Source organism: Centropristis striata, chromosome 17, assembly GCF_030273125.1.
Source record: "Centropristis striata isolate RG_2023a ecotype Rhode Island chromosome 17, C.striata_1.0, whole genome shotgun sequence".
NCBI classification, from domain to species: Eukaryota; Metazoa; Chordata; class Actinopteri; order Perciformes; family Serranidae; genus Centropristis; species Centropristis striata.
In genome coordinates, this window is record NC_081533.1 from 8791859 (window position 1) to 8852806 (window position 60948).

Below are 60948 nucleotides of genomic sequence, written 5' to 3' on the forward strand. Positions count from 1 at the left end.
ACTAGTTTGTCTCAAGTAAACCGTGTTAACTTCCTGTTAGCGACAGAGCTAGCTGGCTTGCTAACCTAACTGGTTAGAAGTGGGCTCAGCAGTCACAGCAGCTTGCCACCTGGCCCCACAAGTAGTCACCATGCTACCTTTATCTTTTCAGGAAGATGCCATCAATAGACTTTGCATTGCTTTTGAAATGCTTGTCGGATAGAGGTACAGCATCTAAACCCCCCGGTTCTGTGATGCAACCGCCAGTGGAACTTTAATCCGAAAAGCATGCTCACTGCATGACTACATGTGAAAAGCTGTGGAAGCAAGCCCTCTTTTTTATTCTCCACGCAACTACTTCCATCATCTGTAAACAGTATATGAGAAGGTGTGTTCAGACAGAACAGGAGGAGGACTTTATAGCTGACTAGAGTCACTGCATACAAAGTCACTGAAAAGGCTTGAGTGGGCATGAATAGACGCCAACTCACTGGATGCACTGCATAAAAGGTGTGTCTAAAACAAGATAGAAACACTAAATCTGAGGGAGATGATCTTACTGCATGGACAAATAATTTACCTTGACAAGATTTCTTAAAATAAGAAATGAACTCTTAAAACAAGATAAATTAAAGCTGCAAGCAGCGATGAACTGGCTCGAGCAGAGTGCACTGACAAGTATTTGTTTCTTACCAAGATAAAAAAAACTTAAGATTTAGAAGTGTTAGATCATTGATCTTGTTTTAAGAGTTAATTTCTTATTTTAGGTGTTCAACATGCTTATTTCTAGATTTAACGATCTTAATTTAAGAAATCTTGTCAAGTGAAATTATCTGTCCATGCAGCAAGATGATTTCCCTCAGATTTACTGTTTTTATCTGGTTTTTAGACAAACCTATTTTGCAGTGTGGATGGCACATACTGAGGCAAAAACATATCTGTGGGAGTCAAAATTGTTTGAACTTGGAAAAAAGGCTTGTACTGGGTCGTCCTGACTTAAACATAAAAAGGGATACTGGAGGGAAGTAATAAAGGCTGAATTGTACACACACACACAAACACACACACACACGGTCAGTGTGTCCTTTTTTAGCAGGTTTACAGCTAGAGGCATCATGCTGCCTCACCTGCTGGCTGCAAAAAGTGTGATTTTAGATGTGCTGACTAACATAGAAATGAATATAATTAATGCAGGACATAAAAATAGTCCTCAGTTGCCGCTGCTGTTTACCGTTACTCTACAGATTAAGGTCAGTGGCTGGATAGAATAATGGCACTTGGCTTGAGAGGCCACTGTGTGGGGAAAGCCCCACACTCACAATGTCAAACACCTGTAGAGTGAATTTCATGCCAAGTGGGGCTGACTGCCCATCACTGCACTAACACCGGCTATTTGCCAAGTACTGTTGTCCTCGTGTGCTCATAGCTGGCAGACGTTCCTATTTCTCTTAAAGAAGACAGCAACTGGGCCCCCATGAGTGACAGCACCAATTTGAAAAAATTAAAATGAAATAAAATTGCCTTTTTTCTTAAACTAGTTATGCATTAGTTTGCCTTACCATTTATTTCCTCCGAAAAATCGCTGCTTGCATCTAAAGCCCCCACAGTCAGTACAGTGGCCAAATTAATATGAAAGACATTTTGCTAAAATTGCCTTTGCTTCCTGTCTGAACACACCTTGAGAGAGAGAGAGAGAGAGAGAGAGAGAGAGAGAGAGAGAGTGAAGGCTGGAGGGGGAGGAGGCTCACTGAAAGGACTTCCCTGGATCCTCATCAATAAATGGCAATGATGAGTCACTGTTCAGGAACACTTCCTACTGCGTACAGAGCATCTACAGTGTGTGACTCAAGCACACTGCACCTGTGTGTGTGTGTGTGCACTGCAAAAAAGGTGTGTCTAAAAACAAGATAGAAACAGTAAATCTGAGGGAAATGATCTTGCTGCATGGACAGATAATTTACCTTGACAAGATTTCTGAAATTAAGATTATTAAATCTAGAAATAGGCATGTTGGACGCTTAAAATAAGAAATTAACTCTTAAAACAAGATAAATTATTTAACACTTCTAAATTCAATTTTAGAGTTAACTTCTTATTTTAAGTGTTCAACATGCTTATTCCTAGATTTAATAATCTTAATTTAGGAAATCTTGTCAAGGTAAATTATCTGTCCATGCAACAAGATCATTTCCCTCAGATTTAGTGATTTTATCTGGTTTTTAGACACACCTTTTTTTTGCAGTGTGTGTGTGTGTGTGTGTGTGTGTGTGTGTGTGTGTGTGTGTGTGTGCGTGTTTATGCAAGTAAATATTGTCGGGGCGAGGTGGTTGTGGGGGGGAGGCAAGTGGCCCTAAAATGAGATCAGCAAAGACAGACACAGCTTGAGGAGAAAAAGTTTTTGGCCAAAAAGGCTTAAACCTCTTTAACCTCTGCCACCCCACTACAGTCTGTGTGTGTGTGTGTGTGTGTGTGTGTGTGTGTGTGTGTGTGTGTGTGTGAATAAGCTCACTGGTATCTAAACCTAATCTTCACTGCCTCCATTCCACTCTAAATCGATACCAATCTTCCCCCGTATCCGTTCTCTCTGTCCTCTGTCCAGAGAGTAACAGAGGCCTTGGTGTCTGTTTTTCTGTCCCTCCCTCACGTTCCTCTCTCCTTGTTTGATGGCTCTACAGGCCCAAATTAACCCTTGTAAAGTTTCAATCTGTTTTCTGATCTGAACACTCTTACAGTTTACTCCTCTGTTGGGCCAAGCGTCCCCAGACCTCCCGGCGGGCTGACAGTAGGGGTGTTATGGAGGAGCGGTGGGTGTGTGAGTGGCAGAGATGATGGAGGGAACACAGAGGGAGAAGAAAGGGAGATTTCAGTGGAAATGGTGGAGGTGATGGTCTGGGTGGTGGGGCGGTGGGCTCTTTTAACAGCAGCCCCCTCCAGACTGCCTGACGGGGGTGCTCTCGATTTTCAAGTTGGGCTTGTCTCCGCCGGCGGTGGCCCCGGGGCCCATTCGCTTCTTGATCTCGGCTGCCATGGTCATGAAGGCTTGCTCTACGTTGGTGGCGTTCTTGGCGCTGGTCTCCAGGAACGGGATGGCCAGAGAGTCAGCGAACTCCTGCGAGGAAACAGCCAGGAAACTTAGAGTGACACTGTGCACTCCTAACACACACACAGCAAACACGTCTTTGTTCCATAGCAGGAAACATTTGTTTTATATCACTGTGTATATTTATTTAACTGAATATTTTTGAATGAATCAATGATGGAAAAACATAAGTTAAAGCAAGGGCTGGGCGATATGGACCAAAAGTCATATCCCGATATATTTAGGCTGTATATCCATATACGATATATATCCTGATATTTTTATCACAAAAGGGAGAGCAAATGTTCAGTCAAAGTCAAATATGACATGTCACAAGTATCACAAGTATTATTGAATATTTTTTATTTAAGTGAACATAAATACTGTATATCAACAGGAGTACCTTTTTTTTTTTTTTTTTTTTTTAAATCAAAGCTCCATGAAGTGCACATTTAAATTAAAAAAATATCTTCATATCTTCAAAAATAGCATATTAAATAAAATGGGTCAATCTTTTTCTGAAATAAATATAATTATACGAGAGAAGAATAAAACATTACAAAATAACTAAATGTGACAAACCCTAGTAAGGGCAGCATTTATACATAAAGAGAGAAAAAAAAATTGAACTATATCGATATATGCAATATGGTCTAATTCCATATCACATTTAAAAATATATCGATATATCTTTTATTTCAATATATCGCCCAGCCCTACTTTGTCTCATGACAGAAAACATTTGTTTTATATCACTGTGTATTTAACTGAATGTTTTTGAATGAATCAATGATGGAAAATCATTAGTTGAAGCCCCGCCAAAAACCTATTGACTTCAGTTGTTTTACCTGCTTGTCCACTCTGACAGAATGAACAATTCAGTTTGATCGGTCATTGAACTGTTTAATATAAATGTACATAATAACAGCTCGGATGTCAAGTGAAGTCACTCACCAGAGCAAACACAATGACTGAGAATTCTCCTACGGGGTTTTTGCATTGGATTTTGGATCATTGCAGAAAATAAGCTCTGTGGTAATCACACGTTTCTGATGCTGACACGTTTTGTTCAGCAGGATAATCTTCACAAGTGAACACCACTTTTATTATGTTTGAAGCGTAAAAGTAGCCGACATTAGGGGTGTGCCATATCGTATCGTTCACGATTATACCGGAATATTTTTTTTATGGGTAAAAAAAAATGCATATCATGATATTGGCAACCTTCCTACTTCTTGGCGTAGTGGCGGCCCACTATAGTATCATGTGCTGCGCTAACATCACATTTCAAGCTACTGAAAGTATATCTACACTATTCATAATATCAAGTTATTTTGCGTTTCGTCTCTGCTCAGCAGAGTGTCTGTCACCCGACCCGCACCTCTCCATCCTCCTCAGAGACATGCGCGCGCATTCACACATTTAAACACACGCGCTGAATACAGCAAGCTGCCGTACCCACCTACTCTCCGTGTGCATCTGCGTGTGCGCGCGCCAATCTAAATCCTATCAACCTGTCCGTTCTTGTCAGAGGTCCAGACGGCCCAAACACACTGTTGCACTATGCCGTTCGTTAGCCACGAGCTAACATTAGCTAGCAATTAAAGTTGTTTTGGTTTTAATCACAAAAAGATATCGCTAAACAATGCCGCTTTCAAAATAAAAGCACAGAATCCACCTCAGAATTTACAAGAAGACTGTCAGAATAAGATGCCTTAAATAAATCATAGAAGAACCCTTATTCTCCTTTACAATAATTAATTAAAATAGGCAATGATTAAGATCAGTGTATATGATGGAATAGTGGCATTAGAATGTGTGAGAGGCTACAAATTTGGGCTTTTATGAAAAAAAAATGCTCTAGTCCACACAGTCTGGACCCCCCAGACTCCCTAGATGGTTATTTTTTATTATTTGCTATTACTCAAGAGTCAAGAGTACATTTTTTGTATTTGGCAACTGTTGAGATTAGCAATTTACACTACATTTAGATTTATGATTGATTTTTATTTTGTTGTACGATTTTTATTTATTGATACAGACTAAAAAATATTTTTTTTAAATATTTTTCAGTATTTTTTAATATCGTCAAGTATATCGTTATCGCAAAAATAATGTGAAATATCGTGATAATCTTTTAGGGCCATATCGCCCACCCCTCACTGACATAAGTAAAAACCTAACGTTATGCTATAGCAGCGAGTTCCCGTCCGTTTCTGGTGTGATGTTTAATGTCCCTGTCACTGTAGATTCATTTAGCCACTTGTTAGCAATTGCCCTTTTAAGGACACATCTAACAATTCACAATCTGTGATATCTACTAACGTATTTTATGTTGTACAACAAAACGTGAACATCTCTTCAGCTTCTGTTACCACAGACCTTATTTCAGGCATCTAACTCATTCAAAATCCTCATCGAGTTTGAGAGGATAAACCAGGCGGCAACCTCCGGGTCTGAGCATGGAGGCAAACCAGGAAGTGCCTTAAGCTGCATTCTACCAAAAATTCCAGCAGGGGGCGCTAAGTTTGGCTGCAAAAAAAATCTGTCCATTGATTTCAACGAAAATAGAAGATAAAGAATCGTATGATTTGGGGCGTGGCTACCTTTGATTGACCGGTCACTAACAAGGTGAGCAGTCATCAGGAGAGAAGCAGAACAATGCGTATCCACGGCAACGTGTCAATAAAGTTATATATAATGTTATATAGATATAAAAAAAAGGACGTTTAGCGGTTTGGTCTCATAACTTTGACCCTTTCACTGTATTTTAACTTAACGACAGTTTATTTGAACGTTTTGTTCATTAAATGTCTTGTTCAGCGTTTGGTTGGACTAACAGACACTCCAAGGAGTCGCTGCTCAGTTTTCTGAGGTCAGTAACATACATTTTGTTTTTGTTTTTTGCTAGGCAAAACTTACATCCCAGTTAATGCTCCACTTAATGCTAACATGAGTCAGTCAGGTTGAGGTGTAGAGAGGCTGTAGTCAGTGATCAGATCCCTCTCGCTTCTCCACAGTCCAGATACGGTCTGCTCCCCGTATCGGAAACAAGATGGCGACGAGTGTAACGCTGAACTCGATGCTTCCAACGGGCCACAAACCAACGGGTGACATCACGGTGACTACGTCCATTATTTATATACAGTCTATGGGATAGAACCAGGGGTGCTAAAATGCTAACTTACTCCCTGGTTTAATAATGAATTCCTGTGGCGCACTATTGTTGCACAAACTTTCTCAATTTGACAGAGGTATTGTTTTTTGCTGTTAATAATAATAATAATAATAATGATAATGATTAACACTTAGCGCAATGGGCATTATCCTGCAAGAAAGATGAGCAGGAAGTGTTGAGTCTCCTTGCAGTGCTGTACAAAGTGTTTTCAGCAGAGTGATGAGTATGACATGACTTTTTATACATGATACTTCATGCTGAGCAGCCATAACTGCATCTCTCCTCACAGAGGCCCATAATAAGCATTTTGTTTCTTACCTTGGCTGTTGTGTAGTCCACTACTTTCTTAGTGGTCAGGTCACACTTGTTGCCCACCAGAAGCTTGTTGACATTTTCACTGGCGTAGCGGTCGATTTCCTGAAGCCACTGCTTGACGTTGTTATAGGACTCCTGCACAAAGACAACATTATGAGCATGACAAACAGTGGAGCCGACTGCAGGTGACTGAACAGGTTTTTAAAACCGCTGTGACTGGAGGGTGCGGTTTATTCAATGAGAGGAGATCATTAACACCTGCACAATCTAATGAAATCCACTAATAAAGCAGTGCAGTCATAAGTTTTTCTAGTGGTTCTAATGTTGCAGCATGTCTCAACATTTCACTCCTAGTTTAACATGTGAAGACTGTTTTAACAGCAAAGTCTAGCAGAGTTCTAAGAGCAAAAATCACATTCAAATGACTAATTATTAATTAGCTCTATGCATATTTTCACTTTGTTTATTTTACCAGCTGTTCATATGAACTTTGATTGTATCTACAAATCATGATTATTTATTGCCCATGTCAGCTGATCTGGCTCCAGTCCACTCGGTGTCTGCTGAGAGACGCCAGGAGACCATAAATGTGATTAATGGAAAATTACATTTTTAATTCTTGGTTTACATGAGGATTGTGTAGAGTCTACACTGTAGACGATACACCATATTCTGTTAGAAAAAAGAGGGCATATTCTAAACCTTGACAACAGTTAAAATTGAGCATTTTCCTTTCTATTACCATTATCTATGTCATGCTGGAACCAGAAATACTTGGGATTGCCTGTTGATGTATTTCAGTCTTCAGATAAACAAACTGAACTTCAGCCTCCCAAATTTGTACTTGTGTGTTCAATCAAACAATTATGTTTTGGAGCCATTTATTATAAACAACTAGAAAAAATGGATCCTGCAAATGAAATGCTATGCTCCAGATTGTCCAGAATTCAGATGCCAGACTTTTAACCAGAACCCAGGGCTGGGCGATATATCGATATAAAAGATACATCTATATATATTTTTAAATGTGATATGGAATTAGACCATATCGCCTATATCTATATAGTTCATTTTTTTTCTTTTATATATAAATGCTGTCCTTACTAGGGTTTGTCTTATTTAGTTATTTTGTAATGTTTGTTATTCTTTTCTCATTTAAATATATTTATTTCAGAAAAAGATTGGCCTTAAAGATATTTTTTTTATTTAAATGTGCACTTTATTGAGCTTTGCTTTTTTTTTTTTAAAAGTACTCCTGTTGTTATACAGTATTTATGTTCATTAAAATAAACAGTTTCAATAAAACTACTTGTAACATGTCATATTGGGTTTTGACTTTAACTGAACATTTTCTCTCACTTATACTGATAAAAATATCAGGATATATATCGTATATCGATATTCAGCCTAAATATAGCGAGATATGACTTTTGGTCCATATCGCCCAGCCCTACCAGAACCTAGAAAAATGATCACATCACTCCTAGCGTCCTTACACTGGCTCCCAGTATGTTTTAGAATTGATTTTAAGATTTTACTGATTACTTTTAAGGCCCTTCATGGCCTCACTCCTTGCTACATCTCTGACCTCTTAACACCTAAACACCAGTCTGTACTCTGAGATCCTCGGTTAGAGGTCTCCTGACTGTTCCAGAGGCTGAAAACTAAGAGGGACAGAGTGTTGGCAGTCAGGGCCCCGAGGCTCTGGAACAACCTGCCTGAGGAAATCAGGTCGGCTGGGTCAGTGATCTCTTTTAAGTCTCTTCTTAAAACATACTTTTATTGAAGAGCCTTTCCTGATTTTACCTGAACTTTACCTTCCCTTGAACTGTATTTTAATTGTACAGAACTATGTCAATCTCTGAAATGATTTGTATCTGTTGTTTTATTTCTGTTTTTAACTTGTCTTTGTAAAGCACTTTGTAACATGCGTTTTGAAAAGTGCTCTATAAATAAACGTTATTATTATTATTATGTCCACATGAAAAGCTGGAACTGATGTCCTGCTCTGACTTCTGACCCACCTGATCCGTTACGTCATATACGACTATGATGCCATGAGCGCCGCGGTAGTAACTGGAGGTGATGGTGCGGAACCTCTCCTGACCTGCAGTGTCCCACTGAGAGAGACACAGGAAGAGACAGAACACGACAGCAAGGGCGAAAAGGTTAGGAACCAACACAACAAAATACTTTTTTTATAAAGAATCTGAACAAATGAATAAAACCTCCTGAAACTGACTTTGAATGAAAAAGCTACATTTACTTTGATTACATTTACTTTATTTATGTGTCAACAGACATTGCAAAATAGATGAGTTTAGAAATAATTGTTGGATAAAGACAAGCAGAGTGGTGAGTATGACATGACTGCTGTTGTAATGATGAAATTATTGATGTGTAAATGCACATTATGCACGTACATACATTCATTTGCAAGCTAATAAAGTACAGTTCATATCCCCAGCTTAATGTTTGTATTAGCGAGCTCACTTTGTTCATGCTGGCCACAACACTTGGCTGCTCATTAAAAACAATATTTAATTTAAAGTACTGCACGGAAAAAATAACTTTGATGTAGTCAGTATCAGTCAGGCTGCCTAACAAGCCAAGTGTATGCTGTATTCTAAGGCCTGATTTCCACCAGGATGGCTGGGCTGCGGTCGCCGTTGCTGATCGCTGCCACTCTAATCAATGAGAGCATTTCCACCGGGCACGCCGCGTAACGTCTCAGCAGCGTCCCAGCCGCGGCTCTCCGCTCTGCAGCGCTTTCATTCTGTAGAATTTCTATTTTTGCTGCGAGCCGTTGCTAAACCGCATCAAGCTCAACAGAGCAGATCACACCAGACAGGAAATCCGACTCAGAATCAACGTAATACACTTCCGCCCCCTTTCAAAATAAAACACAATACGCACTTCGTGCAGCCATAAACTACTTTGCATCAACATTATGTTATGACCGTGGGCACCAGATCAGCAATCAATCAATCAATCAAAGGGTCTCAGAGGGTCGGAGACATGGACGATGAGAGACTGTGTACGAAAGTGGAGGGCTGGAAATATACTGGCAGTATTATTTCTTATTGGTTAACACATTTGGAAAGAAATGCTCAGAATGAGCGTCTGTTGACGTTCCGGGTCGTCAATAATTGATCCATTATTTCTGACATGCTATTAGACACCTGTATAATCAGAGAAGAAGAGCCTTGATGCACTTCTACCACAAAGGTAAATATTACATTATTTTGAGCAATATGTTGATAATTCTGCAATGAGAAATTAGCTTTAGCTCAGTCTGTAAGCTACCACAGCTGACAGAGTCAAACGGAAGGACACAAATTTCATCATTATGTTATGATGGGATGTTCCCATCCCATGAGCGTTCACAAGCAACCAAACGAACCATAACAAGGATTTAACCGCACCAGAGTTCATGTGAGCATTCCTCTTTGGGTGGGCCGATGTTGAGAAAAACAGATATCATGATATTTCTGACCAAATACCTTGAGATGATATTGTGACCATATTTTTGGATTGACTATTGGTGCTTTCAATAAAAACTTACAAAATAGGCTTTTTTTGAGAAATAATAATCAGCATGTGGATATAATGACTAAGTGGGTAAAGGCAAATAAAAGAAGTGCTAGAGAAGTCTGGTAGGTTCAGAAATGACATCCCTTTACTGATGCAGCATTTAAAACCAGGAAAAGACACACTATAATAACATATTTAAATTCTAAGATAATGTCTAATCTCAAATCACAATATGTATATATATATATATATATATATATATTTTGATTCAATGAATAAACTTTGTAAGCCAGAGCTCCAAGTCCCCTCTTAGACTCCATTTGATACCCCTCTGTTGTCCTCAACCATTGTGTTGGCAACTTAAACACTTTGTTAAACAAAAAAAACCAATATAAATAAAGCTTCCTTTAAACCTAAAGCACTGAGTGATCATAATTGGTCCTTCTTCACTTCCATACGTAATAAAACGTAATGTGTAGTCATTGTCATGGGTTCTGCTTTTGTTTCCACTGTGTCCACCCTCTGTGAAGGTGAGTTCCTGGAAATTAATTTGAGCACTGCTTAGGAAGTGACACTTAATCCAAGTGCCAGGAACTTTCAGGGGCTTGGAGGCGGTGCTGTCTTACATGACTGGCCAAGCAGATGTCACAAGAACGACTACAACTAGTACAACAACTCTAACGGTTTTACTCCTGCATCTGTAAGGAGTTGGTCAACCAATAATAAAAAAACAACAACCTTGATGGTCAAACCAAGAGGCCATGCAGAGGGAGCTGCAGTCAGGGGTTATAGACCAGAAGATTTCAAAAGATACAACCCAGAACAGAACAGTGCAGGGAAAAAATAAAGAGACAAAACGATTATAGAACTTTTGAGGATCGAGATGGAGCCAATCACAAAACTTGTCCTTAAACAAGTGATAAGAAGAAAAAACATCCAACAACAATATCAGCTTCACTTGTTCATTGCTGTCTGCTTACTTCTCTCACCTACCCAACTAGAGCTGCATGATATTTCTTTTTTAACCCTTTAACTGCATGCTCAACCATTTGGTAGAGCACATTCTGAGTAACCATATATCAATGAAAGGAGTGCTTTACTGAAATCCACCTGATTGAGCCATCTTTACCACTTGGCTGAGGTTTGTTTTTCTAAAAAACAATCTGCTAGATGTCACCGTGTCTTTAAATAGTATGCCTCTTAGTCCCGCCCCCAACCAGGAAATCAGAAATAAGAAAATCACTCCAGATGTTTGGTCTGTTTTTGGTGAAATTTTGAAAGGTTGGTAATTTTTTTGTACTGTCAGACGCCTTACTGAGCAGAATAATGTTAAAAGATTCCACAAAAAAACTGTAAAGAATGTATAATAATTTTTTAAAAACTATCTCAACCAAACAGTTGATTTGGCACTTCATGGTTAGCTTATCGGTATTAAGCTAATGTCATTATAATGAATTATGTGCTATGAAATCACAACTTCTGATCATTCACTGCTGTAAATATGAAACATTTAATGTTATCCCATCATAAATATGCTGAAATAATTAATTAAGTGTGTAGTTTTGTCACTTTCTGAGATGATTTAGAAGTAAATATGGTAATTTAGTCTAGTCGTAATCCCCATAGGCCCAATAGTAAACCCAGAAATGTTGAGTACCCTAAAGTTTTATTGCAGAAATGTCATCTATAGGCCTAATGGATGGAATTTAACATGGTTGCTAAAAGTTGCACTTTGGGCAATTTGCATAATTAGCATAATAAGCCAATAAAGTCAAGACACCACAGGTGAATAGGGTAAAAAAATTAGGAGGCTTTACTCCTAGGAAATACCATTCCTGGTCTCAATACAGTGCTTGGGGAACCTGATTCCACTTATAGTGACCTAAAAGATACTGGGACGGAGTTCTTTGTCGCACTGTATGGGCAGAAGAAGGCCAAGTGGATGAATATCACTCGCTACCTGATCTACAGTCGCAGCAAAAAGCCTCCTAAACTGAAAAAGCTTCCTCCAACTGATGCCAACCTGATGCTGCACATACTGCATGCTCATCTTCAGGTCATGTTGTGGAAGGCTGCAGGTCAGAGACCCTCCTGCAGAGGCCAGAGACATCACAACGTTTGGGTGGGAGGTTGCTAATGAAGGGGCTGTCATGGCCGTTCTTGCCATCCAGGCAGTGGCTCCAGTAAATCTACCTGATGTCACCAGCTGGAGCTGCAGCACATTGAAGGCCTGCAGCAAAGGAAACTGCAGCTGCCATGCTGCAAGTCTCAGTTGCACTGACTACTGCAAGTGTGAAGGGGTGAGGTCCGCTGCTGCAACCCATTCACAACACATACAAATAAAGACCAAGAAGATGATGAGACTAAAGGGAATGAGGAAAGAAATGATGAAGATGGTGAAGGCTATTGTGTGGGAATGTGTGGTTGTTAAATATATGTGTGTGTGCGTTTGCATATATATATAGTTATTTTACAGCATGTGTGTGTGTGTGCGTGCATGCTGTTTGCAGTTCTTGTATATAGTTATTGTGTGTGTCTGTGTGCATGCTGTATAAAGTTCTGTCTTTTGCTGTATATAGTTCTTGTGCATTTGTGTGTGTGTGCATGCTGTATATAGTTATTTTGCACGGGGCACTTCATTTCTTAATCTGTCCGTCCATAGGTCAACACTGCCTCCTGACCAGGTTCCCTAAAGGTTTTCACCAACTCAGACTCAACTCAGACCCCCAAGTGTACATGTTTACCCTTGGAAAAAATATTTTGAGCATGACTTTATCAAACGATCCGTTTTTGCCTGTATGCAAATGAGTGCATATTTGATGAGTTATGGCCTCATTTGCATATGTAAACATTATGCAAATGAAATCATGACTATCACAACTAATTCCATTTTTTAACAAAATGACAAATGCTGGTATACCAATATTTTTACCATTGTAAGATAATGTGGTTTGTAGTTGTTTTTTTAAATTTGTTTTACAATTACTAGATGGATACAAAAAGGGGTTAAAGGGTTAACATACACATTGCAGTATGTGCATGCACAATTGTTACATTGCTGGAAGCACAATGTCAAGTAAGGCAAAATACCTCAAACACAACATGCTACAACTTTTGTAATGCTTGATACAGGAAGGAAGACTTGCCTGGTTTGCTTCCATTCAATTATCTACAGTCCAGGTGGGCCACTACACTTTCATTATGAACTGGAAGTTGTTGTTTGTTTTTACTTTTCAACAGGTGGGTCTGGGCAGTCTGCCCAAGGGATTAATCTCAGCTGGTCATCGAGGAGCGCTCAGTGTGGGAGGATCCACTAGTCTCCATGGCACCAGCTGACCATCGCTAAGAGCATTTCCTCAGTGGCCGTATGCCTTGGCTGGCTCGAGACCGGCCTTGAAAGGACCGGGGTGAAAGTCCGTCCATGACCTTTACAACACACCTCGTCTGGACCTAGCCGCATCCCGAGGCTGTGAACACTGTGCTCACTGCGCCCTCTCACACCGAGGGGAAGGTTGGGTCAGATTGGGGTCTATGGTGATGTCAGTAAACCACCCAACCCCTCTTGAAACACAGACCTTTCTGATCCCCCTACTAGAGAACAGTGGCTGATTGTTGTGGAGGAGATTTATGATATGGAGAAGTTCACACATATAATTGATGAATGTGAGAGGAACAGTATGAAGGGAAATGGGAGAAATGGCATTATTACAAAAAGGGTGAGGGTGATACCACTGGTAACTAAAGTAATGATAACTGAACAGGACAGAATTGTTGCATTGTGACTGAATGAAAGGACCTATAAGCTGCTACTGGATGTTTTGTTGTTGTTGGGGTTATTTTATGTGTGTATTATTGTATTTAAATGGAGAAAAAAAAAAACAGAGACTGAAAATTCATGTAGGCTTTTTTTCATATCGCTATATATATATCAAATATTTAAAAAAATGAAAGTATGTATGTATATGTATGTTTTTATGACATCATGCTGTCCTATAGCAACCTGCTCCTAAAAAATACTTTTTTAACAGTTTCTCCATTGAAAATTGGATATATCTTCGAATGTATCAAAACAAGAATACAGAGAAAACCCACTGATCTCCAGGTGTGTTTGAAACAATCAATAAAAGCAAAGAAATAAAACTAACTAACAAACCAACCAACTGTAAAACACTTTTAATTGTATGTCTGCTTAACATACTAGATGTCTTTGGGGCCGCATAGCCTGTTCCCTTAACTAAAAAAAGGATCCATTTACAGCTTGGTCTGAATGTAAAACGTACGCACACTCATGCACGCACGCACACAATGCCTCTTGTGTGTTTTGATAACAATGGTTGGACCTAAGCCCCAGCTCAGGTGAGGGTTACATAGAGTGTTCTGTGTGTGTGTGTGTGTGTGTGTGTGTGTGTACTTACAATCTGCAGTTTGATGGTCTTGCCATCCAGCTCGATGGTGCGGATCTTAAAGTCCACTCCGATGGTGCTGATGTAGCTCTCTGTGTAAGTGTCGTCCTGCAGAGAGGGAGAGCAGGACAGGGCCGGCCAACAGCACAATGAGGAGATACAGTTGGGACAGAGACATTTCATTTTTTAGCCAACAGTAATGAAAAATCATGTTTTAGAGGGTGAGGCAGAGCTACTTACAGCAAAGCGCAGCAGAAGACAGGACTTTCCCACTCCAGAGTCTCCAATGAGCAGGAGCTTGAACAAATAATCACTGAAAGAAAAACAATCCAGGTCAGAACAGGGAGCACATTTCTACCCTTACTGCAGCTACAAGTGCTGACTCGGCCTGTTGTGGTGCTAGACCTTACCAGTGTTATACAGTGTGCAGGCCTACACTGGTTTCATTAGTTGGACCCAACTATTTTCTTTAGAGCTGCAACAATTATTCCATTAATCGAACAATAATCAATTATTAAATGAATCGTCAACTATTTTGATAATCCAATAATTGGTTTGAGCTGTTTTTTTTAAAGACAAGAAGTCCAAATTCTCTGATTTCAGCTTCTTCGATTTGAATATTTCTGGTTTCTTTGTTCCTTTATGACAATAAACTGAATATCTCTTTGGTTTGTGGACAAAACAAGAGATTTGAGGACGTCATCTTGTGGTTTGGGAAACACTGATTGATATTTGTCAACATTTTATTGACCAAACAACTAATCGATTAATCGTTTAAATAATCGACAGATTAATCGATAATAAAAATAATTGTTAGTTGCAGCCCTAATTTTCTTTAAGTTAATTTGTATGTCTCAGCGCCCACATTCATCAAATTCATTAAAACTCTACTTTGCAAAATAATAAGGTTTTTATCAATACTCATTGGGATAAATTGCTCCGTACAGCAGCAGCAGCAGAGAGCCAACACAGAGCTCTGCCCGATGCAAGCTGGGACTTGATGTTCAAGGCAACATTCATGGGCCAGCGCTACCAACCCAAATGTTAAAGAGATCAATAGGGCATCCTCTGGCAGAGAGCTCACCCTGCAAGAATGACCGTTCCACAAGGTCCCCGTCAGAGAAGAAAAGGAGGAGGGAGCCACTATCAAACCCCAAGATGATCTGGTTTTAAAAATCAAAGTAAGCTGTTTGCAGATATTGTGCGTGTTCAGACAAATATCTCCTCTTGTAAAATATCCAGTATAATCACTAACACTGTCAGTGTCAGTGTTGGAGTTTATTAACCAAAGGGAAAATGTCTTCACCCTGGCATCCCTAGTGATGACTGTGTCAAAGATTGACTGAAATTATTCTCCTGCAGAAATCTGTCTGGGTTGCAATGTTTCAACACCAGTACTAGGGATGTTAATATTTAACCATTTAATCGCTGACTGGCAATCGGGCTTAAAATATTGTTTGAAAATGTCCGAAAAAAGGAATTAAGGATAATTCAGTTGCATGGTAAAAGAATGATTTTACCTAATGGCTGCCACTGATGCTGCTGAGGGAGAGACAGCTAGCTGCCAGGCAGGAGATATATGATGTGGAAGGAGGTTCTAACTCTGCCACATTGGTACCATCTGAGGAGGTATTCTCAGCCATGCATTAGCACCATGACTGACCTGTCCACTGTACTGAGGACTGGCCTGTTTATTGTATTTTAGTGCTATTTAATGTCTGAAAAAGTGACTTTTAGATTCTGAATATTGCTGAATATTCTAAAACTCATAAACACAAAGAAGAAGAACACTTTCTACTCTCAGCTCCAAACCTATTGGTTCCTACTGAAGTGGGGCAACTGTTTGCAGATCAATAATATTAAGCTACTCTAGGGCCGGGCAGTATTCTGGCATGGATACACTCGTATCATGTGTTTACATGCACAGTTTAATCGAGCTATGCTTAAAAATAATTTCGATATTATCGAAAAATCGAAATCGAAAAATCAATATTGCCGTCTAATAGGACTTCTGTCCTTGTCCCAGTTTACATGCAACTGAGAAAACGGAATAACTGATGGGAATGCGTCGTCCACCTCAACACTGGGTGGTGATATGCGTCGTTTCAGCGGGTCAATATGGCGCCCTTTCTGGTTGACCTCAGTTCGAAACTTTGTGCCATCGCTACTGACCGGCTAATGCGACACTGGCTAATGCGACCGGCTAATGCGACCGACTTTCTTGGATGTTTCTGTTCCGGGGTCATACGCCAGCAACGGGATGGAACATCCGGAGCATGCGCACATGAGTTGTCTTGTCATACATGCTGGTGAAAATCCTATTCCAATCACATTATCTGGGTGTCCTAATCAGAGTTAGAGAACTCCGACATCAGTCAGCCTAACACGTTTACATGCACTTCTGTTGTCCAGTTATAGTCAGATAAAGGCAATAATTTGTTTTTTTCAAGTGTCATCCAGATGTACTGACTGATGAGAATACACAGAGAGTGGGAGAAATCAGGGTGGGTTAAAAGGTGTCTGAGGGGCCCTACTGTTTATCCGGCCCTGCTGACATCACTTTTTGATTTTAGCGTCCACACCTGTCCAGCACTGATACCTAAACAACACCTTTTTGAAAATAATATATTCAAAGGAACATAAACATTTGTTTTTCTGTTGAGACTCTAGTACTAGAAGCCCCCCCCCCCCCCCCCACCTCCAACCCAATCACTGAGAGGAAAACAACATCACATGAATTTGACGCACAGCACAGACAGCTGTGGAGAATTGCCCAATGCAACTGCTATTCTTGTGTCATAGGAAACTGAGACCCGTCGTGTATCACAGCCTGACACTCAATCACCCGGCAATATCTCACAAACACTGAATGGAACAGCACTTTTGCAATCAGCCCAGCTCACATTTCTACATGACTCTAACTTGTGTTGATGTGAGTTGATGCTAAGGGCCACCAGGTGCGCTCAATCATCATTGATTGCAACAGCCAAGTGATTCAACTGAGTGATATGAAACGCAGCAGTTACACTGAACCTGCCAGCTAACAATAGTTTAGTGTGACAACATAAATAGCATTACTGCCACATAAGTAGGACTGTTTAAAACATTTTAATACTACTGCTAAAATAATAAATGAGCTTTGGCTTTAACCTTACAAGAACAAAAAAATAGTCTGGAAATTAATCAGAAACGCATATTATTATGTATTATTAGGGCTGGGCGATATGGACCAAAAGCCATATTGCAATATATTTAGGCTGAATATTGATATACGATAAATATCCCGATATTTTTATGGCAAAGTGAGAACAACTGTTCAGTCAAAGCCAAATGTGACATGTCACAAGTAGTTTTATTGAAACCGTTTATATAACTGAACATAAATAATGTATAACAACAGGAGTACCTCTACCCTGTAGTAAAGCTCCATAAAGTGCCTATTTAAATAAAAAAAATATCTTAAATAAAAGCAGCAGCTTGCCTGGAGCAAGGATCACAGTCCAAATTTTAACTATATCGATATATGCATATGCATATCTTTTATATCGATACATCACCCAGCCCTATGTATTATTCAGAAAATTAAATTCTACAAATAGAGACACAGCATAGCTGTCCCCCAACACTTTTACATTCCTTTTCATTAAGCATAACCATCTTCTTTATGCCTTTGTCATTGTGTTTTGTCTAGAGATTGATTTGATAGGTTATGTCAAAGCATTTTATTTGTATTTGAGGCAATACCCCTCTTTAATAGCCTAAGAGCCTAAGAGTATGTTTGTGTTTTTAAAAAAAAATGGTTTTATGTTTACTTTAATAAACTACAGATTATTACATCTTTTTTTTTTTTAATACAAAAGAACAGAACATTTGTAAAAAAAAAAAAAAAAAGATCAATTATCTTATTGGTACTGACCTTGAGAAGAAGGTAGTTATCAGTTATTGGTATTTGCTAAAAGCATTGTTTTGGCTTTATCACCTGAATTAGTTGAATTAATTTTATACTGTTTAATTTAGGCAAAACTCTTAGTTGTTGCGTTGAGACACAACCTTAAAAACTGATGTTAACTATGAATTAACTGTAGGGACATTTTGAAAGTCATAAATGTTAATTTGTCATTAATAAAGGGCTATTACAACCTATCAACTCTGCAGCTGTAAATGTTAATAAACTGTTAATAACTGGACTGTAGTCCAAATGCCCTGCAGCTTTTTTTCCCCTTCACAAGACATGTGGTCAAACAATCCATCAGAGAATAGGGCTGGACAAAATAAAAATATATATATTGTAAAAAAACAAACAAAAAATATCTAGTGTATACATTTTCCTATATAGTTTCTATAGCAATGTTGGAAAAAAAAACAGCAGCCCAGCTGCATTATGGCAATATTTACTTAATTTGGACACTGTAGACATGGTTTTGCTAATGGATACAAAAATAGGATTTACCATAGGGCTGGGCAACATGGACCAAAAGTCATATCCCGACATATTTAGGCTGAATATCGATATACGATATATATCCCGATATTTTTATTCCAAAGTGAGAGCAAATGTTCAGTCAACGTCAAATATGACATGTCATAAGTCATTTTAATGAAACCGTTTATTTAAGTGAACATAAATACTGTATTCTGGAGTACCTTTTTTTTTTTTTTTTTTTTTTTTAATCAAAGCTTCATAAAATGCACATTCAAATAAAAAAATAACTTAAATAAAAATAGCCTATGAAATAAAAAAGGCCAATCTGAAATAAATATATTTATATGAGGAAAGAATAACGAACATTACAAAATAACAATGTGACAAACCCTAGTAAGGGCAGCATTTATATATAAAGAAAGAAAACGTTTGTAACTATCGATATATGCAATATGGTCTAATGCCATATCACATTAAAAAATACATCGATATATCACCCAGCCCTCCCATAGGATAGACTAAGATGTAAAATGACCTTTATCAGGATAAAGGATTTTGACCATATAGACTCCCTCTCTCGATTGGGTTTCCTGATTTACTTGAGAGTGAGTTAAAAAGAAAACAAGCGCCATGTTAGGATAAACACTACTCTGAAGGGATTTGTTTTTTAACCTGACAACCCAAAACATTGATTCTCATGAACATGGTTCAGCTCATAGCAATAATCCAAGAGCATTGAATACATATTTTCTTTGACCCTTTCCAACATATAGAATCTAAAGTCACTGTTTAATATGAATTTATCATTTAAAAAAAATTAAGGTATTTTCTGACATTTTTAGAGACACTGAGCAAAATTCATTACCAACACATTTTTAAATAAAAAAAACAACAAAAGGTTTTTTTTCTTTGGAAAGCACTAAAATATGCTCAAGGGTAGCTGGTATCACCAAAATGTACTTTATTAAAATATACACATATTTTAATGCAAACGATTCTATCATTACCGTAACATCCAACCATTTTTCCACATCAATTTTCATTCAGATTTTGTTCTTTATACATTGTTAAAAACCATTATATTTGATTCAATTCTGTTAAATTATACATTTTTAAACAAATGTATATTTATTTTTTATAAAGTTTATAAATATTTATGGTATTTAAGTGTGGGGAAACCATGACATTTTTATCTGGATGCATTACGGTAATGAATTTGTGAATCAAAAATATGTTTAAAAATATATAAAATATTATTTTTGTATAATATATTTAGTTTAATAAAGTATGTCGTTATAATCTTCACAGACATAGCTTAAACTGGCTTCATGAGAATCACCCAATAGGTGGTATGGACAGATGGGTAGGCCTAGAACTGCTCTGTAAAGCATCAGTAAATTATTTGTTAACCATTAATAAACCACTAAATTACCTTTACAAGAAATACCTTACTAGAAAGTGACAAGAATACCCTGGCCCAATCAAGTGTAGTTGCAGTCAGACACGGTGTGTAATGGCATATCTAAGAAGAGACATGGTTACACAGTGTATGTAAACAAACGGGGGATGAGGATTGTCTGCTCAGGGTGTGGAGGTGTTAGCTAAAGCTAGTTACACAGGGCTCCATACGGATACAAAGGACAGCTTCCTATCCACAGGCGGCTCCAGGACAGTGAGACGTTTCAGCACCGATCAAGATATTAAGTGACAAGCGGGTGTCCTCTCATTTCAGGGCTGCAGGTCAGCCGTCAGACAGCTGCTACCTGCCCTATCAGCTAGCGTTAGCGTCCACACGCTACGCCATGGAGCCAGTTAGTGTTGAAACCAGTAAGGACAGAACACCGGTGTTGTGCCGTATTAAGCACCCCTGCCGTGAAAAGCCCCCCCTCAGATCTCTTAATATAACACAGATCTCTTATTCACGAGTAAATGTCAAAAAGGACTAAATGCTCATGTTTAATTTACTACAAATGACAACGTACACACAATGACAAAAAATTATATTCTCATTCCATGTCACGTTCTGTTTAGCGTCCAGTTTTGTGTTAATGATTCATGTTTAAATGCGCTCATGGATTCCACAATAGTCATACTTTCCCACAATCACAGTCACAGATAACAAAAATCGGGTAAATGGTTATTGATGTCATTAATTAATAGCCTGCTTACTGTGTTGTCTTCCATAATATTTGTAAATTTATATAATATAAACTCCTAAGTATGTGTTTGTGTGAGTGTATATATATATATATATATGTATATTGAAGTGTCAGTGTGTTGTTTTTTTTCTTGGTCTACTTATCATTGAATATAAACTCCCAAGTATGTGTTTATGTGAGTGTGTGTGTGTATATATATATATATATATATATATATATATATATATATATATACGAGGGGGTGCTTTTCACGGCAGGGGTGCTTAATACGGCACAACACCGGCACCAAAAGGGAAGCCATTTCTGATAGATGAAAAAAACAAACAAACAAACTAGAAACCGATTTGTTGCCTATCTGAATAAACCGAGCGTGTGTCCATATGACCAACAATAGGCTGGCTGTCTGTGGAGGCTCCAGGTCAGACATCACACATATGTTAGCGTTACTTCATTACTCACAGTAACGTCACTGTTGAGCTAACGCTGTTGGTTTCTATTGTAGTCTCTGGATGTATGTACTGTTATTGTGGTATTTTTATTATAGTTTTACACGTCGGACTGTCAGTTAATGTGTCCCGTGTAAAGGTCGCGTGCCACAGCCGTTACGGTGGAGCACGAGCCAACTGTCAGCTGACGGTTAAAGAAAACACGTCTCGAGACTGACACATTAAAGGAGCTGTCCGCGCCCTGCTCACACAGCTAGCTAACATCTGACATTTACCCACCATTAATTAGCCTTTGTTATTAATATACGGTCACACCATACACCACATGATACAATAATGATCTCTAACTGAACACGACAATGGCCGCTTGTGTTAAATGTGCCGTTAAAACTCACTATTCGGGATTCATGGTTTCACTCTGGATGTTTTTTGTCGGCGACTCGACTCTTCCTTCCTACTCCGGTAAAAGATGACTTGTAGGTCCGGGTACCGAGGCACTTAGATGGCTGTTCTACCGTCTCCGTTACTGTCCCGGGTTCGTTCTGCTGTGTTCAACCTTTATTGCTTTAAATATCCTTAATTCTAGCGGACATATCCCTGTTTCCTCGGGTCAGGCTGCTGTATTTTACTCTGTTTTCTGCCGTTCTGTGTCCGTTGCTGCTAGAGGCTCAAGATGGCTGCGCAGGTGCGGTAGTGACGTAAGGTGACGTGTCACTACTCGGCTCGGCATCAACAGATCTGAGCTTCATCAGCAGGCAGAGAGGAGGGGTCATGGGATTTGTAGTTCTTCGTTAAAAAAGTGGGTTTTTTTTTTTAACTTTATTGAAAGTCAGGTATTACAAACAGCAGAAACACAGAACATTAATACAAAACAAAAACAATGCCAGGGGGTCACAGTATATAAAATAATGATGAATTAGTTGGTTATAAAGAGTGCATAGCTCAGTGCTTTTGATGGTTCTTCTGTTTGTTGAAGGTTGGATTGTTGTAATGTATTGTTTGAGCTCCTTCTCAAAAATTAAAAAAGATAGTTTGTGATTAGAGAATTTGGATTTGTGTATATGGTATTTTGCAAGTATTAGGTTGATAATGGAAAAATTGATCTTTGTTGTTCGTAGGATAGGAGAGGAACCCAAACAGTAGGCTACATTTATATATTTAAGAGAGACACCAGATAAAATATTCCGGGAAATAAATGTGCAGACATCTGGCCAGAAAACAGATACAAATGGACAGGACCAGAACAAATGACACTTCATAATGTTTGCAGAATGAGCAGTTAACATCAATGTCCTTTTTGTATCTTCATAGAAATAAACTGCAGGGATAAAACCTATGAATCATTTTAAAAGACACTTCTTTAATCTTATTTATAATCAGATATTTAGACGGAAGGCACCAGATCTTCAAGTCTGGTTAAAAAAAGTATTCTTAACCCTTGTGTACTCCTCCGCTCGACACCTCAACCTGACTGATTCATGTTAGCATTAATGGAGCATTAACTGAGATGTTAGTTTTGGCTAGCAAAAAACTAAAACTAAATGAATGTTACTGACCTCAGAAAACTGACCAGCGACTCCTTGGAGTGTCGGTTAGTCCAACCAAAAGCTGAACAAGATTTGCGATTCTTTTGGGAAGTCTGTTTTAACTTTTAACGTTTTAGCAGTAACAGCTCAGCTCAGCTGTCAGTCAAAATGCATTAGCCAATAGGAATGCACCCAGAGAAACCCGCCCACACGTGAAATTTGTGCCAGAACCGCGGGCAAAAAGGCTGGCATCGCAAACACAACAGAATCTAAAATGCGAAACCAGCAGCAAACAAAAAAAAAAACAGTATTTCAAAGACTTAAAGACAGATTTATTTTGCAATTACACAAGTGACTTTGAGTCACTGACTTTGAGTTTATTTTTTTTGTTTAAATTTTGTATTTGATATTTTGATTAACCCTTTGGAGTTTGGGGCTATTTTTTTTTTTTTTACTCTTTTTCATTCTGCCTGTATATGTAACTTAAATAATGATTACCATGTCATGCTGGTATTATCTTTTTCAGCACAACCTCACCTGATTATTATTTTGTCATTTTGACTTACTGGATCAACATTTTGAAAGACAAAAAACACAAAAAAATAAATACAAAAAACATGTACAAAAAAAAACGCACACAAAATTACAAAAGCACAACATTTTTTTTCTTACAAGAAACACACATAAAAACACACAAGAAACACACAAAACACACCAAAAAATACAAAAAAAACACAGAACACACACATAAAAACCACAAAAAACACAAAAATTACAGAAAATGAAAAAATTACAAAAACAGATACAAACACACAAAAAATTTACAAAACCCCCCACAAAAAATAGCCCAAAATCTCACACACACAAAAAAAACAGGAAACACAAAAGATTGCATTAAAAATGTTGAAACGCAAACTGCAAAATCTCTGCAGTAAAATCATGTTTCACTTGGTCCTGGTAATTTTACCCATTGCTGAAAGACAGTTGACGCACTGAATTGGACATGGAAACTTGTGGAAAAGCCAGAACTTTAGATGGGAGCTCACCGCAGGGCTCCATGCTGCTTCGTTTTTACGCCATTAAGAAGTAACGCTCCGGCGCTTTCATGGACTCCAGAGGGTTAATATGTTTTTGTTTGAACATTTTGGCACAAATCTAACTCCATACATTTCTGCCTGTAAAAGTTTCAGGCAAATTGTTTGGCTGGTAAGACAGTTTCGTTATACTAATTGTATTCTTTGGGCACATGGGATTACTGTTAGTTTGTTGTTTTATTGACTTCATTTTATTAAAAAATAAAAAATACTACTAAAAAAAAAGCCCAGACACTCAATATAGTATGATAACAAAATTACTGTATCTTACAAACATGAGGAGCAAAATCAAATATTTGGTGTCTGTGAACTCAGAACATTTATAAACATTGTCATTTAATAAACATGTAATCAAACTTGTATTTGCTACATCAAATTCTATTATTTTCATAGAAGCTGTGTTCTTTGTGGCAGGTGTTCTTTGTTCAATTTATTTCATAAGATAGAGGAATGGGCCTCCACGAACTTGTGTACCTTTTCTAGTATCAGCTATTTTCTAGTATTTTCATGTATTTTCAACAAACATATTTACAATGCAGATATACAAAAAAAGTGCAAAAGAACTTTGGTTTCTGTTACTAACACTATATCAACTGCCAGGGTCTGTTCCCCGAGTATGTTCCCCGAGTCCTATGTTCCCCGTTTTTCTGAAAGAGTGTCCTATGTTCCCCGCAATCTATCAATCTTTACGGTAGATTCTCAGCCTGGCCAGCAGGCCTACCGTTGCATGGCCCACCTTAGCTCAAGCAGCCCAAAACTTAAATTTGCACAGCAGCTACTTTCTGCTTACTTTGTAGTTCATTTTTTGGCTTTTAAAATAGGGTTAGGGTTAGGGTTAGGCCTATTTGGAATTTGGCAGTAATGGTGGAAAAAGTAACAGACTGGGGAGCATAGGACCCTTTTTGGGAAAAACGGGGAAAAAGGGGCCTATGTTCCCCAGTCTCATACAGAGAGGGGAACATAGGACCCGGGGAACATAGGACCCATATTGAGTACATGGGGGCAGCCATGGTGGTCAGTCAGATGAGTGGCACAACCCTTGCTGTCTCCTGCTTGTCTGGAAAACGCCCCCAAGCAGTTAACACACATACAATATCTCTGCATCTCTCTCACACAGTTCATTAGAAGTCCACTTTAATACAGAATTCAATTTTGTGATTTATAAATCACTTTTTTAGGCATTATCGTCCCCCTTAAATGCTGAGCCAGTAATAAACTTAAGGTAGCCATCCTCTATTTCCTCATCTCTGGCTGCAGTAGCACCCACAGGAGAAGGCAGGTACTCATTCTCCCATCGTCCCCCAGAATCTGTCTGAGGGTCCCGAGAGGCAGCAGCAGCACCAGCAGCAGCAAGCTCCAGGCCCTGGTTGATGTAGCTGGCCTCCTGGCTAGCCTCCAGCTCTGGCAGTTCCGACAGAAGACCTTTCAGTGTGTCGCCCAGTTCCCTGAAGTCAGGCCTGCGGGTCGGCTCGCTGTCCCAGCAGCTACGCATCACTTCATAACTGTGTTGGGGTTGAGATAAAGAAAGGCAGAGTGAGTAAAGATTAATCCCTATAGCAATAGCTTCAAACCATAGACTGTATTAAAGAAGTTGACTGGCTATCATAATGTCATCTGCTGCTTTGTTGGCAACTGTTTTAAAGCCTTGAGTCTGGCATTTTGGCTGCACCATCTTGGTTTTTGATTGCAACCATGTTGGGTTTTTTTTGGAGCCAGCAGTGACCATATTTGGAGGAGATTGTGGAGCTAAGTTAGCAGCTTGATGGTTTGGTTAGCAAAAATGAACAGCAAGTCATCTATTTTACTCTAAATGGGACCACATTTTACAACATTAGGGCTGTTTCCACCACCGGGCAATACCCAGAATGAGGCGGGTCTCACTCACCAAAACGCCCCTAATTTGAATACGAGCCGTCCGGAGCCGGCTTTTGTCAGGACTTTTTACATCCCTGTGGAAGAGCAGGGCCCTTTTCCTCCCCTGAAAAAAGCCTGGTTGCTGATTGGATAGAACGGTAAGCAGGATGTGACGCAGTACTCTACACAACAACAACACACGCCATTTGTAAAAGCCGGCGAAGCAGTGTTGCCAACTTAGCAACTTAATAAGCGACTTTTTAGACCCCTTAGCGACCATGAGTGGTAGTTAGCTACAGTTAGCTCTGTAGCAGTACAGTGTGTATGTGCTGCTGCTGCTGCAGGAGGTGTTCACTTAGCGATCTCTGATGTTTACAACAAGCACTGGACACTGTGTGTTAGCGATGCCGTTAATTCACAATCACTATGTTTATGATAAGCGGCCATACGTCACCTCCGGAGTCTCTAAATCCCTCTGGGGGCTAACTTGTAGTGGAGACACGGAGAGTGAGTGGACTTTTGAGAGAGTGTGGCCTGAGACTTTCCAGATGGCCACTTTCCCCCTAGTCTAAACACGTCTATTAAGATCATGCAGTATAAGACCTCAAATGCACGTAAAATGTGGTAATAAATCAAGAAATAATTTTGTCATTGATAATCGTACAATCTGACTTCATTTTACAACCAGTGGATTCAACTCGTCCCCTGCAGGCAAAAGAGAACCAATGAAATCAAAAATTTTTTTAGGTCAACCCGGAAGTTAGCATCTCCAGGGGGTCTATTGAGAATTCTCCGATGGGATCTCTGCATTGGACCCGACGAAAGTAAAAAGCTAACATAATGCTTTGCAAGAGTTTGCAAGAGCACTGACAAACACGACTAGAGCTGTAAGCAGACTAGTGAGAGAGTTGCCATCTGTGTCCGGCGTGATGACGTTTAACAGCCACTGTGGTCTCATTGTGCCACTTGTTCGCAACCGCCTTTCTAAAGACACATAAAAACTGTCCGAACCACCGACCCACCCATCTAACCACTAACCCATTCAAAATCCTCACTGAGTTTGAGAGGTTCGACTCCATGGCACTAAAATGCTAACTTACTTCCCGATTTATCTGGGGCCGGGTCGCGGGGGCAGCAGGCTAAGCAGGGCATTCCAGACCTCCCTCTCCCCAGTCACAATGTCCAGCTCATCCTGGGGGACCCCGAGGCGTTCCCAGGCCAGGCGAGAGATGTAACCCCTCCACCGTGTTCTGGGTCATCCCCGGACATCCTCCTACCAGTTGGACGTGCCCGGAACACCTCTAACGGGAGGCGCCCGGGAGGATCCTTACCAGATGCCCAAACCACCTCAGCTGGCTCCTTTCGACGCAAAGGAGCAGCGGCTCTACAACGAGCTCCCTCCGGATGTCTGAGCTCCTCACCCTATCTCTAAGGCTGGGCCCAGCCACCCTACGGAGGAAACTCATTTCGGCTGCTTGTATCCATGATCTTGTTCTTTCGGTCACTACCCAAAGCTCATGACCATAGGTGAGGGTTGGAACATAGATGGACCAGTAAAGAGAGCTTTGCCTTCCAGCTCAGCTCCGACATCACGACGATCCGGTACAACGCCCGCATCACTGCTGACGCTGCATCAAACCGCATGTCCATCTCATGATCCGTTCAACCCTCACTGCTGAACAAGACCCCGAGGTTCTTGAACTCCTTCGCTTGAGGCAAGACTCCCCACCAAGTTCAAGATGTTCTGTTGTTTATTTTGAATAACAACTGGCGGTTGCTAACCACGCTAGCTAGCTGGTATTAGCTGATGACCATGGATGCTCCAGATCCATTCTGCACATGTGCTGTTTGCAGCCATTAAACAAGGTGTCAACAGCCAAAAAGCCGAATTTGAGGCTTCAATACCTTCAAAATCAAGTCAAAAAACCAATGGGAGTGTCAGGGTGACATGTTTATTTTTATACAGTCTTTTATTGTTGGTATTGGAGCTACGGTACTTTCTGTCAAAGAAATAGTCCCTATAAAAACCTTTCCTTGAGCCTAAGGTCTGCTGTAGCCTATACTAGGCCCTACTGTATGTTTTCTAGGGATATGCACCTAATTCCTTCTATCAATTATATTTTATATCAATATCAATATTTCAAAAACTCATGATCAACTCTCATCAAAAAAGAAAATATGAAATGTCCCCAAATAAGCCCAGGAACTCACAGTTTTTGGTCACAGTCCTCAGGTGGTTTGAGCCTGTGTCCGGACAGCAGCAGGTCCAGCAGCTCGTAGTTGTGAACTCCAGGATAGGGAGTCCTCCCCCGTGACACAATCTCCCATATGGTCACCCCAAACGACCACTGAGAGGACAGTGACAAGAAATCATCGTTTTACATGCATGTTCAGTAAATATCAGCCTAATCTCTACTTTCAAAGCTGTTCACCATGAGACTATCTAAATAAAGTTATGTTTCATCACAAAACTCACCACATCACTTTTGGTGGTGTAGACAGACTCAGAGAGGCTCTCTATGGCCATCCACTTGATTGGCACACGGATAGCTACTTTTTGACGATAATAGTTGCTGCTGTAGATTTTCTTGGACATGCCGAAGTCAGCCACACACACCCTAAGGTCATCACCCAGCCTGTGGATTAAAAAAAAACTGTTTTAAAAAGCGTGCATCATTAGCATAGGTAAGGCTATGCACTCTGAAGTCAGATCAAAAGACAAAATAAGAATCCCGTACGTTGGCCCAGAGAGCTCATGGAAACATAATGTCAAAATAAAAGAACTTGAATGTTGTCTGTCATCAAGTCAATGTTTTAGTGAGCAATCAAATTTATGTTTTTGTGTGTTGTTAGGTTGGTTATTATTTTCTAAATCCTGTGCATGTGTTGTTAAGTTGGTGAAGATGGGTTTTTGCTGTGTCGACTTGGACACACCGTTACTTTCCTTGTTCCGTGCACAGCTTCTGACTTTTACTGGTTGCACAGCCCGTTGTTGCCTGCACATTCATACACGTCCCCAAGTTCCCACTGCTAGTTTAGCTGCAAGGTTGTCAGCTGTGTGTTGCTGCCTGACAGACGCCGTGCAGTTAATTGTAAATTACAGGTTCTGAAAGTGCCATCAATGTTAGAGCGATCTAGAATAGCATTAGCCTGACTAATAATAATTGTGTGTATTTTGTCAGATTATTTGAATTGACAGTTATACTACCGTAATAAGCAACAGCAGATCTACAGTCGACTGTAAAAAGTCGAGTAAAAAGTTTTTCTTTTACGGTAAAAAAAAAGCAGCTGTGATTGCCAGAACTTTACAGTAATAAATACAGTGCAACTTTTTGTAATATTATGGTGAAATTATATTAGCACTGTTAATTTCACGTTTAAGATTGCCATTTTATTCCATATTTTACCGTAGAAAATGAAACGTTTTCCATCAAAAGAAACGCTGTTCTGCCATATAATTGACAAGAAAATACTTATATAAACTGTAAAAAAATACTGTTTTCATTTTACGGTCTTTTACTGTCATGGTTTAGCAGTTTTTCACCGTAAAATCTACAGACATTTTTTACAGTGTAACAACTGTGATTTAGTTGCCTGCTTGTCAGTTAACTGTTAGTGATTGTATCTAATAAGGATCAGCTATAGGTCACAAAAAAAAAATCACAATTTTTATTTATATTTAACAGCAAATCTGCAAGCTGCATTCAAAAACGAATTATTGCCTTGATCTGACTATAACTGGACAGCTGAAGTGCATGTAAACGTGTTAGTCCGACTGATGTCCGAGTTCTCTAATTTTGATTAGGACACCCAGATAATGTGATTGGAATAGGATTTTCACCAGCATGTATGACAAGACAACGCATGTGTGCATGCTCCGGATGCCGGTCACATTAGCCGGTCACACATTAGCTGGTCACATTAGCCGGATGCACATTAGCAGGTCACATTAGCCGGTTGTGCATTAGCCAGTCGCATTAGCCGGTCTCACATTAGCCGGTCGCACATTATCTGGTCGCCGGTCAGTAGCGACGGCACAAAATTTCGAAATGAGGTCAACAGAAAGGGCGCCATATTGACCCGCTGAAACGACGCATATCGCCACCCAATGTTGAGGAGGAGGACTAGTTCCTGTCAGTTACTAGATTTTCTCAGTTGCATGTAAACTGGGACAAGGACAGAAGTCCTATTAGACGCCAATATCGATTTTTAAGCATAGCTCGATTAAACTGTGCATGTAAACCCACTGACTGTCCCCCGAGCAGTTTCCCTTTTGTTGTGAGCTTCTTGCAGCACTTTTCCTTAATGCTGAACATACAGTATGTGTAGTTAAGTTAATATCGTGTGTGCCACCAAGTTAATGTTTTGGTACGTTGTTTAAGTGTGCCATCAAATTGATGTTTTTGTGTGTTGTTAACTTGGTTAATGTGTTCTAATGTGTTCCGTACATGCTCAGGGCCACCATAGTTCTGACACACTGTTTTTTTATATTTTGTCCCCACACACACCGTCTCCTGTCAGGCCCTCAGTGTGCTTATTAAAATTGGAAGCAGCTTCCTCCCCAGACACAAGCCATGGTTGAATACCAATAGCTGAGGACAGAGACACAGTCATATATGAACAAGGAGTCCTTCATTGGAAGTTTTAACCACTCTCAGTGTCTCCCTCTGATGGACTCACATGCAGTTGCGTGCAGCCAGGTCTCTATGCAGGAACCCCCGGGAGCTCAGATAGTCCATCCCTGCTGCAATGTCAATGATGAAGCGCAGGAGACTCTGATAGGGCACAAACTGGAAGAGGGGGTAGAGGAGAGTGTATTCTGTGTTATATTTCAAAACAATTTGATAACACAGATATGCAGATGTAATCATGTTGTGGTTAGGGTCTGTGTGATGAGAAATCACTGTTCAAAAATAAATACATACGTTTTTGTCTGTTTCACTAAGTTAACCCTCTGGGCCCACTGTGGACATTTTCAGACATTTCAGTCATTTTTAACTTTTGTTTTGGCAATAATTTTGTCTGTGATACTGCACATTACATTACATTTTTTTTAAATTTTTTTGGAAATTCAAATTTCAATTTTTCTAATGGGTCTATAATACACTGTGTACAAATTTTGACCCTTTCAGACCCTTCGGGCTGAAAATTTCCACCAAAAATGCTATAAAAACAGATTATAGTTTTTTTCTACTTTTTTCTGCATAAACCTCTTAAACAACTTATGCCCTGCTCAAAACCACCAAACATTCAAAGACTTTGAGGATTTTAACCCTTTAAATGCCAGTTTGATTTCACATTGTCACTGTTTTTCAAAGAAAAAACACAACAAATTGAGTTATTTTCCATATAATAAATAATTTTTGGTTGGAGCATTTATTTTTTATCACAGCCTTGGACATGTCAATGATTAGCAACAAAATTGATTTGGATGCATTTATAGTTTTTTGTGTAGTGTCAGATTTAAAAATTAACTATACAAAAACTAAAAATGCATCAAAATCAATTTTGTTCTTCATTTTTGACATATCCAAGGCTGTTATAAAAACCAATGCCTCAGACAAAAAATATTTATTATATGGAAAATAACTACATTTTTGTGTGTGTGTGTGTGGGGGGGGGGGGTTCATAAAAAACATCAGTGACATTGTGCAATCAAACGGGCATTTAAAGGGTTAAAATGCCAAAAAATGTTTAAACATTTGGTAGTTTTAAGCAGGGCGGAAGTTGTTTAAAAGGTTTATGCAGAAAAAAACTGTAATCTGTAAAGTTTTTATCGTCTTCTTTTTTTTTGAAAGTGGGCATTTTCAGCCCGAAGGTTCTGAAAGGGGAATAAGTTTTAAATCTGACACTACAGAAATACTAAAAATGCATCATAACCAATTTTGTTCTCAATCTTGACATATCCAAGGCTGTAATAAAAACTAATGCCCCAGCCAAAAATGATTTATTATATGGAAAATAACTACATTTTTGTGTTTTTTGCATAAAAAACATCAGTGACATGATGTAATCAAACTGCCATTTAAAGGGTTAAAATCCTCAAAGTCTTTGAATGTTTTTGAGCAGGGTGGAAGTTGTTTAAGAGGTTTATGCAGAAAAAAGTAGAAAAAAATATGAATCTGTAAAGTTTTTATAGCGTTTTATTGGAAGTGGACATTTTCAGCCTGTAGGGTCTGAAAGGGTATTAAATTAGAGTGGGCCCAGGGGGTTAATACATTTTTTATGTTTATGTCTTATAAGCTTTTTGACTGTGTGTAAAAAGATGAATTAAATGCAGAGGTTGAATTTCTCTGTTGTGAGACTAATAAGGGACTATCTTAATTTTAATCTCTTAATTAGAGCCAAACAAAGGGAACTTCATTTTATGTGTAATTTTAGGGCTGAGTTAACACTTTCTTTTCGTGTTTTGGGTTACCTAGTAGCCTGTTATCTCAGCTGTCTTCTGTAAAAAGATGTCTGATGAGAGGTGACTTCTTGAAAAGAAGCCTGGAAGCCTAGTTAGCCCGGAGACTCAGCAGCTCTGGCTGCTAACAATATTATCATGGCATTGGTTCAATTACTAAAACGGATCTTGAGGTGTGAACCGACCCTTAGGTCCAATCACCACTTAACGTTTTTAGAATTGTTTTTGACATTCGTCACTCTCGTGTCTCACGGATCAAATAGGATTCCATTCTAATAAATGTGTCAATCCACACTGAGGGTGTAAGACACACGTCTCACTGAAACCCCCACATTTTTTTATATGTCTAGTCTATTTTTTGTTGCATTTAGTGAAGTGTTTATCTACTACTATTATCTACGTTCATTCATCCAGACCCCCATTCTGTTTATGTGTCCTGATTCAAGCAGGTTCCTTTTACTCGCTACAGTGGGCGGGGATATACAACCAATCAATCAATACATGCATAAAAACATGGTGGATTTCTTCCCATAAAGTCCACATAAAAAACTATTCAGTAAATCAGTACATTTCTGCTGTCAGTCAGCCTGATGAAAGCAGGTCTAGGCTGCTGCTGACAGACAGAAACCGGCTGCCCCCGTAGTTAGTGAGGGGAAGCTCACAGACAGACCGGGAGCCTTGATTAATCAATATATATGCGGTAAATGAGTTCAAACACATATACAGCGGGATATTTGTGTGATTTGTCTGTTGTCTATGCAGATTATGCTTCACTTAGCGCAACAGAAAACAGTGGAGCCAGTGGGGATTGCGTTTGTATGTAATAAGGATCAGCTATCGGTCAGAAAAAAAAAGTCACAATTTGTTTCCCTTGTACGTAATCTGACAGCGAAAATTAATTAATTTCCAACTACTCGTATTGGTTTGATTGCCTATGGTGCTATACATTTGATTGAATTGATAGGCTAACAATAAGCAACAGGCAACACTGTAATAACAACAAATCTGCAAGCTGCATTTAATATCAGTCAGTAGGTTTACATGACACTTGAAAAAAACGAATTATTGCCTTATTCTGACTATAACTCAACGACTGAAGTGCATGTAAACGTGTTAGTCCGACTGATGTCCGAGTTCTCCAACTCTGATTAGGACACCCAGATAATGTGATTGGAATAGGATTTTTTCCGGCATGTATAACAAGATGACGCATGTGCGCATGCTCCCATGCTCCACCCCCGCGCTGGCGTATGACCCCGGAACAAAAACATCCAAGAAAGTCGGTCACACATTAGCCAGTCGCATTAGCTGGTCGCGCATTAGCCGGTCGCACATTAACCGGTCGCATTAGCCGGTCGCGCATTAACCGCGTGTCCGAACGTATTGACGCGCTAATGTCTCGCTCACGTCTAGCTCCCAGTGAGGATTCCAGTAAGAGCTTCACCATTGGTGTGTGCTATGAATTAATAGCTCATAGAGTAAAATATCTTTCTGCAAACTGTCTGATTGTCTGACCATTTGTGTTTCTTGCCTTTTGGTATGTTATTTTAGCAGTTACTTTGGTTATTATAACCAATAGAAAGGGTGGCCAAAGCTACCGAGTGAACCACTCTCAAAACAATCTTCTATGAGTTCCAGGATTTAAAGTGTTTCATTATGTGCTGATGTTCCAATGAGTCCTATTTATGTACAAGCATTCATTGAGTGTATCTTACCATCGGAATATCACCATATCGTGTAGCAATTAGGAAGCGACGCAGGTCTCCATGTTTCATGTAAGGCAGGATGACCAGAGGGACAGGCAGAGAAGAGTCCTGTTCTCTCTGTAAAGTAACCCCTGCACGACAAAATATACATTTTCACAAGGCTGCTGTTGCTGCAGATGAGAAAGCTAAATTGAGTCTGTGGGTACAATAAGCAACCTTTGCATTTCCTCTAAACCCAGGCACAAAGTGTTTCAGATTTACTGTAGGTTCCTCAAACCTAATGTTGGACCACAGGTGAATCTTAGGTTCATTTGTGAATTGTGTGAAAACCTGATCTGGATTAAATGCAGCAGCATTTACCTCCATCTGGGCTCTCTGATAAGAACAACCAGAGATCTCCCCTCCATTTTGAATCTTTCCCAGAATTCTCAGCATTTATGACTCCTACAGATTAGTTCATTGGTCAGGAGAGCCTGACAACTGCCAAATTTCTCAAATGTACGAAATTTATCCAAACAACCCAAACATTCCAGTCAGGGCATTAATAATCCTCTCTCCCTACTGTAGACAATAAACAACAAAGTTGAAATTCCTGTAACACAGAAATTGGGTCAGAAATGGTCTCAAATAATACAGTGTCTGACTAGCTTGACCCAACTAAGTGTTCGTTGCCTGCAACTTTTTAAAAAGCCACTAGAATGAACCTGCCTTTCAATGCAACAAAACTAAACAACTGACCAGCATGCAGTGGATTCTTGGATACTGCAGACAGAAAAAGAGAGTGGTTGTGTCCTATACATTTCCTAAGGGACATGGGACATGTCATTACTGCATTGTAGCAGTGATTTAGGCAGTATCTTACCAAGCAGTTTGACCACATTTTCATGGTCAAAGTTCTTCATGATCTCTGCCTCTCTCAAAAACTCATGTAAGTCTTCCTGGCTGTGGATTCCAACTAGATGTGTGGGACAGAGAAAAATTATGAAAAAAAAGAAGTTGCAAAGTAGAGTTCTGACAAAGGCACTGATTTCAGTACATACCTCTCATGGTCTTTACAGCCACCTTGATGTCCACACCGTCGTCTGGCGTAAAGAGCCCTTCATAAACTGAGCCAAACTCTCCTGCAGAACAGAAAAGAAGATCTGAATATAATCACTCACTTTTACTCTCAGGTGAATTATTTGAAAATAGTGGATATCTGATTTTGGAACTAACTCTTCGGATATACATTTCAAATAATGTGGAGTATGTGGCTTTCAATTGATGAGAGTCTTACTGATGAAATTATGAAACAATAACCGTGTATAAGGTACACTGTACACTCATTATTGTAATAATATTAAGATCATGATTATGACAAATCAAGTACGGTTGAGGTATGGTTTAAAGATTAGGCTTCAGTGTCACAGCTTGAAAAAGATGGTAGTCACTTCTTTTAAAAGGAAGCATAATCTGCAGGACCAGGCGGCAACCTCCAGGTCTGAGCAGGGAGGTAAACCAGGAAGTGCCTTAAGCTGCATTCTAGCGAAAATTCCAGCAGGGGGCGCTAACTTTGGCTGCCACAAAAAATCTGTCCATTCATTTCAGTGCAAAATTTAAAAACTTCTCACTTGATTTATTACCTCAGATTTTTTTTTTCAGAACAACACTATGGTCTCAATCACTAGTGAAAAATCTTCTTCAAGATAATTTGATGTCAATAGTTCTAATAATGGCCCCATTTAGAAGAAAATAGAAGATAAAGAATCGTATGATTTGGGGCGTGGCTACCTTTGATTGACGGGTCAATAACAAGGCGAGCTCTCATCAGGAGAGAAGCAGTGCAATGCGTATCCACGGCAGCGTGTCAATAAAGTTATATATAACGTTATATATATATAGAAAAGAGGACAGATTTGGTCTCATAACTTTGACCCTTTCACTGTATTTTCACTTAATGACAGTTTATTTGAACGTTTTGTTCATTAAATGTCTTGTTCAGCGTTTGGTTGGACTAACAGACACTCCAAGGAGTCGCTGCTCAGTTTTCTGAGGTCAGTAACTGACATTTTGTTTTTGTTTTTTGCTAGCCAAAACTAACATCCCAGTTAATGCTCCAGTTAATGCTAACATGAAATAGCAGCAGCTTCTCTCAGTCAGGTTGAGGTGTGGAGAGGCTGTAGTCAGTGATCAGATCCCTCTCCTCCTCCACAGTCCAGATACGGTCTGCTCCCCGTAGCGGGCCACAAACCAATGGCTGACGTCACATTACATCCATTATTTATATACAGTCTATGTCAGGGATTGGCAACTGGAGGCCTGGGAGCCGCATACGGCCCGCACCCTCACTTGAAGTAGCCCTCAGTACAACTACATGCATTTGAGCATGAAACCTTAAAATTCTAGAGCAAAAAATATTATAAAGCAGGATATGCTTCAGAGCATTGCTACCTTGTGACTGACATTTATATAGTCATTACTTTGTTTCTGGATGGTTTGACCCTGTCACAGTATGATTTCAATTCATCAGAGCTAACTCTAACATTCCGGTCATCTAAAAATGTCTTATACTAAAAGACACTGCAAGGAGTCGGCAACCGAGCTAATATCAAAGTTAACATGATTTATGAATTAGGGCTGGGCAATATATTCATATAAAAGATATATTGATGTATTTTTAAATGTGATTTGGAATTTGACCATATTGCATATATCGATATAATTACTATTTTTTTCTTTCTTTATATATAAATGCTGCCCTTACTAGGGTTTGTCATATTTAGTAATTTTGTAATGTTCGTTATTCTTTTCTCATATAAATACACTGTAAAAAAATCTGTTAAATTTACGGTAAAATACCGGCAGCTGTGGTTGACAGAACTTCACCGTAAAAAATACAATGGGTTTTCTAATGTAAATTTAAATGTTAAAATCAGCAAAAACTGTAATTTAGACTGAGTAGTCCCTTTATTTTTAGTATAATTGTGTCCTTGTGACATGATGGTATTTCTCCATTAATTATACATGAAAAAACTGTGTTTTCTACAGTTTAAAAGTTTTGCAATATTACTTGATTTACGGTAATTACAAGCGTCTACTATGGTGATATTACATTTTTCATTTTTACACCCTATTTCTAATGCAATGTGATGGTGTTTTACTGAAATTTCTACAAACATTTTTTTTCGGTGTATATTTATTTCCTATTTTATTTCATAGGCCATTTTTGTTTAAAATATTTCTAAGTTCTCCTGTTGTTATACAGTATTTATGTTCACTAAAATAAACGGTTTCAATAAAACTACTTGTGACATGTCATATTGTGCTTTGACTGAACATTTGCTCTCATTATGCAAAAAAGATGTCAGGATATATATCGTATATCGATATTCAGCCTAAATATATCGGGTTATGACTTTTAGTCAATATAGCCCAGCCCTATGAATACACCTTGCTAACCAAGCTAGCTTGCTACCACTAGCATTAGCTCTTGGTCAGAGCTCTTCCTCAGGTCCACCCTCTCATTCAAATATGTTAACTTCTGACTCCAAACAAGATGGCGGCCAACATGCCAAACTCCCACTTCAAAACAGTAGTCCACAAACCCATGGGTGTCATCACATTGACTCTGTCCACTTCTTTTAGTGTCCATGGTTTCGAGGCAAAGACTTATTTTTGAAGATTACAGGAAAAATATATTTGTTACGCTGCTTCCTTGGTTGAATATATTTAAGAATTTGTACAAATCATCCTATTCAACCCATTTATGGGCTTTTCAAATTAAAGTTTTCTACAAAATTCTACCAACAAAGAAAATGTTAAAAATTTGGAGAATAACTGAGAAGAGGAAGACGCTTTACATCTGTTTTGGTACTGTCCAACATTATTTATATAATATATATATATATATATATATATATATATATATATATATTATCACCAATCAATATCATTTGGGGTTTGCAAGAAGAACAAAATATGTTGTTAAACACCATTGTGCTTCTGGGGATTTTTTTTATTTTCAAAAAAGAAAAATATATTAAATTGGAACCGTTCATTATGTTCCTAAAACATCATTTATTGTCCAAGTTTATGAAAGAAAAAAAAGAAAGAAAGCCACAATCAGATGGTTGGCAAAAATGAGCAATTATAAAAGATTGGGATAAAGGTCAATAATTTAACTTTACTTTAATTATTAATTAAGTTAATAGTTTAAATATGGAAATGGCTGATTTATACATTCAAGATATGTATGCCTTTTTATGTTTGTCTTTTCACATAATTCATATAAAGTTGATATAAAGTATCAAAAAGGCTTCTTTTTTATTAACTTTATGCAAAAAGCAATACATGTTTTTGACAAGGTACAGAGGTAACTCAGTGGATTTTGTGGAACGTGTTTCTTTGCAGGTGGGTATGCATGCAGGCAGATATACGTAAACCGCCTTCAAAATAAAAGCACTGTGGTGGTATTGATTTCTAAATTCTGGGTAACCTCACGTGGGTCGGACAGAGACAACCAATGGGCCGGATGTGGCCCGCGGGCCGCCAAATGCCCAGGTCTGCTGTAGATGGACGTGCGTGAGTTGTTGCGGGCCTGGTTCCTCAACTTGCTCTTCTCACATTTGTTTTTCCTGTTTTTCCTTCGTAACCTTGTTGACTTCTATGTTTTTTTTTCTAAATGTGCTTCAAATAAAAAAAATTAAAAAAGACTTATTTCTGATGAGGGCTCATGAACTGACCTTTACCAAGCTCCTTGCCCAGGGTGAGCTGGCTTCTCTCTACCAGGACCTCCTTAAGACTGGCCAGCAGACTGCCGCTGAGCCCCTCCAACAACTGGACCACACCTTCCACATCTAAAAGACAAACAGGAAATCAAAGCATTACACTTCTAAATGTAATAACATGAAAAGTACTGTGATTGTAATTTACCACCTGGGATACCCAACCTCCTGTTTTTCCCATCTACACTGAAATCGCTTTGTGTTTTAACGTAATTAACTCAACATCCTTGTAGTACTTTACAATAACCATCATTTATAAATGGTAAATACATAATTTATTAATGTTTAACTAACTACATAATTTATAAATGGCAAATAGATGGTGTATTAATGTAAGTTTATAGTGAATTTACCATTAACAAACAATTAAATTATCATATCATCATCATTATCAATAGTTTATCAATAGTTTTAGTTGCACTCATTTTTAAGATTTTCAACACCATATTAAGTATGTTAATGATTTTGAAATGATTCATATACCTTTAAGAAATTGGTTTAAAACATTTAAAGACTACATATATATAGCACTTTGTAAAGGGTTAATAATTGATCTATAAACCATCTATAAACACCACTTTTGTTATTGTAAAGTGTTACCGTAACACAAATAACTGGCTTGCTGGTTGTTTTTATTGCATTTATTTTCTTAATCCTTATTCTACTTTCTTAATGTTATTATGTCTTTTTTATTTTTATACATATATATGTATATATTGCTCTTGATTATCCTTCAACGTATGCATATATTGCGTCACAATTGTTTCACTGTAACTATTTTTAATTTTATCACCTGTATGATCTTTCTTGTTGTCTGTTTTTAAACAAAGTTGGGGAAAAAAATCATGATTAAACTTTAATAAACCATCTGTTTGCCATTTATAAGTAGTCTATTTACCATCTATAAATGATGGTTATTGTAAAGTGTTACCAAGGAAATAAACCCTTGTTTCATTATTCACCAGTAGAAGGAAAAAAACTTCCACAACAGTACCTGCACACTGAAATCTGAAATCATATTGATGGCATCAATTGATAACCCATCATGTCATACATTTTTACACAATCATGTAAAAAGTATTGTGCAATACCTTTTAAGTAACAAACAAAATAATGCAACAAAATTCTTACTGTCAGCTGGCTGGGGTGTAGCAACCACCTCCGCTGGACGTCGGTACGAAACTTCAGCATCCATCGGCAAAAGCTCCAATTCCTGGTCATGCCTGTAAGAAAATTAGAACTTCAGGTTCAGTTCATTTGTATTGAAACTTTAGTTAGCCTCACGTTATGTGTAAACTTGGAAAATAGTTATGATGTACGATGTAGGAGATGGATCCCTCCTCTGTCTATCCCTGAGGTTTCGTCTTCTTTTTCCCCTGTTAAAAGGGTTTTTTGAGGAGTTTTTCCCTGGCCGATGTGAGGGTCTAAGGACAGAGGGTGTCGTTCCATGTACAGTCTGTGAAGCCCTTTGCGGCAAACCTGTGATTTGTGATTTTGGGCTATATGAATAAAATTGACTTGACTTGACCATAGGATGCTTTGAGGTGCATCATCAGTGATGTTCCGTGCAACATAATTTGCAAGGCAGCAAATCACTGAAACTCAACCTGAAATCAAACTTCCTTCCATGCTCTCCATCGAAAAGGATTTCTCCCCTTTTTCCAACTGGACTGTGAGTAATGTAACTGGGCGTAGATAAGCAATCAGCAAGGACTTTAAGTACAAATGATTTAACCTGTAATTAATGATTTGGTTTATATGTGTGTTTTTAAGTATATTTGTTGTGCTATTGGTATAGTTAAATCATTTTAACAGAATTTTCAGTTTTACAAATGTCTTTTTTGTTTTTACAAATGGAAAATTGGGTATTTGCAAATACACACGTATTTGAAAAAACTAAAATACAAGTAACAAATTAGAAATTTGTATTTGTGGATAGTAAAACACCTGTGCAAATCAAGGACTATTTGTAGATCACCCTCTGTGCGTTTGCAGATATTATTGAGACAAATTTAAGCCCATAGAGGTGCATCATCAGTGATGTTCCTGGGGTCATCAGTGGTTTTCGGACTTTAAACATCAGACCCCCTCTCCCAGGTGACCCAGCCGGGGTGATCAAGTCCCACCGGTAGCCCAATTCCCTGCAAACCCCCAGGAGCCGACCTCGACTGGCTCACAGAAAGCCCACCAGCCACAGCTTCTGCACTGTTCCACCAGCTGCTGGTATTAGGCAAGCTTCCTCCTGTGAGCCTCCTCCATGTGTTCTGTTTCCCACCTTGTTCAGGCTCCTTGTTGAATGAGTCCCACCATCTTGCTGACGTGTACTGCATTTTATTTTTTTTATTTTATGTTGTTACTATTTATTATTACATGTTATATATTATATACTGTACTATTATCATTATTATTATTATTATTATTATTATATACTGTCTAGTCACTATAGCATTGTTGCCATCATATCATCAGTATAATTACCTTCACCTTGCCAACCTACCAACTGATCTTTTTTTTTTACTTTTTTAGTGTCCTTGTTCTATTCTGTGTTTTTTTCTACTGTTGTTTTTATTTATTCTACCTCAGTATTTTATGATGAATGAAGTAATCTATCTATCTATCTATCTATCTATCTATCTATCTATCTATCTATCTATCTATCTAGAAATTTTTTGCAATTTCTTTGTGGTTTTTTGTGTGTTTGTATGTGTTTTTTTGTAATTTACTGTTTTAGTGTTTTTTTGTGTTCAAAATGTTGATCCAGTAAGTCAAAAGGGTTAAGTAATGTGAATGCTTAGACTTCTACGGATTAATATGTTTTACTTTGTATGGACTTTATAAGTCTCTACATAGCGGTGAACGGAACCATGGAAACAGCAAATAGCCACCTTCTCCAGACCTTTGACGTGACTGGTGGCTCCTTTTGGATGATTGGATGAGGATTGGTAGATTGTAATGTCAATCATTACTCTTCTATCCAAAAGGAGCCACCAGTCACGTCAAAGGTCTGGAGAAGCATAAAGCATTAAGATCATAACTCATATACAACAACTTCCTTACTTACTACTAATAAGCAATAATTCTGAGGTTATTGAGGGAAAACTCTTAGTTAATGTCTTACTGGTTGTATATTTTGGCCATGCAGAATAAGGCATTGAAAACTACTTAATAATGACTAATTAAGAGCCAATGTGTTACTTATTTGCACGCTAATAAGCAACTAATTAATGTTGAATATGTGTTCCCTAATCTAAAATGTTACCTCTTTTTTTTATAAACTCCAAAATCTACCAAAGCCCTAAATGTGAAACTCTTGTCTCTTCCAGTAAAACATTGTTTTCTCCACCTTCCATTATTGCTGCTGTGTTCAGCCCATAGTTGTCAGAGCTCCCCCTTGTGTACAGTGACAGTTATTGCAGTAACAAACTATGTCAGGTGTCTGGTTCACACACAGTGGAGGATGCATGAACCGCAGGGGGCAGAAAAGTCATTGCAACAATATAGTTTACATATGGACATTTTCAATACTTAGAAATGACGTAACTTGATGGTAGACAGCAAAATTACCTTCAAGACTGAAGAACATTGTGATGCAAATTTCATTGAAAAGACAACAGCCAAGCTCTATTAGCTGTTACCATGGTCACACACTAAAGTGCTGAAGGCAAATTCTGTGACCACCATCCAGATACAGTATGCTCTTGGTTGATTATTGTTCCATCCAAACATGCTGAAAGTCCTAACATTAAAGTGTTATCTGAGGCAAGAGAAACAGAAGTGGAAGGTCCCTTTACCTGAGTTTACTGTAGTTGCTGCGCAGGACACACACAACAATGGGGATGATAGCTATGAGCACCAGGACGCCAAATAAAATACCAACTGTCAGCCATATGGAGAAGCGTGTCTTGTGCTGAGGAGCTGGCACTCCTTCAGGCTCTGAGATGTTTAAGCTCGGCACCACAGTGATCACCACAGGTGGAATTTTCCCTGGAAGAAAACATAAAACAAAATTCACCTATGTAATATTGCAAAAATCCAACATATCCTGCCCCAAAAGGATGCAGAAGAACGAGTTCATGCTTTTGATACTCTAACGTTAGATTGTTCCAAAAAATCCCTTAAAACCCTTCAGTTGGTCCAGAATGCTGCAGCTCGTGTACTGACAGGAACCAAACAAGTTTCTCCTGTTCTAGCGTCGCTGCACTGGCTCCCTGTAAAATCCAGAATTGAGTTTAAAACTCACAAATCCCTTAATGGTCAGACATCAACATACTCTAAACCAGCTATTCTCAACCTTGGGGTCCCGACCCCAATTGGGGTCGCGAGATGATTTCTGGGGGTCGCCAAATCATTTTGGAAGTCAGCTCTGTCTCCACTGTGTTAATGTGTTTCAGTCTTTTTGGTCGTTTAATGTCTTTTTTTGTTCATTTTGTGTATTTTTTTTGGTCATTTTGTGTCTTATCTGGTAATTTAATTTTATTCAATTTGATTTCATTTCATTTTTGCTTAATTTTATGTAATTTTTTGGTCATTTTGTGTCTTTTTTGATCATTTTGTGTCATTTTGTGGTCAATTTGATTCTTCCCAAAGTATCAGGTTGTTACTTTCCAAGGAGTCTCTAGCTTGAAGCTGACTGTTACACACTCAGGAGGTCAGAATGGACCTTTAAACTTATAGCAAAGGACTTAGATTAAAAGTAACAATAAAAGATAAAGTGAGTGGGGGTCGCGGACAACGTGCATGTGAAATTGGGGGTCGCGACTCAAAAAGGTTGAGAACTACTGCCCTAAACGAACTCATAGTACCATATTACCCTCCTACAGTGATTAGAGTCGATTGGGAGCCAGAGCCTTCAGTTATCAAGCTCCTCTCCTGTGGAATCATCTCCCAGCCTCAGTACGGGAGGCAGACACTCTCTCTTTATTTAAGAGTAAATTTAAAACTTTCCTCTTTGACAAAGCCTATGGTTAGGGCTGGCTGAGCCTTTCCTCTGTCTCTCTCCCTGAGGTTTCTTCTTCTTTTTCCCCTGTTAAAAGGTTTTTTTAAGTTTTGTTTAGTTTTTCCTTGTCTACTGCAAGTGTCTAAGGACTGAATTGAATTGAAATTAATTGAATTGACACAGTCACTACATTTGACATTTACTTGAAAAGGCACTTTCTGATTTAATATATACCCAATGGAGCTTTAACCCTTTGATGCACAACATGGGTCTAAAGTGACCCGATACGTTTTTCTGTTCTATATCTTTGCAATAAATTATTTTCATCATTCAGTATTCCTGGTTTTCCTCAATTAGTTTGTTTTGGTCATCATACATCCTAATTTTATGTTTTCCTTCATTCATTTTTTAATCAAATCCCTTTTTGTGTCACTACTCTTCTAATGCACAAAATGGGTCAAAAATGACCCATATCCATTTTTTAGTTAAGTAGCTTGTTAAGCTAACTACTTGGCTAACTTCTCGGCTAAGTAGTTAGCTTAGCAAGCTACTTAGCCAAGTAGTGTATGTAATGTAATAATACAAAAACTTTTTTTCTTCATAAAGTATGAGAGGCAAAATGTAAATAATGATCTGTTGTTATTAAAAACAAGATAAAATAAGTTGATATCAAAAGACAGCACAGAAACATGGGAAATGAATGCGGGTCATTTTTTACCCTTGTTGTGCATTAGAAGTGGGGTCAATATGTTGTGCTTCAAAAGGTTAAAGCAATCCCAGCGCTTAAATGCCCACAAAGTGGCACTTACAGGACAGTATGTTATAATAGTGTAACAGTGGCACAAATATAGTAGGATCGTCAGCAAACTGAAGTATTATCAATCCCAGCAACACTATCTAAAGTTAGCTAACATTAACCATGACAAGACACTGGGCATACACATAGACTGTATAAAACAGGGATGGGCTACTTAAATGCTGGAGGGGGCCACAATGTTTCATGTTCACCACCACAGGGCCACATGTAGGACCGTGCACTTAACCAGATATGATGAAACTGCCATTTTAAATATGTTTACAGTGCAGTAACTTAACATATTCATGCTCAAATGCATGTATAACAGTATAAATAGGAATACAAAAGGTTTGAAGCAAATAGAAAATAACCACTTACTGTTATTAAATTTTTTCCAGTGCAAGAACAGCAGACCAACATGAATTGCAAGAAGTAATTTTGTGCATTTTTACACTGCACTTTTAAGATTTCATGCTCAAATGCATGTAGTTGTACTGAGGGCTACTTCAAGTGAGGGTGCGGGCCGTATGCAGCCCCCTGGTATAAAACAAGTGAACACTGGTTTATGGACGATCATTTTAAGGCCTCGAATTTGGCATTTTGGCCATCACCATCTCAGTTTATTATGGTCAAAGTGTGTGAGTGTCTATTAGTACAACCAAATGCTGAAAAAGACATTTTCAGGCAGCAAAATTTTAAAATGAACTTATCTGAACTGAAAACACACTACTTTATCATCCATTTGAATCTAAACAGGAACATAGATTATAAAACGAAAATCAGTAATAAGTTATAATGACAATGTTTACTGAGGTAATTAAAATAAGAATTTTTCTAATAGACTTCTATATAATTTGACTACTCTTTGAAAACAATTGCTCCTGCTGGCCATTTGAAAGAATGCAGGTTTAACCCTCTGGAGTCCATCTATTTATTGAAAATACACTGAGCATACTTTATTTACAGTGATAACTTTATTTATATATCATATGTAGACGAGCTGAGAAAGCCAGTTGAAAGTGCAACCATAGGGGCTTTCACACAGTGTGCCATTTATGTTTCTGGACCATTTTTAAAATGTGAATTCTCTTCGTACTAAACTACTATTTTTAATTTACATGCAAATAGACATGTTTTTGTGTGTATAAATAGTGAAAAAAAGTGTTACATTTCCATAGAAACCTATGTCCTTTGTTTGTATTTTGGGTTCCTGGCAGCTTTATATTTGTAATTTAAAACAAATGTAAAATCTGACTGATAGCCAAATTTGTGTCGAAAAAAATAGGGGCCATGGATGTGATGTAAGGACGGACTGAAAGATGCTAAACAGAGACTGAAATTAATGCATAGGAAGCTGACAAATTTGAACCAAAACCTCCTGGATTTCAGAGGTTTAAGGCACTTTTGCATTGCCTCAGACCCTGAGGTTGCCTCTTGGTTCTGTAGCAACAAAACCTCTGAACTAAGCAAGAGTCTGTTTTACTGTTTATGACTTCTGTTTTCTTTGTAAGAGGAAGAATGTGATATGCTGTCTTACACCTACTTTAAATAGGCAAGCTAACTCTTCACACTGCCTAATAAGTAAGGAACTGAAACCAGAATAGAACGCTGAGAACCATCGCATGATAATTTCCCATTACAGTGGGTGTGATTGCTCACTTTTTCCATCCTGTCTGATGTGTTGACATACGTACATCTATGCATGGTAAAAGTGGCAGTGGATGAAGGTGGCGCCCCCCACAGGTTGGAGATATCATTCCGGGCTTGCACTGAGAATCTGTAGTCGTGCTGTGGATTGAGTTGTGTAATGCTGACCGATGTGTTGGTCAGCACTGTTGAATTTGACAGAAAAACCACATCTTCCCCACAGGCTTCCCACTGATTGCCAGCATCCGCTTTCTTCTGACACTTGATGCAATATGTTACTTCCTGTCTGCCCCCCCAATCATGAGGAGGATCCCACGTCATGATGAGCAATGAGTCATTATGGTGATGGGCTGTTAGATTCACAGGGGCAGAGGGCGGCTCTGTGGAGGACAGCACAGGGAAATAATACATGCTTAGACTTTACAAAATATGTGCAATTAAAGTCATGTTACATGAAGGTATACTTGAGGTCCCAAAACGGTCCCTCTCATTCAAGTGTCATAAAAATGTGATCCATAAATATAAATACCTTTAAGCAGCCTCATGCCTAACATAGATATACATTTTTATATATTTTTTTAATTTTATTTTGTATGTTTTAATGCCCTTTTTTCATAAGAACCCCTGATTTTCTCAAGGGCAAAAACACAAAATATGCATTTTTTTTTTTTCTTTAAAAGGTGCAAAGTGGAATATTTGGGGTGAGGTTATTACAGCCTTGACTAGGCCAATAATTGATAACTCCTTCATATCAATCCCAACACACCAAGTAAAGACAGTTTTATGGTGTTCAGCTTTTTCATTGCCATGCATTTTACAAGGTAAGAGAAGCAGGCCTCCATTGAAACTGTATGTGATTTATCTCTGCTGCCCCCGATGGTTTGAGGGGGTCATCAGACCTAAAACCTATTTTCCATGTATTTTGAAGGGAGAGGCTTAGATTTATTAGGTATTCATGGGAAAAGCATTATATTATGTCAGGAATACAGTGTATCAAAAATATGTGTTTATAATAGGAGTAAATGGGATCCACAACGGGCCTTAAGGGTCAAAGTGTGAGTGTTTTGCGTATCTCCTATTCTATACACCATTTTGTTTTTGTTTTTAAAATTATAATAAAAAACAAACCCTAATTTATCTTGTCTTAAAACAAGATAAATTAAAGCTGCAAGCAGCGATGAACTGGCCCGAGCAGAGTGCACTGCAAATAATTTGTTTCTTACCAAGATAAAAAAAACTTTAGATTTAGAAGTGTTAGATAATTTATCTTGTTTTAAGAGTTAATTTCTTATTTTAAGTGTTCAACATGCTTATTTCTAGATTTAATCATCTTAATTTAAGAAATCTTGTCAAGTGAAATTATCCGTCCATGCAGCAAGATGATTTCCCTCAGATTTAGTGTTTTTATCTTGTTTTTAGACACACCTTTTTTGCAGTGCATTTCTTGATATATTGTAATAAAATTAAATTAAACTGAGAACTCAGACGTCTCCTGCTCAATCATTCCCCATCAAACGATCGGCGAAGAGAAATAGGTGAGGATTTTGTGTTGGAGTCAGATAATTTAATTTTAAAGGTTTCCTCAATGCATTTCTCAACAGTATACAGGTACAGTAGAGGGTAGACTATAAGTGTCATTAAAGGTGCTGTCATTCAGAATATTAATATAGCAGCCAAAAACTATTTCTTCTGTAAAGACAGAGTGGTGTAATGGTGTTGTGACCAGAGAGTGAAGTCACACTAACCCTAACCCTCCATGTGTTGTAAATCTGAGCTTCTCTGTTCTCTGCACTTTACAACATCAGAAAAATCAGACCTTATCTAACTCAACACGCCACTCAACTCTTGACACAGGCTGTTGTCGTCTCAAAACTTGACTACTGTAACTCCCTCCTGACAGGCCTGCCAGCCTGCTCAGTAAAACCGCTTCAGATGATCCAGAACGCGGTGGTGCTCCTGGTCTACAACCAGCCAAAAAGGTCACATGTCACACCGCTGCTCATTGAGCTCCACTCAAATCCATTCAAATCTCTAATGCTGCCTACAAAGTTGTCTCCGGTACTGCTCCTACCTACCTGAACTCCCTGATTCAGACATATGCTACCTCACCACCGTTGCGCTCTTCCAATGAACGGCGCCTGGCTCTGCCCCCCGTTGGTCCAAGGCAGTCCAGACTCTTTGCACTTCTTGTTCCCCGCTGGTGGAACACACTACCAGTTCCTACCAGAGCAGGGGCGTCCCTCTCTACCTTTAAAAAACTCCTGAAGACCCAGCTCTTCAGAGAGCATCTTCTCTCCTAGACCACACGATAATTCTACTTCTCAAAGAATTGTCACTAGCACTAATAGCTCTTATTGCACTATACCTTGATTGTTTGCTTTTACTCTTCCTGTAAGTCGCTTTGGATAAAAGCGTCTGCTAAATGACTAAATGTAAATGTAAATGTTATACATTGTGGTAGTTGGCACGAATGTGCACATGACTGATGTAGAGCTATCCAGTGCATTAAAACTAATGCCATGGGATCCTGACTGAGTGTCTATAGATTTTACGGTGGAAAACTGCTGAACTATGACAGTAAAAGACCATAAAATGATAAATTCAGTTTTACTAACAATGAAACACGGTAAATGTCAGCCAAATCTGTATTTTTCACTTTAAAAAAAAACAAAAAAACATTACTCCACTGTAAAATACTGTAAAACACCGTGTTGGTAGCAAAAATATACTTTAATAATTTTCCAGCCGTCATTTTTGCATTTCTTTTTTGTAAAAATATTTTTTCTCACTGTTAAATGTACTAAACACCATATCTTTAACAAAAATATACTGTAATATTTAATGGTAAAATCTTTAGTTTATGCAGCATTTATAAAGTATTTTCTTGTCAATTATATGGCAAAACAGTGTTTCTTTTGATGGAAAAACTTTTTATTTTTTATGGGAAAATATGGAATAAAATGGCAATCTTAAACAGGAAATCAACAGTGCTAATATAATTTTATTGTAATATTACAAAAAGTTGCACCGTATTTATTACGGTAAAGTTCTGGCAACCACAGCTGCCGTTTTTTTACCGTAAAAACAATTTTTTTTTTTACAGTGTATGTGACAAGTTGGGAATGACAACAAGAGCCATGTGGAGGCAATCCAGGCTCAAACTGCAGAAATGGATGTAATACAAGTGACAAGTGGCGCCCATTATTGTCTTTTGTGATACCACCAATGGGAGGCAAGGTTATCATAGTTTTGGATTTTTCATTAGTTTTATGTGTTTATGAGTTTGCTAGTTTTAATTAGTTTTTTTTTTTTTGGAAAATGCTTAGTTTTAGTTTAGTTTTTATTAGTTTTAGTGTTAGTTTTAGTTTTTTGTATTGGGGTATTTGTTGGGTGCCAGATTCAGTAAGGTCACAATAAATGTTTCCTTCATTTCCTTTGTCTGATCCATCTCAGCCCCAATAAGTTTATTAAGTCATAAAACCAGATAAATGAAAAAGATTTCATATCAACCAAAAAGATCTACGTATGAAAAAAGTTGACAAAGACAAAAACAAAGAACATTTTCACTATAATTTTAGTTAGTTTTAGTTAGTTTTGTAACCACACAATACAGTTTCAGTTAGTTATCGTTTTTTTTTTTTTTTTAACTCTCGTTTTTTTATTAAAACTGTCATTTTATTTTTATTTCAGTTAACGTAAATGTTTTTTCAATTCTAGTTTTCCTTATTTTGTTAGTTTTCGTTAACTATAATAACCTTGATGGGAGGCTCCAAAATTGACAATAATTCACAAATTCACATGGTGGCTTTTGTCTAATCCAATCATCGACTGTATAAAATATGGAAAATACAGGTTTCTGAAGAGTCAGACCTGTAGCCATCTTGGCAGTGCCTGACTTCTAACTAATCCAAAATATATGGTGGAGGTTGCTGCTTGAATCCAATATATGAGGATCATACCTGTTTTGTTTGTTGTTTTGTTTTTCAAAAAACCCCACCCAAGTGTTTCTTACTGGTGCAGCCGAGGTGGTCTGGGTCACTTGGCAGGCGGCGGAAACCCTTTAGACAGTCGCAGCTCTCTGATCCCTCTGCATGGGTCCGGGTATTTGGTGGACACAGCTGGCATGCCGCAGTCTCATTGGCTGGTTTGTAGAAGCCCATCCTACAGGCTGGTGAAACAAATGATGATTATTTGTTTTGTTTTCTGCTGTTCACCCACTTACCTTTCATCTAGTCATAATCAGGCAGACTGATAGTCTTCATATCATTTATTTTTTTATCTGATAATGCCATAAGGCGTGTTTCCACTAGGGGGAAAAGTGACCACCGGGAAAGACTCAGGTCACGCCCTCTCAAATGCCCGTTCACTCTGCGTGTCTCCACTACAAGTTAGCCCCCAGAGGGATTTAGAGACTCCGGAGGTGATGTATGGTTTTCGACCGTCACGAAATCGCTTAGGGACAGTTTCAACCGTGACTTCACATACGCGACGGATTAAACACGGGAGACTCAACTGTGGCTGCTGTCGCCAACTGTGCACATCGTCAGCAGCTGATCATAAACAAAGCAGCATGGCTAATTATGCACAGAGTCTCCGCTGATCATAAACATAGTGATCGTAAATTAACCAGCATCACTAACTGTGCACAGAGTGTCCAGTGGTTGTTGTAAACAAACAGAGATCGCAAAGTGAACACCTCCTGCAGCAGCAACACATACACACTGTACTGCTACAGAGCTAACCTAAGGGGTTAACATCCCCTCCGGCTCTGCAGCTGGGAGAGACTGCTGCAGGAGGAATGTGCTGCTCCGACTCGTTCTTACTCTTCTTAATGAGCTGCCGGCCCCTGGCAGTCCACCACAAAAATTTGTCTCCAGTCATTTTCTTGAAAAATAGTCGCTAAGGGGGTCTGAAAAGTCGCCAAATATAGCAACAAAGCTGCTTAGTTGGCAATATTGCTTCGCCAGCTTTTACAAATGAACAAACGACATATGAGGTTGTACAGTTTGGAGAAAGTCACGGTTCAAAAGGTAAAATAATCCTCAAGTCCAGCTCTAAGAATAGCCAAATTGTTAGCATGTAATTGGGTCCATAAGACACCACCATTTAAAAAAAAGATGAGATTGATTTCTGTTGAGCAATGCACAGAAAAAGGAAGTTGATTATGATGAAGAGGATGTGAAAGACATCTACTGAGGCTATTAAAAATTATTTTTGCCTGTGAAATGTTTGAGTCAGCACATGACTTCTTACTTGTTTGGCTGCCAGCTGTGGCAGAAGCACTGGACAAAAATAAAATGCTGTTGTGATGGCATCTGTGGCAGATCATAATTATTTTTGCACACTGTGCAAACGTTCCAGGACAAGTCATTTCTCAGTGTCATTTTGTTATTACAATGTGTAATAACAAACCTGTACAACCTATAATTTATTCATTTTTATTCAGTGTTAAATCATCAGAACTAATCATGAGTTAAGTTAACTTAATGTCCAATGGAATATTTACTTAACTTATCAAATGCATTTAGAAATATTGTTCATATTCTATTTGCATATACTTCCCAGCATGCAATGCATTAAGGATACATTTTCCTGGGCTAAAGCTGTTATTAAGGATTGAAAATGTCACACAATTCTATTTAAAATTAAAAAATAAATAAATAAATACCCACAATAATTTCTAGTGGTTACAGAATGTATGTAAAGAGTTACTTTAACATTGTTTGATGATGTAATTTGATGTATTTTGGAACTAAATAAACATGCCAGTGAGTATGGAAGATGATGAGTGCCACTGTCACATTACAATATTTTGTAGTTGTAATTAATCCCAGAATTTGTTTTTTAAAAAGTGAGAAATTAAAGCTAATATTATATACGACAAATCTCGACCCTAAATTCTGAGTTTGAATTCTGAATTTCTGATTTGAATATTTCTTCAATAAAGCAGAAGATGTGCTAATGTGCTATATATGTGCATATGAATCCATATATATATTAATTAAATGGCATGCCATTCAGGAAATGAATATATATATATATATATATATATATATATATATATATATTTATATATATAGAGAGAGAGAGAGCGAGAGAGAGAGAGAGAGAGAGAGAGAGAGAGAGAGAGAGATTCAAAACCTGAGAATACCTATATATTGAAACTTGAAAATAGATAAATAATTTCTCACTTTTTAAAAAACAAATTCTGGGATTAATTACAACTCAGATATATTGTAATGTGGCAGTGGCACTTATCATCTTCCATATTCACTGGCATGTTTATTTAGTTACAATATACATCAAATTACATCATCAGAGCAATGTTAAAGTAACATAGACCTGCATGCTGTACACACTAGAAATTATTGTGGCTATTCATTTATTTATTTTTCAATCGTGTGACGTTTTAATCCTTAATGACAGCTTTAGCCCAGGAGAATTTAACCTGAATGCATTGCATGCTGGGAAGTTTATGCAAATGATAATTTCCTGAACGGCTTGCCATAATATTTATATATAATATATGTGGCTTGCCAGTATATATTATTATGGCAAGCCACACACAAATATGAAGTACTTGAAAAATCATCTCCTTACCTTGACAGGTGTCCTCCATGACCACCTGATGTCCAGGTTCACAGGTACACCCCCCCTGCAGCGGACCCCACACTCCATCCTCTTGACACTCTCTAACAGGTGGTAAAACCTCCACAGCCCCCTTCACACAGGAACCCATTTGGAGATCGGACAGGGCCCCTGTCCCATTAAACAAGGCCAGGTGATCCACAATGTCAGGGCACCTCCTGTAGTAAATCCTGATGGAAGCTATCAGCGCACATGATCCTGAGTAGGAGAAGGCCAGCTGGAAGCCTCTGCGGCTGACAGAGCCCAGACTCAGAGCCAGGCTGCGGTTCAGGTGGCTCCATATTTGGTTATGAGGGACTGTGACAGGGAATGGCTCCGACATTGGAAGGTCAAGGGCATTCCTATTTTGAAATCTTAGGATTCGTGTGTCTGTGTCAAGAATGTGAACTTGTAGCGGGCTGAGCTGACCAGATGTCTCTTCTTCTTGGGCAACTGAAATATCCATCAGAAGATAATGGGCGTCTTTACGCTCCATCCACTGGCTTAGAATAGTTCTTTTTATCTTTTTTCCACAAGCTTGGAGCACAGGAACTTTAGTCTGTGTGCCCAGTTTAATTTCAGTCCACTGGGATGGAGGAAAGGAAAGATACAGGAGAACATCAGTGTACTTAGAAGATATCAGTGGAATAACAATAGATGATAATAAATAATAAGGTTTAAGTAATTTGATGAAATATGAATTTAACTCACGTTCAAATTTCATATTGACATACTTACAAGTACACTAAAACAAAAAATGGGATACGTATACAGAAACAGAAAAACTTCCCCCTGTTCTGTAGGAAACGGATCATTCAGGCTGTCTTTTTTATCAGTTCTGGATTATGCTGATGTTATCTATAGACATGCTTCTGCCTCCACTCTCACCTCACTGGACTCTTTATCACTCTGCACTCCCATTCATCACTGCATCCTATACAACAAGGTGGGATGGGCACCTTTATCTATCAGACGAGACATCCACTGGTTCCTCTTCATTTATAAAGTCTTGATAGGTGACATGCCATCATACCTCAGCACTTTGTTAAACTGGTCACATAGTAATTATCCAACACGCTGTAGTGATTAATGCTCAATGTTCCCCGGACTAATACTGAATTTGGAAAAACTACTTTCAGTATTTCTGCTGCATCTACCTGGAATATCTTACAACATTCACTCAAACTCAACACAATTATAACTATGGGCCAGTTTAAAACGATGATAACCCATTGACTGTCTGCTGCTGTCTGGGGCCTAGTAAGGTTGTCTCCATAGCAACCGCTATGTTCTTGTTTTTGTCATTCCAGTGAGCTGAGACGAGGACTGATTAGGTACTGGACAAAGGCGCACTCCCTGTCCTGTCCACCTCTGTCATATTGTATGTGTGTTCTAAGTATACGTTCGGACGGGTTGATGGCTAATTTCGTTGTACTAGTACTTGTTACTCTGTGCAATGACAATAAAGGCTTCTGATTCTGATAACCAATAACTCTGCCTTTCACTCCAACTGTTTTTCATGTTTTTCATGTGTTTTCTGTGTGGATGAAAATGAAATGAAACTGAATATAAGCCAGTCATGTCATCAATTGATTATTTATTTTGACATAAAAAAAACTGTCAAAGCAGTTTCCATACCATGATTTAAATGGGTTTAAAATATAATTTAATTTAGCCAGATTTTTAATTTAACATGACAGTGTTTACATGTCAAAGACATCTATGTGGGACATGAAACTAGCGTGCTAACCAGCTAGCCCCAGCACGTCCTCTCCTGTAACACCAACTTACTTCCTTGAGCGGGTTAGAAGTCCATCCCAGTAGGGTCTGTTTATCCGAATGGAAAATCTCCACTAAACAGAGAAAAGAGATAAAGTCAGCTCTATTATTCTGTTGAATCATACTGGACTTTGTATAAAAACCTTTTCCAAACTGCATTACAACATACTCACTAACCACACTTTGCATCACACTATATCCTCTTGATTCAGTATAAAAATTATCCAGTCCCCCAAGTGTTTTCAGTGTTTATCAGGGTGGTGTCCAACTTTGCTTCCTCTTTCTAAATATAAAACTCAGCAGATTTTGTCTGTTCCAACAAAACGGGAATCTTATGAGGCTATTTCAGTAAAAGGAGAGTGTCTTTAGGTCACATAGAGCATTTCTTAGAAATGAGTTAAGGCTATCCATATCAGTTAAGACACAGAGATGACTGAAAAAAAAAACTATGTTGAAAAAAATCCATTTTTACCTGTTTTAAACATTTTTATGGTGAAGTTTTAGAATATATATTGTTAAAAAATGAAAATAAGGTTGTAAGGTATAGCTTGCATGTACAGCATTTGATTTAAAGTCTATCTTTCTCTTTTAAAATTGTATGATTAACTGATGGATGTGTGTAACAGTGTGTCACTTGGAGTTTGGCCCCGTAGGTTGTTTCTACAAGCAGTTAATTGCGACTAATATTTACATTTTTTCAGGTCAATTGAAATATAAAGAGCAACAAAATCAGTGTAAACAGGAGATTGTTGCGGATGGATTGGTTAAACAATCCAAGGACTCAGATGGTACTTGAACCTAATTAGGTAACTAACATAACTACATTACATACACAAGCATGTCACATTCTACATCACCTGATTTATATATAGTCATTTATACAGAACATACCATTGTTTCGTTACGTAACAAATGTACTAATTTGACCCGAAACCATGGTTTCTTCGTAATGATTCGCAATGATTCAAATTATACAATAGAAATTCAAATTATGTGATTCAAATTCAGATTTTTAATGTAATTATTCAAGTTAAGCAATTCAAATTCAAATATAAATTATTCAAATTCAAGTTTCTAGTGGCACATATTTCAGCCCATAGATAGATAGAACGTCGAGCGCCACTTAACCAAATTAGCCTTCATGGCAACTTTTCATGGGATTTTCCACTTGGCAGCAGTCTACGAGAAGAGAAGGTAAAGGAGCATAAGACAGCTCTTACAAGACAACAGTCTCTGTCTATTAAACCAACGAAGACGGCCAACGCAGCAAAAGAAGATTTGTTTAAAGTGGCACACATCCTAACGAAGCATAAAAAGCCATTCACTGATGGTGGAGTTGTAAAAGAGGCAATGACAGCAGTGGCTGAGACATTATTCAGGGTTCATAACAGGCGGCAACCTCCGGGTCTGAGCAAGGAGGCAAACCAGGAAGTGCCTTAAGCTGCATTCTACCGACAATTCCAGCAGGGGACGCTCAGTTTGGCTGCATAAAATTTCTGCCCATTAATTTCAATGGAAAATGAGAAAACTTCTCACTTGATTTATTACCTCAGAAATTTTTTTTGGACAACACTACAGTATTTCTCAATCGCTAATAAAAAAATGCTAATAGTTCAAATAATGGCCCCATTTAGAAGAAAAGAGAATAGAAAGAATCGTATGATTTGACAGGTCACTAACAAGGCGAGTCGTCATCAGGAGAGAAGCAGAACAATGCGTATCCATGGCGATGTGTCAATGAATGAAGTTATATATAACGTTATATAGATATAAAAAAGAATGTTTACCGGTTTGGTGTCATACCTTTGACCCTTTCACTGTATTTTCACTTAATGACAGTTTATTTGAACGTTTTGTTCATTAAATGTCTTGTTCAGCGTTTGGTTGGACTAACAGACACTCCAAGGAGTCGCTGTTCAGTTTTCTGAGGTCAGTAACATACATCTTGTTTTTGTTTTATTTCCTAGCCAGGGTTAGGGTTAGAGAGGCGTGTAGTCAGTGATCAGATCCCTGTCGCTTGTCCACAGTCCAAGTATGGTCTGCTCCCCGTATTGGAAACAAGATGGCGACAAGCGAAACACTGAACTCGATGCAGCATGGCTAATTATGCACAGTCTTCGCTGATCATAAACATAGTGATCGTGAATTAACCGGCATCGCTAACTGTGCACAGAGCGTCCGGTGCTTGTTGTAAACAAACAGAGATCGCTAAGTGAACACCTCCTGCAGCAGCAGCACATACACACTGTACTGCTACAGAGCTAACTGTTAGCCTGTTAGCAATTTGCAGACTGGACACTAAGGGGTTAACATCTCCTCCGGCTCTGTGACTGCAGCTTGGAGAGACTGCTGCAATGTCCCATGTTGCAATGCAACATGGGACTTTTCCAGAACTTTGAAATCATGACGGAAGACGACTATAGCGGAGGAGCTCAGAAGTAAGTGACAGAAGCAATCTGATGAAAACAGCGCCGATCATTTTATTGCTGATCCAGACTTTGAACCCTCGGAACCAATCGACCGGCATTTATGGATGAGGAATATGTTTTTAGACGACATATTTTCACCGAAGAACAGACAGATTTGTGGCCATCTGGAGATAATAATAATATTATTAATAATATATTAATATTAATAATACTAATAGGCTAATTGTTTGTGATGATGATATAAGAAATCATGACTGTTTATGTCTTATATTACTTTATGCGTCGTTGAGTACCCTGAAAAGTGCAATATATAATCTTCCAATGGTCATATCATGTTTGCATCTTGCTCATGGGCATGTATTAGTATTATGCATAGGATTTTTTATTCAGTCAAATGTAACATTTGCTGAGTTTGTTGATTTTTTAAAAAACTTTATTGAAGGTTTGGACAAATAAACTGAACTTCGTATGAAAGCCACGGGTATAAGCTCTCAAATACTTTTTGACTTTCATTTTTATCTGCTAAGAGGCTGAAAAATCTATTATTTAGTAGGTGTTGAATTTCCAGAAAAACTTCAGGTTTTAGGGGGTCATTTGAAAATCGCCCATAGGTTTTCCAGGCATTTTTTTCCAGGTGCTTTAGGCCTTAATGGGTTAAGGCAATACTTTTTACATTTTTAAATATACTTTAGATTTCTTCGATTGTACTGTTTACTGCAGCTGTGAATCAATAAAAATATATTAAAAAAAATAAAATATATATATACTTTAGATTTTTACACAATACCATTTTACACAATAGTTTTACACAAACATTTTTTTTAATACTTTTGCATTCTCTTGAAATTCTTTTAGGTTTTTCTCATGACAGTTTAACCTGAGAATCAGTTTTGCATCCACTCTACCGTGGGGGCTGATAGAGAAGTACCATGGTTTTAAACACGATGTTCGCTGGAGGTGAACCAGAGATAAGTACATTTGCTTCAGTACTATATTTGAAGGAAATATTGTATTTTTAGCTCCACTTCATGCATCTCTCACCCATCAAGTGGTTACATTGCAGATTAAACTTTTACATGCGATTGGTTTACAGATCATGATGCAGTGGTATAGGGTAAATCACAAAAAAAGAAAAAGTTTTAATTTATTTTTTACATTTAACCCATAGGAAACCATGGTGACACGCGTGTAACAAACACTTTTAATGTTCTTTAATCTCCCATATTCAGCTTTGTGCTTGACATTAACTCATTAAATCCCTTATCAAGACTGTGTGACTGTGACAAGAAGTGACTTCTCCAAAATGTGGCCGTGACTGGAAACAGAAATGTGAAAAAGTAGCTCATTTCAAAAAGCTTTTTTTTTTTTGTTACGAGGCTAAGTTTAAACCCATTTAACAATTCTAATCCGTTAATGTCCTGCATTGCATTTAATGTGTTTTGACCATATTTCCTGAACAAATTAATATAAAACAAATAACAAAAATATAGCTGTGACGTATACGTCACATTGGGCTTTTAACCTAAAAATTGAAAACCTGATGTGACGTATTTGTCACAATAACAAAAATGTTAGTAGGCCACTCAATTATTCACTGTTAAATTATTTTAAATTAATATATGCTTTGCTTTTTCAATTAAAAGTACATTTGACCAAATATAAACAAAAAATAATCCTATCCTATCCTGTCACAATTTTGATACATGTTGTGGAGATGCAAAGAAAAAGGCAAATTTATGTTTCTGTAAGCAGAAAAGGTGTCGAGTTTATTTATTTAAAAAAAAGAAATATCAAAAACATAAATTCCATAAATGTAACGTATATGTCACATCACAGATCTTTGAGATTTAGGGGTAGTATTTTTTTTTTTTTTTTAAATAAAACATCATAAATGTGTTCTATGTGGTCCACTTGATCCCCCATAATTTTCCTTCAAGGATAAATAGGTCTGGGTTCTTATGGGTTAATATCACATTTTAAATACATTTGAAGACATAACTTTTACTTGTAATATTACATTTAACGTTGTGTTATTGGTACTTAGAAGATCTGAATTCCCCTCTGCATTATCCAACAAAAAAAGTAACATTATATTAAAAATATATTAAATATAATATTTGAGAAAGACTGCAGCGGTGTGGAATTTAATTATGAAGAATTTCCTAATACAGGGTGGGACAGTTAGTGAGTATTCCCTTTACTGAGTGCAGAGAGACAACACACAACACTGTAAAAAAAGAAAACAAACACACAAAAAAAAAAACCTGTTGTTTTTACGTTAAAAAAGCGGCAGCTGTGGTTGCCAGAACTTTACCGTAATAAATACTGTGCAACTTTTTCTAATATTACGGTAAAAAGATATTGGCACTGTTGATTTTACGTTTAAGATTGCCATTTTATTCCATTTTATGAACTTTTTTTGTCAGAGATGTGGTGTTTAGTACATTTAACAGTGAGAAATAGTATTTTTTATTAAAGATAAATGCAAAAATTACAGCGATGCTTGTATAAATATTACATTAAATACATATTAGTGTATTTTACAGAGGAGTAATATATTTTTCAAAGAACAAAACTGTAAAAAAAATTCTGTTTTGGCTGTTTTGTACTGTGTTTCAGTGTTACTGAAACTGAATTAACTCGCTTATCATTTTACAGTCTTTTACTGTCATGGTTTAGAAGTTTTTCACCATAAAATCTACACTGCAAAAAAAAGAACTGTTGTTTTTACGGTAAAAAAACAGCAGCTGTGGTTGCCAGAACTTTACCGTAATAAATATGGTGCAACTTTTTGTAATATCACGGTAAAATGATATTAGCACTGTTGATTTCACGTTTAAGATTTTATTCCATATTTAACATAAAAAATAAAAAGTTTTTCCATCAAAAGAAACGCTGTTCTGCCATATAATTGATAAGAAAATACTTTATAAATGCTGCATAAATTAATGATTTTACCATTAAATATTACAGTATATTTTTGTTAGAGATATGGTGTTTACTACATTTAACAGTGAGAAAAAGTATTGTTTACAAAAAAGAAATGCAAAAATGATGGCTTGTATATATATTACAGTATATTTCTGCTACAAACACAGTGCCAGTGTAATTTATAGTGGAGTAATGTATTTAAAATGAGAAAAAAAATGTAAAAAAAAAAATACTGTTTTGGCTGATATATATATTTACAGTGTTTTATTGTTACTGAAACTGAATTAACCCATTTATCATTTTACGGTCTTTTACTGTCATGGTTTAGCAGTTTTATCACCGTGAAATCTACAGACATTTTTTACAGTGTACAGACATTTTATACAGGGAATAGTAGGTCTACTTTTTATCACTTCCAGTGGGAAAAACAACAATTGTCTTTTACAAGAACACTTCCTCAAAATCCGCTGGAATGAGTCTCAGAGTTTAAATATAAGTTATTACATCGGATAAGTATATTCAACTTTTAAATATTAACTGTATCTGTCACTCACCCTCTTCTGCCTTATAGTGTACGTCACAGCTGGCTTCCCTAGTCCAGATCCAGGAGAGGATTATAGTAGAGCAGACACACCACAGTATGGCCATGTTTCCTGCTTGTTAGAGGTGTCTTTTATAATCCACTGCTGCCAGTTGTCATTGTGCTCCTCAGTAAAATGACTGATGTCTATGTTTACTTATCTACTTATGAATTAGCTCAGAGGAATGTCGTAATTAAACTTCTGTAATGAGCCTTCCTCCTCTGAAAGACACGCCTCCCCCTTTGGACTCTGTCAGTTCCTGTATTTATCAGCTTCTGCTGCTACTGCTGCTTTCAAAAATACAATCAAACATATATTGTGTACTCTGTGACACAAATACAGCAGTACTATAAGAAC

At 38.0% G+C, this 60948-nt stretch overlaps 3 protein-coding genes across 3 annotated transcripts; all 3 read right to left on the reverse strand.

Annotated features, from left to right (window-relative positions):
- Positions 1 to 2285: 2285 nt before the first annotated feature.
- Positions 2286 to 22235, reverse strand: rab1ba (zRAB1B, member RAS oncogene family a). Its single transcript, XM_059354608.1, has 6 exons — positions 21912 to 22235; positions 14729 to 14801; positions 14501 to 14596; positions 8576 to 8671; positions 6555 to 6686; positions 2286 to 3088 (listed from the first exon to the last, which is right to left on the reverse strand). The coding sequence occupies exons 1-6, from the start codon at positions 21923 to 21925 to the stop codon at positions 2894 to 2896; spliced, it is 606 nt and encodes a 201-aa protein (XP_059210591.1). The 5' UTR covers positions 21926 to 22235; the 3' UTR covers positions 2286 to 2893.
- Positions 22236 to 25108: 2873 nt separating this feature from the next.
- si:ch73-40a2.1 (tyrosine-protein kinase receptor TYRO3) lies at positions 25109 to 38988 on the reverse strand. Its single transcript, XM_059354607.1, has 8 exons — positions 38824 to 38988; positions 35143 to 35223; positions 34965 to 35057; positions 34112 to 34233; positions 30671 to 30780; positions 28467 to 28626; positions 28202 to 28338; positions 25109 to 25638 (listed from the first exon to the last, which is right to left on the reverse strand). Exons 2-8 carry the CDS (start codon positions 35147 to 35149, stop codon positions 25311 to 25313), a joined length of 957 nt encoding a protein of 318 aa, XP_059210590.1. The 5' UTR covers positions 35150 to 35223; positions 38824 to 38988; the 3' UTR covers positions 25109 to 25310.
- Positions 38989 to 42571: 3583 nt separating this feature from the next.
- Positions 42572 to 60730, reverse strand: LOC131989396 (ephrin type-A receptor 3-like). The gene is made up of 6 exons (XM_059354606.1): positions 60565 to 60730; positions 54663 to 54724; positions 52845 to 53457; positions 50257 to 50412; positions 46292 to 46624; positions 42572 to 42849 (listed from the first exon to the last, which is right to left on the reverse strand). The coding sequence occupies exons 1-6, from the start codon at positions 60656 to 60658 to the stop codon at positions 42653 to 42655; spliced, it is 1455 nt and encodes a 484-aa protein (XP_059210589.1). The 5' UTR covers positions 60659 to 60730; the 3' UTR covers positions 42572 to 42652.
- Between the last annotated feature and the right edge of the window lie 218 nt (positions 60731 to 60948).

What these genes read in the sequence shown, in the direction of transcription:
- si:ch73-40a2.1 (XM_059354607.1), bottom strand. An exon ending in AAATGTGGTCAAACTGCTTG is followed by an intron (nt 34,234 to 34,964) that starts GTAAGATACTGC and finishes TTTGTCGTGCAG; the next exon opens with GGGTTACTTTACAGAGAGAA. An exon ending in CTGGCTGCACGCAACTGCAT is followed by an intron (nt 28,627 to 30,670) that starts GTGAGTCCATCA and finishes TTTAATCCACAG; the next exon opens with GCTGGGTGATGACCTTAGGG.
- rab1ba (XM_059354608.1), bottom strand. An exon ending in AGACCATCAAACTGCAGATT is followed by an intron (nt 8,672 to 14,500) that starts GTAAGTACACAC and finishes TGTCTCTCTCAG; the next exon opens with TGGGACACTGCAGGTCAGGA. An exon ending in TGGACTACACAACAGCCAAG is followed by an intron (nt 3,089 to 6,554) that starts GTAAGAAACAAA and finishes GTTTCCTCGCAG; the next exon opens with GAGTTCGCTGACTCTCTGGC.
- LOC131989396 (XM_059354606.1), bottom strand. Translation starts at nt 60,658, where the DNA reads ATGGCCATACTGTGGTGTGTCTGCTCTACTATAATCCTCTCCTGGATC. An exon ending in ACACTATAAGGCAGAAGAGG is followed by an intron (nt 54,725 to 60,564) that starts GTGAGTGACAGA and finishes TTCTCTGTTTAG; the next exon opens with TGGAGATTTTCCATTCGGAT. An exon ending in AGACCACCTCGGCTGCACCA is followed by an intron (nt 46,625 to 50,256) that starts GTAAGAAACACT and finishes TGTCCTCCACAG; the next exon opens with AGCCGCCCTCTGCCCCTGTG.